This window comes from Chionomys nivalis, chromosome 7, assembly GCF_950005125.1.
Source record: "Chionomys nivalis chromosome 7, mChiNiv1.1, whole genome shotgun sequence".
Lineage (NCBI taxonomy): Eukaryota > Metazoa > Chordata > Mammalia > Rodentia > Cricetidae > Chionomys > Chionomys nivalis.
The window spans coordinates 13697638-13758585 of NC_080092.1; the positions used below are offsets into that span (position 1 = coordinate 13697638).

The 60948-nt window shown below is 48.6% G+C and overlaps 4 protein-coding genes, 1 non-coding gene and 1 pseudogene across 8 annotated transcripts; 2 read left to right on the forward strand and 4 right to left on the reverse strand.

Moving 5' to 3' along the window:
- Positions 1 to 732: 732 nt before the first annotated feature.
- Mcrip2 (MAPK regulated corepressor interacting protein 2) lies at positions 733 to 6254 on the reverse strand. 4 transcript variants are annotated; one of them, XM_057775531.1, is made up of 5 exons: positions 6111 to 6254; positions 5902 to 6031; positions 1636 to 1763; positions 1329 to 1395; positions 733 to 1068 (listed from the first exon to the last, which is right to left on the reverse strand). In XM_057775531.1, the coding sequence occupies exons 1-5, from the start codon at positions 6160 to 6162 to the stop codon at positions 1053 to 1055; spliced, it is 393 nt and encodes a 130-aa protein (XP_057631514.1). In that variant the 5' UTR covers positions 6163 to 6254; the 3' UTR covers positions 733 to 1052. The 4 variants fall into 4 exon arrangements, with proteins under 4 accessions (XP_057631514.1, XP_057631513.1, XP_057631515.1 ...); XM_057775530.1 differs by having other exon boundaries at positions 1294 to 1395; XM_057775532.1 differs by adding an exon at positions 2607 to 2707 and having other exon boundaries at positions 1294 to 1395; positions 5902 to 6254.
- Positions 6255 to 9570: 3316 nt separating this feature from the next.
- LOC130876728 (protein arginine methyltransferase NDUFAF7, mitochondrial-like) lies at positions 9571 to 14312 on the reverse strand (annotated as a pseudogene).
- On the forward strand, positions 14014 to 14084 carry Trnag-ccc (transfer RNA glycine (anticodon CCC)). Its single transcript has one exon. It is a non-coding gene; the product is annotated as a tRNA-Gly (tRNA).
- A 64-nt stretch (positions 14313 to 14376) lies between the features above and the next one.
- Mettl26 (methyltransferase like 26) lies at positions 14377 to 16138 on the forward strand. The gene is made up of 6 exons (XM_057776034.1): positions 14377 to 14588; positions 14796 to 14958; positions 15233 to 15292; positions 15489 to 15556; positions 15639 to 15717; positions 15791 to 16138. Exons 1-6 carry the CDS (start codon positions 14392 to 14394, stop codon positions 15836 to 15838), a joined length of 615 nt encoding a protein of 204 aa, XP_057632017.1. The 5' UTR covers positions 14377 to 14391; the 3' UTR covers positions 15839 to 16138.
- A 230-nt stretch (positions 16139 to 16368) lies between these two features.
- On the reverse strand, positions 16369 to 20528 carry Wfikkn1 (WAP, follistatin/kazal, immunoglobulin, kunitz and netrin domain containing 1). Its single transcript, XM_057775068.1, has 2 exons — positions 18495 to 20528; positions 16369 to 17847 (listed from the first exon to the last, which is right to left on the reverse strand). Exons 1-2 carry the CDS (start codon positions 18672 to 18674, stop codon positions 16369 to 16371), a joined length of 1659 nt encoding a protein of 552 aa, XP_057631051.1. The 5' UTR covers positions 18675 to 20528.
- Positions 20529 to 20650: 122 nt separating this feature from the next.
- Rab40c (RAB40C, member RAS oncogene family) lies at positions 20651 to 60691 on the reverse strand. Its single transcript, XM_057775066.1, has 7 exons — positions 60641 to 60691; positions 60354 to 60538; positions 33188 to 33248; positions 31812 to 31872; positions 23723 to 23800; positions 23227 to 23449; positions 20651 to 22470 (listed from the first exon to the last, which is right to left on the reverse strand). The coding sequence occupies exons 2-7, from the start codon at positions 60493 to 60495 to the stop codon at positions 22190 to 22192; spliced, it is 846 nt and encodes a 281-aa protein (XP_057631049.1). The 5' UTR covers positions 60496 to 60538; positions 60641 to 60691; the 3' UTR covers positions 20651 to 22189.
- Between the last annotated feature and the right edge of the window lie 257 nt (positions 60692 to 60948).

Below are 60948 nucleotides of genomic sequence, written 5' to 3' on the forward strand. Positions count from 1 at the left end.
GCCTTTAATCCCAGTAGTTGTGAGTTCCAGGCCAGCCATCTATGTCAAGAATAAAAACAAACAAAACAAAGGAGAGCTGGACAAAGCCGAAACTCCTGCTGCTTAGTCCCAAGGGTAAAGAGATGGGATTACAAGGGGATGCTGATACCCAGTCTATAATCCTGCTACTTAGTCCCAAGGGTAAAGAGATGGGATTACAAGGGGATGCTGATACCCAGTCTATAATCCCAGCTACTGGGGAGGCAGGAGGATCAAAAGTTTTAGACGGGTGGCACGTGTCTTTAGATTACATATTGAGACCCTGTTTCAAAAAGAAGAAGAATGAGGAGGAGGAAGAACAAACAAAAAACAAAAAAGCATAGTGGTGGTGGCACACTTTAACCCCACTCGGGAGGCAGAAGCGGTGGATCTCTGTGAGTTCGAGGCCAGCCTGGTCTACAGAGTGAGTTCCAGGACAGGTCCCGAAGCTACAGAGAAACCTGTCTTGAAAAACAAAACAAACAAAAAACAAAACAAAACCCAAAGAAAAGGATAAAAAGCAAAGGAAGAGGAAGAAGTAGTGGTAAGCAGAAGGCTGGGGATGTAGGTCACTGGTAGAAGACAGACTTCACATGATAAAGCCTGATTCCAATTCTGAGCATCACAGAGTCTGACGCTGAGAACGAGAGAAGAAGACATACAACCCAACACACATCCCCCTGGGTTCCCCAGGCACAGACTCTCAAGGGCAGTTTTTCAACTTTATTAGCCTGGGCTCCTCCCTGCCAGCCCCAGGGGCTGGTCCCTGGGCACAGTGAGCAGGACTGAGGTTAGACAGGTTTGGCCTCTGGCTCTGGCAGCTTGAGACAGCCAAGCCAAAGGAACGACAGGTGAAAAAGTCCAAATGTTGGCACTTCAGGTGTGGCCAGTACCCAGCCAGGCCACAAGGTGGACCAGCGTACCATGGTCCTCTTTGGGTAAAGGGTCCACTATGGCAGCATTCCTTCCTGAACAGGTGTTAGGAACAGTTGGTGATCCTAGCCAGGAACTGTTGTGCCCACCACTCATCCAGGTCAATAGGTACAAAGTCTGTGGGTAGAAGAAAGGCTGGGCAGTGGTGCTGTTTTCTAAGCCGGCTGGTACCTCTGCCCTCCAGCCGACCACAGCATCTACCTTGGATTCCAAGCATAGCACTCGATGGAAAATGGGGGAGTCTGGCCCAAGTCTTCCCTCCCCAACCCGCTAGGGCTAGAACCTGGTGGAGAGGTCGAGTCAGGGGACTTGTGGGGATACAGGGCGTGGGGGAAGGCTCACTCTGCAGCCGGGGATCAGGAGTGTTCTCTACATACTGCACAGGCCGTGGGCCGCTCTCATCGGCAGGGCCGCCATCCAGCTGTCGCTCTACCTGCTGCCAGGCTGTGGGGGGAAGGACAGTTAGAATGAACCAGGCCCCTGGTATCCCTACCACCCCAGAACCTGGTGGCCACCTTGGATGCCAGCCCAGCTCGAGGAATGGACATGACCAGGTAGAAAGCCAAAGAAAAGTCCGGCCCTTGGCCTGCTAAGAGGCAAGCTATAGTGGGGAAGGACAGGGCAGAGCCAGGGCCACACTACTGGGATTCTGTGGCCTGAGCCATACCCCCGGTCCCTTACTACCTTCGGACACAAATCGGACGTTCTCCTCGTGGGCCAGTGTGTAGATCTCTTGGGCTCCCTCGAGGGATGGAGATGTGGTGAGGGGCCGCCGGCCATTCACTCGATTGAACACAAGCCTCGGCCCTGGACTGTGGGAAGGTAAGAGAGAGATACAGTCAGCACAGCCAGCTCCAGAAGCGACTCTGAAGAGTCCAAGAGCAGCTTCAGCACATACCCACTGCACCTGCACAGGCACAGACCCAAACTAGACCCTTCCTTAACCACACAGCAGCTGCCCTTCGCTGCAGACTCTGAGCCTTCTCCAGCTCAGCTCACACCTGTCGCTCTGCACCCAGGGAAGGCTGAGTGACTGTAAGTCAGAAGACGCCTCAGCCCTCTCTCCAGACCTCTGGCAGGGTCCCACAGAGTACTCCTCCACATTCCCAAACTCCCAGCCAGGCAGGCTTCCAGGGGTGTGGCTCCAACCTCTGCCTAATCAGAACTCTAGCCCATCTCCACCCACCAGGCACAGACACCCCCTTCTTCTAGAGATGCCCCACAGACCCAGTCACTGCAATGACACCCCTACTGCTGGAAAACAAACGGAACAAGGAGGGGTCAGCATTTGCCCTTCCCTCTCCCTGGCTGCCCCCAGGCCCCAGGGAGGTGAACACAGAATGCTGGGGAGGGCGGTCTCTGAGTGGGAACAACACGACCTTAAGCCTGGCCCACTCCTCAAGGCTAGAAAAAAAAGGGCAACTTGAGTGAGCTGTCTCCCCCATAGCCCTGTGCTACATTCTACATTCAGGGAGGAGGGGCAGCTGAGCCCAGCCCAGCCATGCAGGCCCAGGTTAGGGCAGGAATGTGCCATCGCAGTTGGCTGGCTGGTGGCAACTGGCCAAGCCCTGTGCTCATGAAGCCTGGGATGGGACCATGGGGGGAATGGGACCGCACCTACAGCAGGAGGTGGGAGCCGGAGTCCTGGGCTGCACCTGCCACTCCGCCAGGCACTCGCGGTCCCGGTAGGCCTGCTCGCCTTCCTGGGCTCAGGTGGCCCACGCCGCTCTGGGTTCCTCCTCAGGTGAGAGGGGCACTAAAATAAAGAGGAGGTTCTTGAGGGGCACAGGGTCCTGCCAGCCCCAGGGCTGGCAGGGGTCTGGCGGCTACAGAAAATCTTAGATGTGCAGGTGGAGACCACACAGGGAGGCAGGATTCCTCCCAGACCCATAGGGTACCTGAGCGTTTGATGAACCAGAGGACATAAAGGCATTCTTAATGGAAGTCCCCCCCTTGCCTGCAACCACCTACACCCCAAAAGGGTTCACACTTGAACGCATGAGGACTGAACATGTGTACTTTTTACATGTATGTTTTCGCTTTGTTGCAGCAGGGTCTAGACTTACAGAAATGGCCCTAAGTATCAGGACAAGGGTAGGCGTGAACTACCACACCTCACTGAGGCTAGGGCGCAGGTAGGTGTGGACTACCACGCCTAGCTGTGGCTTATGTGGATTCTTTTTTTTTTTTTTTTTTTCTCGGTTTTTCGAGACAGGGTTTCTCTGTGGCTTTGGAGCCTGTCCTGGAACTAGCTCTTGTAGACCAGGCTGGTCTCGAACTCACAGAGATTCACCTGCCTCTGCCTCCCGAGTGCTGGGATTAAAGGCGTGCGCCACCACCGCCCAGCTTATGTGGATTCTTAAAAGAAGGAAATCCCAGCCAGAGGCTGTGAATAGTAATGGAGCAGGCTGGTAGCCCTGGAGCTGCGATGGGGCCCCAGAGGGCAAGGACGACAAACCCAAAGCTAAGCCCTTCCCCGCCCCTGCTTGGAGGTCACAGTTACGTAAGACAAGGCTCTGTAGGGGAAAGGGCACCAGTCCCAGAGTGCACCTGTAACCACTCCTGGGGACACTAACTGCAGTGCCAGGCCGAAGTGCCCTGCAGACCTCTCGTGTACTCTTCTACCCCCTCAAGGTGACCGGCTGGTCACCCATTTTTCAGTCTGGGAAAAGAAACTTCCTGCCTGTGTCACCCAACAAAGAGGATCAATTTCAAGATTAAGCAGTATCTGTCCCCTGTGCTAATAACTTTACCTCAGCCCCAATTCTCTTCTGCCTAGTGCTCCCTGAACATTCCTCCATCTGCTTCTGGGGGGGGGGGGCAGGTGGTCAATCACATGATCTCATCTGGAGTCTCTCCATCTGTCTCTTGCCAGGAGAAAGACTATGTCAGAGGCCCCTACCTCCTGGCCATCATCATGGGCAGAACGCATACCCAACCACTGAGTGGGTTGAAAGATTTGAGATTTTGTTACATGCCGGCAGGAGGATGACCAGGGCCTCCCATGTTCTTTCCTTCTAGAACTGGCCAGAGAGAGACAGTAGCTGAGGCTCCCTGGAAGACAAGACAGGGAAGATGGTGGTGGACAGAGGCAATTTTGATGGCCTTAAGAAGATACAGGGTGCCGGGCGGTGGTGGCGCACGCCTTTAATCCCAGCACTTGGGAGGCAGAGGCAGGCGGATCTCTGTGAGTTCGAGACCAGCCTGGTCTACAAGAGCTAGTTCCAGGACAGGATCCAAAGCCACAGAGAAACCCTGTCTCGAAAAACCAAAAAAAAAAAAAAAAAAAAAAAAGAAGAAGAAGATACAGGGTTAGATGTGGATTTACTTGTGGAAGCACTATAGAGGCTGGACATTATCAGGGAACAGGAAAGGGCAGTTACCCAACAACCTTAGAGGAAATAGAAAGGACACCTTGCCCTGTCTCCTCAGCTCCCAGAGCCCAGAAGTTCTTGGAGTCAATGTCCCTCAGGCTCCAGGGGTTCTGCTGGCAGCTGACGGGTGCCTCCAGGCCTCCACACCAGTTTAGCTTCCTGCTTAGAGGAAATAGCCAGTGTGGTGTCCCTTGCAACTTCGAGTTGTGGAGAATGTCACTACCTTGTCCTACTCCTGACACCACGCCAACATTGCCACAAGCCTGTCCTCGCTGTCCCTCCACAACGAGGGTTTAAAAGGTGGTTTCCAAGATAAGAGATGAGCTGGTCACCAAGGCTACTCCAGCTTCCTGCTCTCTGCTTGGGTGACCACTTTGTGGTCACACCCCTGCACCACCACAGAGTCCTCCCAGAGACTACGGCAAGGAGGACATAAGCTGTGATCAGGAAGCCCCCAGGCTCATCCCGTCCCCAGGACAGATCTCTGGGTGAGAACTTAACATTCACAATAGAGCAGAGTCACCACTATGCCTCTCTAGCTGGAAGCCCTCACCTCTACCAGAACAGCAAACACAGTCCACACAGGCATCTGAAGCCCAGGAGCTGAGAGAGAAGAGCAGTAGACCCGGGGCGGCGGTGGCCTTTAATCCCAGCACTCAGGAGGCAGAGGCAGGTGGATTTCTGTGAGTTGGAGGCCAGCCAGGTCTACAAGAGCTAGTTCCAGGACAGGCTCCAAAGCTACAGAGAAACCCTGTCTCAAAAAACCAAAAATAAAACAAAACAAAAAAAGAGCGGTAGATCCAATCACGCGGACTCTCCAGCCGAGGGTAGTCTAACTCTTGGCCTCCTTACAGATTATCCTCAATTTGGGGTCCCTGTGAGAGCCTAGGGTCCTTAGTTGGTCACATGCTACCTATACCAGAATCTTGAGCCCAAAAGCCTACATGCCTGCAGAGATCAGGAGCAAAGTCTACCGGCACAGGAAACAGTAAATTGAGCCAAAGAAGTATAAGGTTCAGCCTTGAAGGAGTGGGATCACTTCCAGGTCATAGTAGCTGAAATCCAAAGTAGCCAAGGGCTGAGCTTCCCTGGGACCCTGGGCACACTGCTGGTTGGGAAAGTCAGGTCTGACAGGTCCTGGCACCTGCTGAGGAGGAGGGCTCCAGTGCTCCCAGGATGTCAGTGAAGGGCAGGGACTCTGATAAGGCCAGCGGGGGCGGGGGGGGGTGGCGGGGGGAACACGTGCACTTTTTCTGCAAGGACAGGGCCTGAAGACCTTGAGGACCAGAGCCTTGGGCAACTTTCCACAGCTTTGACCTCGACCGCTTCCCAAGGGGTCCAAGTTAGGGGCCCAAGGTCGCCTGGTCCCTCGGTCTTGGGTACCTGCAATCCTAGACCGGCAGGAAGCCGGCAAGGCCCCACGTGGCCACCAGGGTCCACGCAGGCCAGCCGAGCCCACGAGTGGCCAGTGAGTCGAAGCGCGCGAGCCGCTTGCGCCCCGCCCCCTGCCCGCCAGGACTCGTGGTCCCCAGCAACCTTCTCCAAGGTCACCCTCGTGCCGGGCGGCCCCGCTCACCTTGCCAGGGGCCAGGGTCCCTGAGGCTGCACCGAGGGCTGCTCGCGCGTGTGTAGCGCGGTCGGCGGCACCGGCTGCCGGCATTTCAGGAGCTCGCCGAGCCTGCTCTCTACCTGCTGCTGCGTGGGACCTGCGGGCCGGGCGGAGGGCGCGTCAGCCGCCGTGGCTCAGCGGTCAGGACGTCCCGCCTGCCCGCCCGCCCTGCGCACCTGTGCGGCGCTGCGCGACCAGCTTGCTGGGCCCCTTGGTGATGGTGTACATGGTGCGCCGTACCGCCTGCCCCTGGCAGCGGCTAGATCAGGCACGCACCCTCCACCAGCGTCACTCTACGGCCCCTGAGGCACGACTCCTTTAAGGACGGAGGACAGACGGGGAGGGGCGGAGCGACCCACACACGCCCCCTGCACTTAAAGGAACCGCGCCCACTGGGTAGCCTTTCCAGCCCTTTAGAAAATTGGCCAAGCCACTAGATTTGAGCCGAACCAGGGGCCTGGTGCACTCACCAACGAGTACGCCAGACTAAGCCATCTCCAGATTGGAGCACTGAAGCAAGCAAGCAAGCAAGCAAGCAAGCAAGCAAGCGCGCGCGCGCGCGTGTGTGTGTGTGTGTGTGTGTGTGTGTGTATCTGTCTGTGTCTGAGATTTCTAGGGAGGAAGGCTCTTCGAGTAGGGGAGGGGCTTCTGTGTGCTGGGGTTCTTTGAGCTGGAGACCGAGTGCAAACCCTGAAATCAAGAGTATATTAGAGGTCCCTCAGCCAAGTGCTTGGCTAAGCCTGGATTGATGGGGTCCCCGTTGTCTTGGGTCTGCTTAGACTGAATGATCTAAAAGGAAAGAGGTGTGTTTAAGTACATTTGAACTTCTGTGACTTTCTCCAGTGGACAAGAAGGACATCAAGGCTGCCCTGCAGGGAGCCTGAAGGCCCAGGAGCCAGGGGAAGACCAGGAGGGTATAGAACTCAGGGGATATCCCATCCTAGAGTACTAACTTCTCCTCCAGGTTATGTCCTGAGCCTTCCTGGAGGTGCCCCTTTCCCAACGATTAGGGAAGCTGGAAACCAGATCTCCATCAGGTCTGTGGGGAGAACCATAGAAAGGTTTCCCAGCATACCCTGATGGAATGAAGAACCCCAGCATGGGTGGAAGCAGCCTGACCCCCTCCAGTTGTCCTTAACGACCCATATAAAATGAACAGTGAGCTGAGAGCTGTGAGGGCCTGAAATGTATCTCCCAGGACTTGTGCCCCTGCCACCTGGCCTGGAGGTCCCTATTGCTGTATCAGTCTGTGGAACCAGGGACAGAGGGAGGCAGGTCTCTCTGCCAAGACTTGGGCCACTCAAGCAGGAAACACAGTGAGGAAGGGGTGAGGGTGGGTAGCTGATCTACCTCAACCCCAGAGTACCCCAAACACCTGTGTGGCTTGCCAGTGGAACTCTAGGGGAAGGCTACCTAAAAGGGCCAAGCGGCCATGCTTCTTCCAGCCCAGGGCACTCTGGTCCTGTGTTATCCAGAGGAGGGCTGGAGAGTAAAGGCCTCCCCTTCTCCAGCTCTGTGAAGACACGTACTAGGGAGGCATGAGAAATGTCCACTCTGCTGAGATAGAACACCCACTAATAGACCCAAGAGTGCCACTGAAGTCGAGTTGGTGACCCCATGGGTTGGAGCAGTTAAGAACATGACTCTCTTGAAGCTGTATCACTGAAAAGCCCGCCACAGTGCTGGTGACAGCTCAGGAAAGCTGAGACACTGGACCTGTTCCCAAGCCTCCTCTCTCCCAGCAGTTGGCTCCTGATTAGATAGATAGCCTTTGGGGAGGGCACATGTGAATCTTGAGGCTTTCCTGAGCTTCTCAAGATTCAAATCGCCTTAGCTTCTTGAGCCTTAAGGGCTTCCCTCCTTCATCCAGGAGGGAATGTTTCAATCCCGGGGAAGTAACCGTACACCAGGCCTGGGGCTGCAAAAAAATTAGGAAGAGGTTGCCTGATCTGTCCCCTACCTCACTGCCCCCAAGCCCTGCCCAGGGAATCAAGACCTGGGCATGTATGGAAAGAAAGGGCCACTCCTAGCCAAATTTGTTCATTCCCACTTCCACAATGCCTGATCCACCCCCACTAGCAGCCAAACAGCCAGATTCTCCAAGGCCACTGCAGCCCAAATCTGGTGGCCTTGAACATGCTGCTCTTAATCACTCGCACCCAGTGGAGGCAGGATAGCATACTGGGTGTAGTGATATTTATATTTTAATAAATAAAGCTTGCCTGAAGATCAAAGAGTAAAACAGCCCCACTGGTCAGCCTTACAGACCAGGCAGCGATGACATATACCTTTAATCCCAGTAGCTACACTTGTTTGCCATAGAAACTGGCTGGTAGTGGTGCATGCCTTTAATCCCAGCCCTAGAGAGGAATATAAGACTGGAGGAGACAGCTCTCACACACAGTCTCATTCTGAGATTCCTAGAGGCAGGATCACCATTTCAGACTGAGGTAGAGCTAAGAGCCAGTGGCTGACTGTTTTGCTATTCTGACTTTCAGGCTGAACCCCAGTATCTGTCTCTGGGCTTTTATTAACCATGCTACACCTGGGGGTTCATGCTGGTTTTTGCAGGTCCCCCTGGAATGACAGCCATACTGAGGGATCAGTAGGCTCCGAATGAAGCACAGTAATGGGGGTACAGGACCTAGTGTGGGGAGTTTGCATAGCACACACTGACAGGAGCTCTTTAGCAGCAGCTTCTCTACAAAGGAATTTGCAACCCCTACTAGCTACTACCGAAAGCCTAAAGCCCAGCTTCAAAAACCTCATCAATAGATAAATTCAGTCTTTGTTTAAATAATTGTTGGCCAGAACTAGAGGGCAAGATATCTATTCAATAGCTACAGCAGAAGCCCAAGGGTGGGTGCAGAGGTCCTTAGAAGGGCTCTCAGGTGGGCATGTTCGGAGGCTAGGGCATAGGCAGGTGAGGCTGGGATGAGGAAATCCAGTGGTCCCTGTGGGGCTGAGGAGATGGAAGGACATGCTGGAGGGGCAGACAGCCTGTTAGGGGTTGATCTCAGCCGTGAAGTCTTTCAAGATGCGCTAGACCCTCTGCTGCAGGAAGATGGAGCCTTAGTGAGGTACCGGCTGTGAAGGCTGGCGTCTGACAGGTGAGGGCTAAGGGAGATCACAGCTAGAGCCATAAGAGAGATGGAACTGGAAGGATGCTCTATCCCCTGACTAGTCTCTTTTCAGAGAAAGAGATGGGGACCTGGACACAGAGCAGCAGATATGAAAATGAAGCAGTGGCCAAAGCTGAGGGTACTGATAGTGACCCAAACCTTTATTATTGGCTTCTGATCTCCAGAACTATAACAAAATGAATTTGATTTCAACTGCCAAGCTTTGGGTTAATTTTTTTTTTTTTTTTTTTTTTTTTGGTTTTTTCGAGACAGGGTTTCTCTGTGGTTTTGGAGCCTGTCCTGGAACTAGCTCTTGTAGACCAGGCTGGTCTCGAACTCACAGAGATCCGCCTGCCTCTGCCTCCCAAGTGCTGGGATTAAAGGCGTGCGCCACCACCGCCCGGCTAATTTTTTTTTAATATAAATGAAGCTACTTTGCTGACTGCAAAGAGATAGTTTGAACATTACATTATCTTCAATATACAAAATGAGTTTCTTTTATTTTGATTTTTAAAGCACACTGAGGAATAAAAAATCCAAACTGGACTATCGCTGCCAAACAAGTTCTTCAAACCCAGCTACAGTTGATGTGGGGGGTGGGGTTTGACTGACAGGCATTCCTCTCGTGACTTGTACCATGAAGTCTCAGATAGGTAGCAAGGCAAAGACGCTGGATCTTTCTCCCATCTTCTGAGGGGTGATTAACATATCATTATCCCTGGAGTAACTGCTGCTTCACGGATGCCTCATCTGCTTTATCTAAAAGAACCTTCAGCCAGACGTCAATGCCCATGTTTTATAAAAATGTTTGCTGCTCTACTGGACCCAGAGAGGCTACTTCTCCCTGTGCCATTCTGCACAGCTAACTTACGTCCTCATCAGCCATCAGGTCAGCTGTTCCAGGAACTATTAAGACACCGTGAAGCTGGTGTCCACAGGAGCCTCTGAAGGTGTCCATCTTCATTCCATCATGATCGTAGTCAACAATCAGGCCAGCGCCTCCAGTGCAATGCCTTGAGAAGATTCCTGTCTAATAATTCCAGCGTCGGGATAGACTTTTACATGGTTCCTTCTTTCATCATGTTCTATGAAGGCTTCTGCTGGGGTTGCACAAGGAGCCAAGCCGAACCTCTGTGGTATGAGGCCATTTGTTCATTTCCCGGCCACTCAAACTCCTGAAATAATCACACAGAAGCTATATTATTTAAATCACTGCTTGACCAATCACTTAAGCTCCTATATCTTTGGTTAACCCATTTCTATTAATCTGTATCACCATGTGGCTGTGGCTTACCGGCAAGGTTCCAGCGTGTCTGTCTCTGGCAGGACTACATGACTTCTCCTTGACGCTTGCCTACTCTCTCTCTGTATATATCTCTTCCAGCCTGGCTATATTCTGTTAAGCCATTGATGGAAAGCAGCTTCTTTATTCATTAACCAACAAAAGCAACACATACACAGAAGGACTTCCCACACCAAACCTCAGTTTATCAGAAGTGGGTGGGTCGATATCAACAAGCACTTCCCTCCATCCTTGTGGAGTTTTCTGGAAATTTATGCACGGGAAGAACATCAAAAAACTCATGTGCGAGAGAAAAGATCCTCCTTTGGGAGGATCCTTCAGATCTCGGTACCAGGAGACTGGAATCCCAGACTTGCTGACACCTTCCATGCACACCAGGGATTCAATATCTCTCTCCAAAGGGAGCTTCTTCCCAGTCAGTGTAAATGCTTGGATCTCATTTAGTTTTTGGCTCACCTCTACTAGGTGGATTGAAATGTCACAGTTTTTTTTTTTTTTTTTTTTTTTTTTAGCATAGACCCAAGATGACTGAATACCCTCAAAATATCTCCAGTGGGTACCCCAACCTGGACCCGGTTCCACCAGCTGGAAAGTTGTACTTTTTCCAGAGGTCATCCATTCACTAAGGAACCATATCCCTAGTAGCTCCCCAAAGATTGGACTCATTTCGGGTGAAGTTGTGAAGTCTCCCTTTTCTCCTAGCATATCATGATACACACGATATCCCTTGGCTGGGTTGGGCGAAACCCCCTTCAGGTACTCTGCCACAGTGATGGGACCTGTAGACTTTATCTTATACATAAGATGCCCCAGCATCAGCATCACCTGGTTGTTTTCTACCGGCTCATTCCCTGAGCTGAGGCATTTCCCTCTCCAGTTCCAGGGAACGCTCACATGGGCCACTCTACTAAAGCCTGGCTAATTTGTTACAGTAACCACAGGAGGCACAGCAAGGCATGGGGAAGGGCAACAGCAAGGACTTGGGGAGAAACCTTAATGACAATGGACTCTCCTTGGGTTAAAGATAGTAACCACAAACACATGGCACTGGGCCAAAGAAGTTGAGCCCTGCTCAGTTCAGGGTGTGGTGAGACAAGTCACTGGTAGGGGAGAAGTGTAGTGGAATTGGACACTCACACATCAAGTGCTGCCCAAGTTCTGCCTGTAAGCCTACCCCAAGACAAAAAGGAACAGGTAGAAGAAGTAGGCCCAGAGAGGTGAGCCAGGACAAAGACCAAGAACAGGGGAGTATGGGAGGACCAGAGTATTTTATGTTTCTAACACACACAAAATCCAGGACATGATACTCTCAAGAGCCCTGATAATTTGGTAATAAAAATAAGTTCATTTGGAAAAGCCAAAATCAGTTCCAGGAGCTGGCACTTCTTGTCAGGAATCCAGCCTCACAATTCTGCTCTATATGGCTCCCCAAGGAGAGGCCACCTCACAGAGTCCAGACCATGCGTGATGAGAAAGTGAGTTTATCCTAAGTCCGAGCTGGAGTAGTCTGTGAGGCTGGATCATCTGATGACTGTTTCACAGAGCAACCCTGTCTCAAAGAAGAAAAAAAAGCATTATGTAATCTATCTCTGGGGGGTCTTTTTTGCCCCTTTCTGTTTATTAAACATTTCTTTTAAAGTGCAACTGGGGCTGAAGAGATGGTTCAGCTGTTAAGGGCACTGTCTGCTCTTCCAGAGGACCTGAGTCCAATTCCTAGTAACCATATGGTGGCTCACAACCAGCCCTGGTGAGATTTAGTGCCCTCAGGGTTTTTCTGTGTAGCTTTGGAACCTGTCCTGTAACTCACTTTAGCATACTAGGCTAGCCTTGAATTTAGAGACCTGCCTGCCTCTGCCTGCCTTCTGAGTGCTGGGATAAAAGGTTTGGGCCACCACCACCCAGTGGCATAACTTCTAATAAAGGTGTATTGCAAATGCTAACCTACAAAGGCAGACTTGAATTTGATATCAATGCCTTTTGCGAAGCCCCCTAGGGCTTGTTTGTGCCATGTTGAACTGTGTTCATTGGTCCAATGCTAGCCTTTGCCACACCTTCTGCGTACTCCAGAAGGCTGTGGCCTGTACTATCTCTAGAAAATACATTGTTTTTTTGTTTTTTTTTTTTTACTTTTTTTTTTTTGTTGTTGTTGGTTTTTTCGAGACAGGGTTTCTCTGTAGCTTTGGAGCCTGTCCTGGAACTCCCTTTATAGACCAGGCTGGCCTCGAACTCACAGAGATCTGCCTGCCTCTGCCTCCCGAGTGCTGGGATTTATTTATTTATTTATTTATTTATTTATTTATTTATTATTTTATTTATTATTTTTTTTGGTTTTTCGAGACAGGGTTTCTCTGTAGTTTTGGAGCCTGTCCTGGAACTAGCTCTTGTAGACCAGGCTGGTCTCGAACTCACAGAGATCCACCTGCCTCTGCCTCCCAAGTGCTGGGATTAAAGGCTTGCGCCACCACCGCCCGGCCCGAGTGCTGGGATTAAAGGCGTGCGCCACCAACGCCCGGCTAGAAAATACATTGTTTCTAAGAACATTGTTTCTAGGAACACCTTGCATTCAATCCCTTTTGAAATAACCTTGTTTGCTACAGCCAAGACATTTGACAGTTTGATTTTTCTTAAAATTTTGGAGATTACTTCTCCTATTAAAGTTGCATAATAACTATGAGATCCAATATCAGCTGTATTTCTAATCCATTTATCTGTTGGTTCCGATCTTGCCTTTATTAAGGGCCTAATCACCCTTTCGCATTCTGAATTAGAATTTTCAAAAGCCAAAACTTCTATTCATATTAATCTGACTTCTGGATCTGATATCATTCTATTTACAACTGAGGTCAATCTTTGCAAAAAATCAGTGAAGGCTTCTTTTGGGCCTTGTATAATTTTAGTAAATGGCTCAGACCTCTTTTCAGATTCTTCAGCCTTGTCTACACTCACACGTTGGCCACCCCAGCTGACCAAACACTTTGGACAGACATCTCAACAGCAACCCTAAGCAGGAGCCATGCTGTAGTATGGGGGCAAGAATAGCCCACGTAAGCCTTGACTGACAAGCGGCCTCGGAAGTTGGGGCTCTTTCAAAAATCCAGCCCCTCTTAGACATGGACGCCCCCACACCCGGGCGCGCCTCAGGGCAAAGTACTCTTGTCTGCACACTCGTCGTCTCCAACTTCACTTCACTGGTCATTGCCCGCCTCCTGATGTCTATCCGTGGACCTCGAGCTGGGGCCAGCCGTCTCAAGGTCACACAAAGCTCAACTGAACCCCAGCGGTCCCAGACTTGAGGAGTCCAGCATCTAGGGTCCGGAAGTTCCACTCTGTTGCCACCCACTACGATCACGCCCTCAAAGCCCGGTCGGTCGAACGTCAGGACCTGACCGCTGCTTCAACTTCCAAGTGCTCGCGGCTGCTATGGTTTCCACGGTGCAGAACTCGAACATGGCTGTCTATAAACCTGGCGTCCCCACCTTTTCTCCTTTCGATCACCAGCAACACTTTGGTATCCGGTGGGCTAGCGTGTCCTACAAATTCTTGTCAACCGAAAAGTGGCACACAACAGGAAAGACACATGCGCGATGCTGTTGCATTGGTCAGCGTACCTACGTCACACTTCGTATACTCTGTAGACTGCTGTATCGCTCAACAGCGCCGCTGGTGTAGTGGTATCATGCAAGATTCCCATTCTTGCGACCCGGGTTCGATTCCCGGGCGGCGCAGTTGCTTTTTGTTTTGTAAGCTGAACACCCTTCATAAGAAGGTGTGGCGCAGACGCAACAAACTTTCAATGTGACAAATACGCTGAAAACACTGGCTCAGTGCTGGATCTTAGAGTAAACCACACCTGGATACCCAGCTAAGCCCAGCGCCGACCCCTTAAGGAGTCAAGCGGCCTCCTGACAGTTACCCTGTACCAGGCGGCTGGTAGGTACGACCACAACTCCCATAGTGCCCTGCGCAGAAGCTGGACCACAGCTCCCGTCGTGCCCCGCGAGCATTCCTAGCCGGGTTGGCAGCACTGCAGCAATGATGGTGGCTGCGGCTGCTGAGCGAAATAAGGAGCCCATCCTGTGCGTGCTCCGCCAGTACGTGGATCCTGCCCAGCGTGGCGTTCGCGTGCTCGAGGTGGCCTCGGGCTCCGGCCAGCATGCCGCGCACTTTGCACAGGCTTTCCCGCACGCCGAGTGGCAGCCGTCAGACGTGGACCAGCGCTGCCTGGACAGGTGTGACGGCTCGGCGTCTCCCACTTGCCGGGGCTTGGGTTAGCGGGGGGCCGGGCTGGCGTTGGGAAGAGAGGGCGGGACCAGGTCTGGGTGCTGGACTGAGGAAGTGGTACCCGCTGGCCGCTCCTCAGGACCTAGTCCCTGACCCACTGTTGGTAGTGGGTGGGGGGCGCTAGCTGACCCTTACCCACGCGCTGCCCACTACAGCATTGCGGCCACCACCCAAGCCCAAGGGTTGTCCAATGTGAAGGCCCCGCTGTACCTGGACGTGACCTGGGAGTGGGAGCAATGGGGCGGAATCCAGCCGCGGTCGCTGGACCTGTTGCTCTGCATCAATATGATCCACATCAGCCCCCTGAACTGCACTGAGGTAAGGACCCAGCTTTCATGTTGCAAGAAAGGAGGCCTGAGTCTTTTTTTTCCTTTCCAGAAGGAAAAATGATTTAATTATACAAATTTACAACCCGCCCCCAAACAAACAACATAGAGAAAACAAAAAACAAAACAAACAGGGCTGCCCTGATTCAGCTGACAAGTTCTGAGGTCAGATTGACTGACCCTGTCTAGCTAGATGGTGACAGGCAGATGTGCTGAATCAGGCCTGAGTCTCAAGCGCCCAGCTTACCCTGTCTCCCTCTCTTCAGGGACTCTTCAAAGCAGCAGGACAGCTGCTTAAAACCAAGGCCTTGCTGATCACCTATGGGGTGAGTGACCCTACCTTAAGAGGCCCCTAGCAGTCCAGGTGTTTCCCAGTCTCTTGCCCTGAAGCTGGGTCCTTGCCCTTTTCCTTCTTGGGAGCAGAAAGGCGGTGTTCTTTGCATACTCTTGATCCCAGCCTAAAAATGAGTCCTATGGGAACTACTGACCTTGTGCCCACAGACTGTCTCCTTGTTCCCACAGCCCTTTGCAGTCAATGGAAAGATCTCTCCCCAGAGCAATGTGGACTTTGACCTGACCCTCAGATGCAGGTCAGACCTAGGTGGAGTGGGCAGGCGGGCTGATGAAACCTTCAGTTCTGCAAGTGACATCTCCCTCCCTCCCTGACTGTAGGAACCCAGAGTGGGGGCTTCGTGACACAGCCCTCCTGGAGGAACTAGGCCAGGCCAGCGGCTTGGTCCTGGAGAGGATGGTAGGCAGGGCAATGGTGGGGGGTAGGGAATCTCCCTGGGACTAAGGGCCACTCCAGCAAAGCATTTTTCCAGGTGGACATGCCAGCCAACAACAAGTGCCTGATTTTCCGGAAAGAATAGCCTATTTCCTACCTCCCATGTGCCTGCATCTCTGTCAAAGGTTCTGCCACGGTACAAGCTAGACCTCAGCTCCTCCCTGAGTCACTCCTTGGGATAAATTAGTTCCTCCTAATCTGGTGGTCACAGTGCTACAGAGAATCTGGGCCCAATGGGCCATGAAATAAAGCCATTCCATTTCACTGGGGGGCATCCCTATCACACTGTTTGCTGGGAATAGTTGTGGGAAGGCAAAGGGGGTTTGTTCTGAGGGAAGATTAGAGCTTGGAGGATGGCTGAAGCAGGATTGAGCTGGCTTCCTCTTATGTCCCCAGAGAGAAACTTGTAGTTCTGTAGGAGGTTCCCCAAGAGTGACATGGTGCTACTTGGTAACCCTTGGGCAGAAACTGGAGCTCCCTTTACTCGCAGGACTCCAGCTGAACACAGTGGCAATGGGGCGGCTGCAGCTAGAAGGGAACCAGAGGCTGTGAATCCCACAGGCACAGATATTTATTCAGCAGGAAGGAGGGTGGGAATGGGGATTACAGATAAAGCTAGTCTTGGAAGCGGTTGAGCAGCTCACAAGCTTTCTTCTCAAGCAGCTCTGCAATCTTCTTGACTCGCTTCTCGCTGGCAGCACGGACATAGCTGTTAGCATCCAATATGGCCACACCTTCACGAACCTCACCCATGATGACCAGTGGCCCGTCACCAGCTGTCACATTGGGGCATGGGCAGGCCCAGTCCATGCCACTCAGTGTCACCTCCAGGTATTTGGTGCCCAAGAACTTGAGGCCCATCTTGTCATCTTTGAGCACATCATCTAAAGCCACACGAGCAATGCCGCCTGCAGCCTCTGGCTCCTCCAGTACCTCTGTGAGTCGACCCACAATGGCAAAATCACTACGGCACAAGCTCAGAGCCAGCTTGCTCTTGAGGCGGCAGGCACGACAGGGTGGTGTGCGTGGCACGGGGCAAGCATCTTCACAGCTCTCCCGGCTCTCAAAGTTATTGCTGTTGCCTTCACAGCCACTGTATACAAAGGGGTGGCACTGCTGTAGCAGTGGGCTATAGGCCCAGCGTGGCTCCCAGCCCTGGCAGGGGCCCTGAACCGCAGGTAGTGCACAGGCATCCCCAGGGCCACGGACACAGGCCTGTTGGCATGCCTCATAGGTCTCAAAGCCCCGGGCAGCTCCATCACATTTGAGGGCTGGGAAGGTCATGCAGCTGCCTCGCTGTGGGTCAAAGCGCCAAAGGACATGGTGAGGAGTGGCAGGCCCAACACAGGCCTGTGTGTCAGGCTGGCACTCAGCCAGGGCCAGGACACCTGGGTCCTTATCCTGAGTATTTACCCGCTGCAAAACAGAGAGGGGGAAGTCAGCCCGTAGCAGGCCAGCAGCATTGCGTGCAGTGCATGTATATAGGCCTGCATCCTCCAACTGGGCATTGTACAGCACTAGCTGTCCAATACTGGTGACAACCACATTGCCATACATCTGGTCAGGGCGCATGATCAGGTTCTCCCGCTGGTGGCTTTGTTTCTCCCAGGTCACAGCAGGCGGTGGACGACCACTAACATCACAGTGGAGGCTGGCTGTTCCCCCTACATGTACTGCCTGTGGTGAGGGGCTGTTATACAGGGCAGGTGGCATGGGAGCAGCCCCAGGTGTTGGCCGAGCAGTGGTCTCAGGTGGTCCTGGGCTACTGGGTGGCCAGCTGAGAATGTGTTTGCAGGGCACCACATGCAGGTGGAGACCCCGCAGGCAGGCCTCTGCATCCATATAGCAGCGGTTGTAATAGGTGAGGCCATCAGAAGCGCAAGTGAAGCTGGGTTCTTTCTCACAGCGGTCACGGCAGCGGCAAACTGGCTGCCCATCCCAGATGTCACAGTCAGAACCCTGTTGTGTGCATTGGAAGCCTTCACAGGAGGCTGCTGGCTCAGGTACAGCTGGGCCACCACTGGGGAAGCGGGCCGCCACGCAGCTCTGCAGCCCACACACATTGGTGCAGCACTTCTCAGAGGCCGCACAGTCCTGAGGGACAGGGACAGTTTAGTGGAACCCTGACCCCTTCCCAGCGTTGCCCATGCACTCCCCTGGGAGACGTGGCTGCCTCTCTCAAAGCCTGCTTCCCTATGGAAAGTGGTGGCAGTGCTTTCTGAACAGCATGAGCAGCAAGGCCGTATGTGTCACCTTATTCCCACTGAATCCTCAGGCCTCATTAGCACCCCTGCTGTGCAGATGGAGCAGTGTGCAAGCAGCTGCTCTGCCATCAGAGGGCGCACCACTTAGGGAACTCTTTTGTCCCCTTCCCAGTCTGGGAAATGAGGAAAGGACCACAGGCAGGGCAGAGAAGGGCAGGGAAGGGTGGTGCCATTTGCAGGGGTAGGTCAGAGGCCTGGGTCCACATCACTTAAAGAAGTGGTGCTCAGGCAGGTTAGTGATGGGATTGGTGAAGACCAGTCAGTCCAGGGATGGGAGATGTTCTTACTCTTCAGACAGGTGAGGGTAGAAAGGTGGGGGTATCCCTTGAGCCCTGTGGACAGGTCATGGCCCCAAATCCAGGGAAATGAGTATGGAGACACCCTGGAGAAAGCGGACTCCTGGGGTTGGGGTCTGCTCCCCCCACGGAGGAAAGAGCTGGGGTGGGGCCCAGGGTCCCATGAGATGCCAGTGCTCACCTGGTCCCTGGTGCACTCACGCTCACAGGTGCTCTGGGCGTCCACCCACAGGTGGGGGCTGAGCTGGTTGGGGCACATGCCAGGGTGGCTTCCAGGCTCTGGCAGCGGGTTGGTCTCCGAGGTCAGATGGATGAGCCCGAAGACAAAGAGCAGAGGCAGGAGTGGCTGTGGGGCAGGCATGGGGGCCACAGGGCCAGGGAGTGGGAGTGTGTGGCCACCAGCCACTCGTGGAGCCAGGACTTCCTATAGGCATCCACCTTACAGGGTCCTGGGCCTAGGATTGCTATCCCTGCCTCAAATGGACCCTCTTCTGTGACTCCTTGGGCCCCTGCCCCCCAAAGGCTGGAGCCCACAGCTGATGTTCCTTTCTGGCAGTGTGAATAGGTATTCTGGGATCTTTCAGAACCCGTCCACAAAATACTGGCTGGCCCTCTCCCAACCACTGTGGGTGGCTCTCAGGCTCTGGTCAGCATAGGACTGGGAACAGAAGAAGAGGAAGGGCTGGGGAGGGGCCAGAGGCCCTGAAGCTCAGAGCAACTGACCACTAGGGTCACCAAGGGGCGGAGAAGGGCCAGCTAAACCAGGGAGGGGGGATGCTGTAATCTGAGCCCCTCCCTCTACAAGCTGAGCCCAGCAGGGATCAAAGTCTCCTTAAAGACCCTCCTACCCTCTACTCAGGGAGGAGGGGTAGGGCTGGTAGATTTCAGCTTTTGTCCTCAGCCCCAGTCTCCAGCCCTAACTGACTACTAGCCTAAGTTTTCTCCAAAGGCCGCCAAGGATGGCACCTGTCATGAGTACAAGTAAGGAACATCTTCAGCTGGCAAGTGAGAGAGGTTCTGTTCTCCAGGACCCTTCAAGTGTCACATCTGCCAGGTTTTGGTATAGAGTAAAAAACCTGCTAGGGTGCCTGGCATGGTGGTGCACTGAGGCGGTGACAGCAGTGCTTTGGCCATCTCACCAGCTGAGAGCACACTTCAGCAGGATTCACCCCCTTGGATACACCTGTTTCTCTAAAACAGGGCTCCTGGCTCCTTCAAATGGGCAAGGCAGTCACAAAACCAGATAGCTATTTTGTCTGGGTGAAAAAAAGACATGCAAAAAAGTTATGTGCACTGGTCAAAGACAGTCTCCTGACACTGTGTTCATAGTGCAAACAAGGGTCCAGAGAAGTCACCAAACTTCTTTTCAAGGGATGGCCAGCTCATCCTTCAAAGAGCAAGCGTCCTAGATGTTGCTCAGGGATCTAAGTACATTCAGGCCTTGCCCCACAAACCCACCATGAGGGCCAGCATCCATTCTTTAACTGGACTAGAGGCTCCTACCACTGTGGGGGAGGGCAGGGAGATCAAAGCTGATGGCAGACAAAGGGTCTGCTTGGAATCTGCCTTTCCAAACCCTTTCTGTGACTCCAGAGGTCCCCAGGGAGTGGTTTTCTCAGAGACAGGAAGGAAGAAGTCTGTGTGACCCTTTGTCTGACCCCCTGACCCAGGAGGCAGGGTAATAAGAGCCTGGTCTGGCAAGGAGATCAAGAGATGGCTACCAGGCGCCAGTGTCTGATGCCTTACAAAAGAGCTGTGGGTGAGCCGACTTCTGGTGATGAGGGGGCAGGGACGTGCCTACGGAAGAGCGCAGGTGGCACCTGAGCCAGAGGCCATGTTTAGAGTGAACTGTACTGCCCCATTCAGATTTGCCTTCCAGTATATCAGACATAACCCTAGCTGAGCAGGGCCGTGCAAAGCCCCATAACCTGCTAGATGCTTTCCTGTGACAAGTACCAGCTCCAGGTTCCACTTGCAGACGTGTTCTTGAAGCAATGGTAAACTACATGAAACAGTCTGCTGTAGGCTACGAACGAAGGCTCTTGTGAATAGCTGAGGCTGCCTGATGCTGGCCTAGCCAAGATTAGACCCCAGGAACCAGTGTGGCTTGTAACCAGGCCTAGCTACTTTGTGGCTGGGAATGTAAACCAGTGGATGGATGGCTGCAGGTCACCGAGGTCAGCTGCAGGGGACAGTTAACAAAGCCTGGGATCATTTTGGCAGGCACAAAGCAGTGCTGGCTCCTGTGGCAGAGCACACTGTCGGACACCCCTCACCACCCCCAACAAGCTATGGGCCCACGAAGCCAGACCAATGTTCACAAAGAAAGACATGAGCTCACTGCTGAGGTACATTTACTGTACAAAGAAGTAAGAACGAAGAACCCAGGAATGGTGGAGTCCACAGCAGCAAGGGTAGTGTTGATGGCGTACACGCAGGCCAATCCAGGTCCTCAAAGTCTATACCACTCTATTCGCGATTCCAGAGAAAAGGTCTCTTATCAACAGCAACAGGACTGGTGGGGAAAGGTGATGCTTGATTGTATCCAGCCTCTGGGCCAGGTCCCAGGGGCTGCTGCTTATCAGGCAATTCCCACAACCATAGCCCTGTCCCTACAGACATTAACCCAACCTCTCAGAACAGCAGGCTGGCGCTGTGTCTACCAGTGCCCTAGTAGCATCCATGGCAAGATGGTCTTAGGAAATGTGCACTAAGAAAGTCCCCAGTAAGGGATCATGGCTCCTGCTATGGCCAGGGCCCTGAGGGCAGGAGGTAGAGTTAAGCACCAGCGTGCCCGAGGACTGTGTCACCAGGCAAGGACAGGAAAGCAGTCACATAGGACATCCACTGGGGACAACAACCCCACGGGGGAGAAGGCTGACTAGGGTGGATTGGGGTATGAGGAGCACTGTGCAGGAATAGTCCATGGCTTCAGAAGTTGCTCCACCTAGTGGGTCCCTATGGTTGAGGCTGCTGTTCCACAGAATGTCACTAAGAAACAAGTTAAAGAGATTCCAGTGACATAAACTTACAGGTAGAAGGGCCACAACAGGCAAGAAGCAGCTAGGAAACACAGTCAAGGTTAACGAGTACAAGCTGCTAGACCCTGGGGTCCCAGGCCTTGTGCCCAAAGCTCAGATACCACTGAAGACCATTAAGCACTTGAGCTCTGCCTCAACCTGGAGATACTGAGTGTAAACATCACTCAAAGTGCCAGGGCACAGTGGAGAGGGATACTAATGGGGTTTCCAGGTGCAACCAGCTTCTCTCCTAGGTCTCAGGAGCAGAAGCCTTGCCTATGTCCAGCATACTGACCACCTTTGTCAGAAATGGAAGCTGGAGCTAAGACTGCGGCCACAGCATCTGGAGCACACCCTGGCCCCATCTGTTTCCCACTGGCCTCGGAGCAACATCAACACCCAGAAAGGGTGTTTATAAACCCAAAGGTCATCTGGCTTCAATGCTGAAACTCTCCATCACTGCTTCACCCCTCCTTCCCTGACATCCTGAGCTTCCCCAATGGCCGATGTGGCTATGAGGGGCATCTAGGCTTCCCTGACAGCCCTTTAAAAATGTACAAAACAGGTAAAATGTTCTCCATATAAATAAAGGGGAGCCAGGCTCACTCCCAGCCTGGAGTCCAGGATTGGTTCAGACCTGGTCCCCGTAGCACCAGCAGCCCTGCTGCTTGGTCTGTGGAGCATGTGTCTCCCTGCACGCCCCTTCCCTCCACTAGCTCAGATGTGGAGGAAAGCCTGGGAAGACCCAGGCATGGTTGTGTAGCCAAGTCTTCCTGCACGCAGCAGGGCCTAGTGCCTGGCCAGGAGTGCTCCAGCATTAGCCCCGAGTCTGAACAGGCGGAACCCATAGGTTCCGCTAGGAGATCTTGCAGTTGCTCCGAGAGCAGTTCTGAGGTGGACTCTGGGGGGGACGGATGGACTTGGACCTCTTAAGGCTGTTGCCCTTGCTGCCACTGCCCCCGGCCCCACTTGCCAGGGAGTAGGAGCGGCCATGCATCATGACAGCGTTCATGCCGTTGGCCATGGAAAAGGACTTGAGGTGGCTCTTGATGGTGACAGGTAGTGGGAGCTTGTCGATGAGGTGCACGGGGGTACAGGAGACAATGGCACGGCAGCAGAGGTCCTGCAGGCTGAAAACTGTGAGGGGAGGGTAAGATGGAGGAGGGAACAGATAGGTAATGAGATTTTATGAGGGGAGCTGTTGAGAGGTACATGGTTTTCACATTACCTGTAAAGCCTGGCTGAGTCTCAAAACTCCTGGTGGCTTCACCAGCTCAGGGATCCTGGATGCCCCACTATCTGTATATTAGGTGGCTCCTATCTCTTGCCTTCTTAGAGCAGAAAACACTACAAAGTGTTCTTAAGAGAGGCCAGTCTGTCCAGATGCTCTATAAGACTGGGTGAGGAGACAGACTAACTTTGGAATGCAGCCCTTGCTATAGCTCTGGTTGGAGGTTAATTCAGTCTTGCCTATAGTTGGCAGAAGTCTTTTGGCTCAAGAGAAGATTTAGTTACTCTGTTCTCCTCTGTGGCTTCATCTTAGGGTGACATTGTACCTATCTCTGTGCCTAGCAGTGAGCCTTACTGTAAAGTACCCTGTGAATAAAGCCATCGTTAGGGCTTCTGGTCAAATATATGGACAATGATAGATACTGCTGAGCTGCACACACTGCTTCTGTGACCATTAGCAGTGAAGGTGATTGTGCAGAGCTCTGCTCTCAAATCATGGCAAAGGAAAAGATCACTTGTTCTAGGTCTGGGCGGGCAGCCACGTGACTGCAGCTCTTAAGAGACTACTTATACTCTAAATGCACTATTGATGCCTGCAGCTCCACCATCAGCCCCCATGACTCCACTAGCTAGCATCCTAGCTGAACTAAGCCTCAGTCCCACCTCGATTGGGCCTCCAGATCTTCTCCATGCCATGCCGCATAAGAACGATACGAGAGAGCTCAGTGAAGGACTCAATGACGTTGAAGTTGCACAGGGGGCTGACTTCAAAGAAGGTCATGCAGTTCTTCTCTGCGTAGGCTCGGGCCTGCTCCGTTGGGACTTGCCGCTTGAAGGCCAGATGCAGCCGGTTCCCAACCAGGATCCGGGGAACACCAGGTGCATGCTTAGGAGGGGTTCAGAACTCAGCAGAGGCACAATCACAAGCCATCCCCACCCCTTGGCCATAGGCAGGGCTCCTAATGTCTGCATTCTGCAATGAAGCAAGTCCAGAAATGTCTGGAATGGAGCCAAATAGACAGCAGAGTTCAGCTGTTCATTGCTGAACAACACTCCCAGGGTAGGGGAGGACTACATTGGGCAGCACTCCCATGAAGGCATACCCCAGTCACAACTTGGTCCTATAGTCTCTCCTGGAGAGGCATAAACCCACACCTACCTCATCGATCTCCTTGATCCACCGGTCAATGCCATCAAAGGACCAGCGGTTGGTGATATCATACACCAGGAGGATTCCCTGCAAGTTAGATGAATGGTGATTATCCACAGGCATGTCTGGGCCCATTCCCAGGAGAAACTTGCTGGCTAGGAGTAGTCACAATTCCTAGGCAGGGCTAGGAATATGGCCCAGAAGACTACAGATAATTAGCATGGCCACAACCTACGGACCAGAAATGCATCTGCCACCCAGGAGAGCAGCAGGGAAGGGACCTTCTTTGAGTTAAATTGGCCCAGCCCACATATGCCATCCTGTCCACCCCCTGAGAACACTGCTGGAGCAGAACTGACTTTTTAACAATTTTTTAAATCCAGGCCAGTCACAGGCATTACTCTGAAATCATTCAAAAGCCACACAGGCTATAAGCCCCCTCCCCCAACAAAGGTCTAAGCTTTGGTTGGGGGAGGAGTGTGAAGAGCCACAGAACTCACTGGAGGACCAAGCATTCTGGAAGTCAGTCTATCAGCAAACTCTGCTCTAGGGGCACCTGGGGCTGAATGGAGGCAGCTCTGAGTTTTTCAGCTCCAAACTTATACAGCAGAATGTCAGTCACTCGGAGCAGTAGTCAGTGAGGGCTGCCTCAGTCAGGCTAAGCAGGATTTGCTACAGGGCCTTTCCTGCCACATCCCTCAGAGACCAATTACTGGGAGCTCAGCTCTGGGCTGTCTCCATCTGCCTCAAATATCCCATCAGGACCACCTTCGTGGACTCTCCAGCAGGGGTGGTACTGAGCAAGCACACTGCTCATCACAAAGGGTTAACACACTGCAAATCTGCCTCTCATCCTGAGTTAGATTTTGAGAGGTCAGCAATCAGAGTCCACCCACTGAATCCCTCACTCCTCTTCCCACAGGTTCTCATACATACATGGATGACAGAGAAGGGGAACAAAAACGGGCAATGATGGGAGTAGGAAGAGGGAAACAGAATTGCCATTTCTGAAAACTCATGCCAGTCCCAAGTCCTACTGAGATAAAGATAGCCTTACTCAGAGGTAGGTAACAGGCCTGGTTCAAGTAGAGCAGCAGCTGGGGAGGAACTTCTCTATCCCGGAGGGATCCCATACCTTACCTTGAGGTCAGGTACCACTGAGAGGAGCCAAACTGAAACTGTCCGACCTCAAGGAGCCAGGTCAGTGAGTGAAAAATATATTTATAATAACTAAACATGGCAGAGATGGAGGGCCACATTTATAATCCCATCATTCAGGAGACTGAGGCAGGAGGATAGGCTGCAAACTGGAGGCCACTCTGGTTACTAGTCTAGATAGCTAGGTCTAGGCCAGCCAGACTATATAGCAAGACCCCGACTAAAAAACTGATAGTTAAATGAAAATGGCCCCATATGCTCATATATTTGTATGCTTAGCCCCCAGCTGATGAACTAATTAGGAAGGATTAGGAGGTGTATCTTTGTTGGAGGAGGTGAGTTGCTAGGGGTGGGTTTTGAGGTTTCAAAAGTTCACCTAGGCCCAGTGTTTGTCTCTGCCTGTTTGCAAATCAGGATATGAAGCTTCCAGATACTTCTGTAGCACCATGCCTGCCTGCATATCACCATGCTCTTGACATAATGATAATAATAAACTAACCCTATGAAACTGTACACATGCTTCCAATAAGTGTGTTCTTTTAGCCAGGAGGTGATGGCGCACACCTTTAATCCCAGCACAATATTTATTTATGTTCCGTTGTTGATTTTTTAGAAGTTGCATGGGGTGGATCTCTGTGAGTTCGAGGCCAGCCTGGACTACAAGGGCTAGTTCTTCTAGGACAGGCTCAAAGCTACAGAGAAACCCTGTCTCAAGAAAAAAAAAAAAAAAAAGAAGTTGCCTGGGGGGGGGGGGAGGAAGTTGGAAAGTTGCCTTGGTCACTGGTGTCTCTACATTAACTACCTAAGACAAGACCAACTAACAATAACAAAGTCTCTACTCTCTTCCCAAATCAACAAACAAGCACATATCTTGAGCACAGGGAAGCAAGCTGTCATCTGTTGCCAAGAGAGAGAGGCCAGACTTTGCAGGTGACAATGCCACCTACAGCATCACGGCATGTAGCAATCTAGCTCCTGAGGATTATCAAAGGTGTGCCAAAGTCCACCCTCAGGAGACTCATCTCAGTAGGTTTTAACAATGAAGGCTTTCTTTTGTGGGGAGGGCTGGGAATGGCGGTGGCAGAGTCGTAGCTTAGAATACATGAGGCCCTGGCACAAAAGTAGGAGGGAGGAAGGGAAAGGGGGAGAAAATGTCCAGTGGCTGGGGTACGGCTAAGTGACACAGCATACAATGTGCAAAGCTCTGGATTCTATACAGAGCATAGCAAAAGCAACAAACGCAAAAAGTTCTAATTAAGTATAGTTGATAATCACAGTAAGCATGCATAGTACACTGTGGAGTGGGAAGCAGATTCCCATAGCTGTGTATGCTGACACTTGAAAGCACAAAAGCACAAAAGGCATCGTGTATAAGAAGTTGACACAAACATGCAACAGGTGGTATGAGGCTGGATAGCTTTTCATTTCCTGTTTACGTAGACCTTTTATGTATGACCTTTTTGTCATAACAAGAATCTGTGTTCTAGGGCTGGAGAGATGGCTCAGAGGTTAAGAGCACTGCCTGCTCTTCCAAAGGTCCTGAGTTCAATTCCCAGCAACCACATGGTGGCTCACAACCATCTATGATGAAATCTGGTGTCCTCTTCTGGTGTGCAGGCATACATGTAGGCAGAATGCTATATACATAATAAATACATAATTAAAAAAAAAAAGAATCTGTGTTTTATTTAAAACAAGTGAGCAGAAGGCCCACCTCCTGGAAGACAAGCCCTTGACCTGGCTGCCCCTCACCCTGGCTACCCTTCCTAGTAAAAGCATTCCCAGCTTTACTGTCAGTCCTTACTGGGAGAACATTCTATGAGTGAGGGTTGGAGTAGAGAAACCAAAGTAGCCATGGATTTCCTAGAGAAAACCATCGGTGATGAACTGCAGACAAGACAGCTGAGAACCGAAATAAGTTCCTTCTTACTAGAACCAGCCCCCAAACCACCAAAGAGAAAGTACAAAAGACAAAAAGACTCCTGCACATTCTGTCTTCTTCCTCCTCCGCCTTTCTTTTTTTCCTGAGACAAGGTTTCTCTATAACAATTCTGACTCTTCTGGAACTCAGAACTTTGTAGCCCAGGCTGACCTTGAACTCAGAGACCCACCTGTGACCCACTCCAGATCCCAGTGCTGGGACTACTTTTTAAAAAAACATTTATTGGGCTGGAGAGATGGCTCAGAGGTTAAGAGCATTGCCTGCTCTTCCAAAGGTCCTGAGTTCAATTCCCAGCAACCACATGGTGGCTCACAACCATCTGTAAAGGGGTCTGGTGCCCTCTTCTGTCCTGCAGGCATATACACAAACAGAATATTGTATACATAATAAATAAATAAAAATATTTTTAAAAAATTGCCTATTGTTTAAAAAAAAAAAAACATTTATTATCGCAGCACTCAGGAGGCAGAGGAAGGTGGATTCTGTGAGTTCGAGACCAGCCTGGTTTACAAGAGCTAGTTCCAGGACAGGCTCCAAAACCACAGAGAAACCCTGTCTCGAAAAACCAAAAAAAAAAAAAAAATTATGTGTATATGTGTGTGCCCAAGTGTATGTACACATGTGGAGGCGCCACAGAGGTCAGAAGAGGTCTTGGATCCTCTGGAACTGGAGTTACAGATGGTTGTAAGCCACCATGTGGATGCTGGGAACTGAACTCAGGGTCTCTCAATGAGCAGTCAATTTGTGATCCTAAAATCTCTGAGCCATCTCTCCAGCCCATTCTGTCTTCTTAATGCTAGTCAGATAATGCTTATTTTTAGACTATTCATAACTCAAAATATAGACATAGGCTCCCCTTTCCAGTGGCCTGCTCCATTCACAAATGACTCTGGAAAGTGCCCTTCAAAGGGTCAGCCACCATACCCCAACATTTAAGTGCTCAGCCCTTCCTGAAGAGCAAGCAGTACATTACACCAGGCCTATTAACTAGTTTTCGGCTACCTTCTTATTTTTTTTAAAAAAAGATTTACTTACTAATTATGTATACAGTGTTCTACCTACATGTACACCTGCACACCAGAAGAGAACACCAGATCTCATTATAGACGGCTGTGAGCCACCATGTGGTTGCTGGGAACTGATCTCAGGACCTCTGAAAGAGCAGCAAGTGCTCTTAACCTCTGAGCCATCTCTCTAGTAGGTTACCTTCTAGTGGCAAACATTTGACGTGCCTCTGAACATACACACTGTTTTGTTGTTATTGTTGCTGCTGCTGCTGTTTTGTTTGTTTTTTGAGACAGAGTGTCTGTGTAATAGTCCAGGCTGTTCTGGAACTCACTTTGTAGACCAGGCTGGCCTAGAACTTAGAGAGATCCACCTGCCTCTGTCTCCCTAGTGCTGGGATTGAAGATGTGCACCACTACCACCTGGCCATATACACTGTGTTCAGTTTAATATATAAGATACATTTTGAAAAGTGGAACTAAGCCTAAGAGTAGGTTCCTTACTGTTACAACTATTATTGTTTTTCAATACTATGTAGCCTTGGCTGTCCTGGAACTCACTATGGAGACCAGATTAGCCTCAAACTCAGAGATCCCGTCTATGCCCCCCTATTCCTGGGATTATAGGTGTTTGCTGCAGTGTCCATCTTTGTACATAGGTACTAGAAACTGAACTCAGGTCTTATGCCTGTATGGCAAGCACTACTTACTGAGCCATCTCCCTACCCTTTAATTTATATACCAGAAAACAAATAAGTTGAGACAAGGACATTGATAAATTTTTGACAAAAGAAATATACCCATGTAATCATCATGCCAAGATGTAGAGGCCCTGTGGGAGCGGGTGGAGGGGACAGAGCTGATGTCAGATGTCGTCCTCAATCACTTTCCACCGTTTGTGTGTTTGTGTGAGTGTGGCAAGGTCTCTTACTGAACCTGGAGCTTGTCAATTTGGCTAGACTGGCTGGCCATTAAATTTCAGGGCTCTTGCTATCTGTGTTTCCCCAGTACTTGGATTACAGGTACATGCTACTTCACTTGGCTTTTAATATGGGTGCTAGGGATCCAAACTTGGGTCTTCATGCTTGTATGGTAACACTTCACTGATTGAACCATCGTTGTTGCCCTCTAAAGTACCTTTTAAAAATAAAAATTGAGGGGAGCTGGAGAGATGGCTCAGAGGTTAAGAGCACTGGCGATCTTCCAAAACACCAATGCAAATAAACTAAGAATAAATAATTAAAAAAATTAAAAATTGAACATTTACTCTCAGCACTCAGGAGGTAGAGGCAGGCAGATGTCTGTGAGTTTGAGGCCAGTCCCATCTATCAAGTTGCAGGCCATCCAGGGCTACGTAGTAAGTCTTTGTCTTACTCTGTATCAAAATAACTAACAAATGAAAACCAAACCCTACAAATTAAGCTGGGTCTGGTGGTATGTGCTTCTAAATGCAGTACTTGGGAGGCTGGGGTAGAAGAACTGCTATGGGATCAAGGCCAGCTGATGTTACATAGTGTAAGACCCTGAGAGAGAGAGAGAGAGAGAGAGAGAGAGAGAGAGAGAGAGAGAGCGAGAGAGAGAGAGAGCGCTGTCATGATTCTACATACCTATTACCCTATCACCCAGAAGGTAGAGGCAGGAAGATCAGCTCAGGACTAGCCTCAGAGATGGCTCCTGCTGCTAAGCCTGACAACCTGAGCTTGATCTCAGCAATCCACATTGAGGAAGAAGAGATTAACTCCCAAAACTTGCCCTCTGACTTCCACTTATGCACACTCCCCTCAAATAAATAATACATGTAAATAGATAGGCACTTAGTAATATAATGTATCTGTGTGGTTCAAACTCCCAAAGTACAAAGAGCCAGGGTGAAAAACTCCTGTCTTCCCACCTCACACACCCTGGTTGTGTTAAAACATTCTCTTCTACACACATGCACATGCGCACGCGCACACACACACAACACACAAACACACACACAAGCAACTGCCAGGTGCCAAGAGGCATGTGGATATCCTCCTCAGCAATGACCTACCACTTCTCATAGAAACCCTTCCACATAAACAAATCCACTCTACCCTTAAAGGACAACATACTCCTATACTAATGGAAGTAAATGCAAGCGCAGCTGGACAGTACCTCCTGCTGGTGCTGGTACTGGTGTGGCCCCACAGTGAGTAGATATTGTCAAGCCTGTCTTAGGACCTCCATATACCAACCCAGGGGCACCCTCTCTCTCCCAGGAGGCAGCACAGGACTATAGGAATTAAGAGGCCACTTCAGGACTCAACCATAAAAACAAGCTTGGCCACTGGTGAGGATGAAAGGGATTCAGTAGCAGCCACAAAACAGTGCTACATGTGACAAGTGACAAAAGCAAAGGAGAAGCCAGTAGCCTTTGCTTGTGCGACGTGTAAGACTCAGACCTTGAGAGACCCAGGAGACAAAGGGTTGACAAAGGGTAGGAGAGCAGTAAAACATGTCCTATTAAAATGCCTTGCCAGAACAGGACGGTGGTGGTGCATGCCTTTAATCCCAGCACTCTCTGAATTCAAAGCCAGACTGGTCTGCAGAGTGAGTTCCAGGACAGCCTGGTGCTTGTGCTTGTGTGTTCTTTTCCTCTCAAAACAACAAACAACAACAAAAACTCAAAAACTTTTTTAATGTAAGACATATTCATCGTTCTCTTATAAAAGAATAATGGGGGAGAGTGGTGGCTCATATATTTATTTCTAGCAGTTGAAAGGCTAGAGAAGGAGGCTCCCTGCAGAGTTGGAGGTCTACTTGGGCTATATGAAGTATGAGATCCTATCTCAAAAATTAGGGAGAGTTGTGGAGATGGTTCAGTGCCTAAAAGTACTGACTGCTCTTACAAAAGACCCAGATTTGAGTCCTAGACCCACATAGCAGCTCAGAACCATTTATAACTCCAGTCCCAGGGGATCTGAGACCTTCTTTTAACCTCCATTGCTACCAGGCATACATGTGGTGCACAATCATACATGCAGGCAAAACACCCATATACATAAAATACATTTAAAAAAATAAAGTGAAGAGGGTCCTGTAGAATTTATCCTTAGACTAATGTTCCTCACTCCTGGTTGTCTAGAGGTAGGGTCTGGGTCTGAGAGTTTTCCGGCTCTTGCAGAAGTTTGAGGTGCACCAAACAGAACTGAACTTCCATTCACATCCCTCATGCAGAGCAGCACAGTTCTATTTACACAGGTCTCAACTACTTCCCCTCTGGTTTCAGAATGATGAAAAAAAATATCTGAAAGCTTTAGGGGATTCCAAGGAACAGGGAATAGCTAGTCACACCATGCATGGTACTGTGTATGCATGGTGCTCTCCTACTGCCAAGACAAGATCCCCATAGCCTATTTCCTGCCCAGAGAATCAGCTGCAGCCCATTGTTAACATTTCCATTCTGCAGAGTTCTAGCTTTGTTACAGCCCAAGTCACCTCCACATTCAGTCACACCCTTAGGAGACACACAATTCTGTGTGTGAGGGAAGTATGGGGGAACACCTTTGGCTTCTGGTGAAACAAATGGATAAGCTGCACCTCAACAGCTTGGAGAGGCCACTGCAGTGGCTGTGCTAAGTTCAGGGCATATCTTAAGGCACCATGAAAACAGCAAGGGTTCATACAGGGACACTAGAGGCAGGTACAATAGAGACTCAGTTGCCTCCCACATAGGCAGCCTCGAAATGAGGCTACAAGGCTAAGAATCCTTCCTATACAGATGGGCTTTTGGAGACTTGATATCTGAACATCAAAATCCTTGGGAAAAAAAGGGCTGAGGATGCAGCTCAGTAGTGGAACCCACCAATCATGTACAATAAGGGCCCAGAGCTCAATCCTCAGTGCTGGAAGAAAACAAAACACTTGATCAAAAGGAGTAAAGTTCTTAGGGAACTGGCAAAATAGTGATACCAGTTCAGAAAGAATCAGGAGAGGCACCTACCAGACAACATAATGGTGCTGGTCTTACCTGTGCGCCCCTCGAGTAGGACCTGAAGATGGTGCAGAACCTGCCCTGGCCCGACGTATCCCTGAAACACACAGGAGGGTCAGCAGCATGCACGAGTATTCCCAGTATGAGAGGTTCAGTCCTGTCTTTTTTTCTTCTGCTTTTTTTTTTTTTTGAGACAGAGTCTCACTGTGTAACTTTGACTAGAATTGGCTACATAGAATAGGCTAGCCTCGAATTCACAAAAGTCTCGGCCTGCCTCTGCCTCCTGAGTACTGACTGGGGTTAAAGGCAAGTGTACACACAGCTCCTTCTTAATTTGTGTTTGTTTTGGTTTTTTGAGACAGTTTCTCTGTGTAACAGGACTAGCTGTCCCAGAACTCACTTTTTAGATCAAGCTGGCCTTGAACTCATAGAGATCTGCCCACCTCTGCCTCTCTGAGTGCTGGGATTACAGGCGTGTGCCACCATGCCCAGCCTTAATTTTTAATTTTATGTGTATGAGCAACACACGCATGCCTGATGCCCACGAGAGGCCTGAAGTGGGTTAGACCCACTGGAACTGAAATTATACACTGCTGTGAGCTGTCACATGGGTCCCCTCAAAGAACAACAGTCCTCTTCTTAACCTCTGAACATCTCTCCAGCCCCAGGAAAACAAGTTTTTATGGGTAAAATTGGAGGAGGTGCCAGGCAGTGGTGGTGCATGCCTTTAATCCCAGCATTTGGGAGGCAGAGGTAAGAGGATCTCTGTGAGTTCGAGGCTAGCCTAATCTACAGAGTAAGTTCCAGGACAGCAAAGACTGTATCACAGAGAAACCCTGTCTCAAAAAACAAAAACAAACAAGCAAACAAAATTGGAGGAAGCTTTAAAATAAAACATCCTGGGTTTTTTGTTTTGCTCATCATGGAGAAAAATCCAGTTTGAACACAATATATTTAAAAGGTTACGGCAAATAAGATACTTCCTCATGGGGCTGGAAAGATAGCTCAGCAGTTAAGAGCATTGGCTATTCTCCCAGAGGACCTGGATCCAACTCCCAGCCACACATGACAGCTCACAACTGTCTATAACTCGAAGATCTGACACTCTCACATAGACATACATGCAGGTAAAATATCAAAGCACATAAAAGTAAATAAAATATTTTTAAAAAGATGCTTCCTGGGGCTGGGGAGATGGCTCAGAGGTTAAGAACACTGGCTGTTCTTCCAGAGGTCCTGAGTTCAATTCCCAGCAACCACATGGTGGCTCACAACCATCTGTAATGAGATCTGGCGCCCTCCTCTGGCGTGTGGGCATATATCGAGGCAGAATGTTGTATATATAATAAATAAATCTTTAAAAAGATGCTTCCTCACTTGGCTTCCATGTCCTCATCAGATTACCAACTCACCAGAGTTCCAGTTTGACACGCCGTCCGTCCAGTAGGATGGTGGTAGTCTTATAGTCAATTCCTGTGAGGAAGCAGAGGGTCAGAGTGTCCATCAGTAATGGGCTTCACTGTGAGGTCCTCCTGCCCAAGTCTGTGTTTTAAACAGAAAAATATACTTCCTCAAATCCCACAATGACCCCCAGGGAAGCAGGAGCAGGAGGAGGGTGCTCATTGCCCTCGGCTATGGCTTTCTCAGGGCACCTGACTAGCTCACATTGTATGGCAACCACGGGCAAGGTAGAAGCCCAGATCAGAATGGGACATTAGATATACTCAGGCCACACCAGTCTCTCTAATGGCTCTGGACCCAGAATGCCTGGAGGGAAATGGTTCACTGCCGCTGTGACATGTCTTTCCTATAGATTCTACAGTTGACCTCTCAAAAAACAAAGTACTTCCTAATTCTTCGATTTATCACAGTTCTTAGATACTGTTGCATCACTAAGATGAAGGTATTTACTTACTTACTTAGGTTTTGTTTGTTTTTTGAGACAGGGTAGCCCTGGCCATCCTGAACTTGCTCTATAGACCAGGCTGGCCTCGAAATCAGAGATTCGCCTACCTCTACCTCTTGAGTAGGTGTGTGCCACCACTGCCTGGCTTCTTACTTAGTTTTTAGAAACAGGGTCTTCAGATGTAGCCCAGGCTGGCCTTAAGCTCATGCAGTCTCCTGCCTGAGCACCCGAGGATTACAGATGAGACCACCACACAGGACCAAAGTAATCTTTTTAAAATGCTGCTACCCAGCCGGGCGGTGGTGGCGCACGCCTTTAATCCCAGCACTCGGGAGGCAGAGGCAGGCGGATCTCTGTGAGTTCGAGACCAGCCTGGTCTATAAGAGTTAGTTCCAGGACAGGCTCCAAAACCACAGAGAAACCCTGTCTCGAAAAACCAAAAAAAAAAAAATAAAATAAAATAAAAAAATAAAAATAAAATGCTGCTACCCACAGAGCTCTCCAAAGACCTTTATGTTTACTCTACCTTGAGGGTTTGCTTTATGTTTTCACGTTTTTATGAAAAAAAAAAAAAAAAAAAAACAGATGTTGGTGGAAGCAGGCCGCACTGGATACTTAATTTATATAAAACACTGGAGCCTTATCAGATCCACCAGTGGTGCCCAAGTTTGTTTTTTAAACGGGGGGAGGGGGAGACACCAACAATGATGAACTACGATGACACAAGGGAGCTTACTATGCAGCAAAGGTTCCTGAACAATAACTCCCTCTCTCATCTCCAGTTTAAACCTTAAAGACATCAGTTTCTTATTTTTCACATAATACTTGGAAACCAGATGTAGTGATACACAACTATAATTATACCATTTGTGAGACAGATGCAGATCTAGAACTCAAGGTCACTTTTCTCTGCACAGTAAGTTCAAGGCTGTCTAATCTACAGAAAATCCTGTCTAAAACCTAACAAGTTAACTGTGTTCCAAGAGGACTTGGAGATGGACATTTAAAATGCACAGGTACCACTCTCACAGAATGTGGTGTACATGCACATATGCACATCTGCACACCCAGTGCACAACCTGTGTGCATTGAGTGTACATTGTTGTCTGTGCACCTATGGCCCTGTGTATCTCTATGTCTGCATTACAGTACAACATCCTCTTCAGACATCAGTAGCTTCTTCTGAGTCATCTTCTGCCTGGTCAACTAGTAACTGCATCCAAACTTGGTTCTCATGCATTAAAGGACACTATAACAGAGGGACAAATTGTAACATACAGAAGAAAATATTTGCAAATTATAAATCTTATTAAGACCGAGAGTTAGCCGGGCAGTGGTGGCACACACCTTTAATACCAGCACTTGGGAGGCAGAGGCAGGCAGATCTTTGTGAGTTCGAGGCCAGCCTGGTCTACAAGAGCTAGTTCCGGGGTTCCAGGACAGGCACCAAAGCTAGAGAAACCCTGTTTCAAACAAACAAACAAACAAACAAAGACCGAGAGTTCTATAAAGAACTCCTTCAACTCAACAACAAAACAACTCAATTAAAAAATGGACTAAGGGGGCGGTGGTGGTGCACGCCTTTAATCCCAGCACTCGGGAGGCAGAGGCAGGCAGATCTCTGTGAGTTTGAGGCCAGCCTGGTCTACAAGAGCTAGTTCCAGGACAGGAACCAAAAAGCCAAAAAGCTACGGAGAAACCCTTTCTCAAAAATCAAAAAAAAAAAAGGGGCTGGAGAGATGGCTCAGAGGTTAAGAGCATTGCCTGCTCTTCCAAAGGTCCTGAGTTCAATTCCCAGCAACCACATGGTGGCTCACAACCATCTGTAAAGAGGTCTGGTGCCCTCTTCTGGCCTTCAGGCATACATGGAGGCAGAATATTGTATACATAATAAATAAATAAATATTTTTAAAAAAAAATCAAAAAAAAATTTGTTTGGGGCTGGAGAGATGGCTCAGTGGTTAAGAGCATTGCCTGCTCTTCCAAAGGTCCTGAGTTCAATTCCCAGCAACCACGTGGTGGATCACAACCATCTGTAATGAGGTCTGGTGCCCTCTTTTGGCCTGCAGACATACACACAGACAGAATATTGTATGCATAATAAATAAATAAAATAAATATTAAAAAAAATAAAGAAAAAATAGACAAAGGCATATCGCTACAAAAGACATAGATAGCAATGGTCAACAAGCACAAAAAAATTTTGTAGCATTATTGGCAGCCATCAGAAAATGAAATCAGAACCCTATGCTAACCACTGCATACTGGATTACATGGCTAGGCATAAAACAGATGGTGAGATACAGAGAAACACATGGGAATGCTAACACAATAATGATTACACAAATGTACAAACAAGTGGTGCTCCTGAGCTGTGTACTTGGTAACTGTGGTGAAGACATGGATTTTTGAGACAGGGTTCTCTATGTGGTCTACCTGGCCTGGAACTTGTTATACAGCTGGCTTGAATTTGCAGCCATTCTCCTGCCTCTGACTCCTCTACTTCCATGATATAAGGTAGGGGTATTGCATACACGCCGGCAGGATTGACCGCTGGACCAGGTCATAGTGCTCCTGTACCCTTTCCCTACTTTCCCCTGAGTTTCTATGGTAGAAGTTCAATGCTGGTAACTGCAGCTTCCAAGAGAAGCTTGTGGGGACACTATTGTGGTGATTTTTAATTAATTAATTACCTTGTTGTTTTTTCCCCCCAAGGTTTCCCTGTGTAGTCTTGGCTGTCCGGGAACTCACTCGTAGATCAGGCTGTCCTTGAACTTAAAGAGATCCGTCTGCCTCTGCCAGGGCAAGTGCCACTACTGCCCGGTGTATTTTTATTTGTTTGTTTGTTTGTTTGTTTGTTTGAGGCAGGATCTCACTTCTGTAGCTTTGGCTGTCCTCGAACTCACTATGTAGACTGGGCTGTCCTTGAACTCAAGAGATCTTTCACAGAGATCTGTCTGCCTCTGCTTCCTGAGTACTGAGATTAAAGGCATGCACCACCACACTCACACTTTGTACTGATTTTTGTCTGGCCTCTTTGAGAGCATCAGCAAGAGCTACAGCACACATAGCCTTGACTGTAATCTGGACTCTCCAATCCTATCCCCAAGGAAAGCAACTGCCTGACAACTAAAATACCCCTAGATGGCGCTGTGGCCCCAGGCCTGCCAAGAGTGCAGCAGCTACAACTCAACAGTGGATACCTAGGAAGAGCCTACAATGAGACCATGAGGTCAACAACAGATCTGTCAGTCACATAAAGAGCTATGCTAATGGGCCTATCACTGTCCTCAGCTGGCCCTGAGGTTGTCCCCGCTGACCGTGACACTGAAAGACTTCCCCAGCCAGCACAACTGCCTTTCAGAATCAAACATTCTAGCAGCTCCAGCACCAGGAGGGCCTGGAACACTTCAACATGGAGATAGTTTTTGCAACTCTGGGAACCAGGTCAAGCATCCCAAGAGAGGAGTTTACCCGGGTGGGGGTTGGGGGGAGGACCAAGGGCCTGTTCTCCATATACACCTAGGTATTCTGTGCCCATTCAGGACACATGGGACAGTCATCCACTAGCCAGTGAACCAGCCTCTCCCCCACCAGGCTTTAAACTTTCAGCAGCTTTCTAAACAATGGAGCCTGGAGTAGAGCACAACAGTAAAACGTGATTTGTTACATACACAAGGTCTTGGGTTCAACTGCTAGCACCCAAAATAAAAGAGAGGGAATTTTAGACAAAGTAAATCATTCAATGTGCCAGGCAGGCTGGCACACAGCTTTAATCCCAGTACTTTGGAGGCAGAAGCAGGCAGATCTCGAGTACATGGCCAGTCTGGTCTATATAGTTCCAGAACACTCAGAACTACACAGAAAGACCCTGCCTCCAAAAACAAAATAAAAATAAATAAACAGCCAGGCGGTGGTGGCGGCATACATGCATGCCTTTAATCCCAGCACTTGGGAGGCAGAAGTAGACAGATCTCTGAATTTAAGGCCAGCCTGGTCTACAGAGCGAGTTCTAGGCCAGCCAAGGCTACACAAAGAAATTCTGCCTTAAAAATAAAAATAAATAAATTTTAAAAAGAAGAAATAAAGAAAGAAAGGAAGGAAGGAAGGAAGGAAGGAAGGAAGGAAGAAAGAAAGAAAGAAAGAAAGAAAGAAAGAAAGAAAGAAAGAAAGAAAGAAAAAGCAAAGGAGCAGTCTAGCTATGTGGCACTGCATAAGTACCAGTGAATGCCCACCACATGCACCCACTGAGCTAGACTTTTCAGCTCTCCTGCCAGTAAGTGCAGGTGTTGCCTGGTAGACCTGTGGCTTAAGGAGGTCACAGGGGTCGGTGACAGGTGGCTTTGCATCAGTACCCTCTAGCAATTCCTTTTTATGGGCAAAGTCAGGAAAGTGAAAACTGCTGTCCTCACCTGGAAAGCATCTTCCCTGACTTCTAGTCTTCTAGACTGGCTGAGCTACAGCCCAAGGCTAGTCAGCATCCCCTGAGATTCCTCCAGATTCTGGGCCATTCTCCCCAGCAGAGCTGGGTGATTTTAATCTCTTGGCTCCCAGTTCAGTGAGCAGGACCTCACTACTCCCACTGCTCATTATACAGCTCTGAAGGGGCTCTACACTAAGCAACTAAAGAGAGCATAGTTCAACACAAGAGGATGCTTGGGGGTCTAATGACAGTTCACATTAAAGTGTTATGCCAAGATTACCAGGGAAGGAGCCCTTGGCTTGGAAGGGTTCTAAAAGGAGCAATTATCCAAGGCTTGAGGGTAAGTAGGCCCTGAGAAGGAGGGGGCACAGAGGTGGAGTGTGGTGCTTCACACAGAGCAGTGACCTGGAACAGGGCCTGAGCCAGGCACAAGACAGACAGCAGGCATGTGGGGCAAAGGCTGGCAGAGCCACCGGCAAGCTCAAGTCTGAACATGGCTGTAAGGGGATTGGTGGGTGTCAGTAGGGGCCTTTCTACATGAACACTCTGTCAGCACTACTCACTTTCCCCTTCTGTTTAAAAGTATTCTTCTTTTTCACCAGCCAAGACAACACAGTTTAATTCAAGATGCACAAGCTCCCAGAGGACCAGCTGCCCCTCAGGCCCAAGATCATCTGGGCTAAGGCTTCTCTAAGCAAAAGGGCTGCAGACCCAGCCACTACGCACTAGATCTGAAAGCCTCACCTAACAATTTGGCTCTGTCCTTGTGGCCCTCTCAGTCATTTAAACCCAGCAAAATGAGGCCCCTTGGCAGACTTGAACACATTGTTTTTTAAATGTGCATTGCTATTTTGCCTGCATGTATATTTGTAAAAGGGTGTCAGAGCCCCTAGAACTGGAATTACAGACAGTTGAGAGCTGCCATGTGGAGGCTGAGAATTGAACTTAGAACCTCTGGAAGAGCAGCCAGTGCTCTTAACCCCTGAGCCATCTTTCCAGCCCCCTGAATACAATTTTTAACCTTATGAGATACATACCGAACAAGGAAACTGAGGCAAGGAGTTATAATACTTGCTCCACTTATGAGAATAAAATGACTAGCCAGGGTCCTGGCTCTGTCTACCATATATTCAGGGCCTTTTGTTTAAGTTTATATGAAACCAAATCTCACAAAGCAACCTTTGAACTGTGCCCAGTGCCCTGCAACTCCTAACCTTTTCTTCTAACCTCTATCAGAATGTCTTTTCTGCTTGGGGATTAGTGAGGCCTCCATCCTTGGTGCTGGATGCTGCCCTTCCCTCTGTTTGCCTTGCTCCATATGCTCAGATCCTGTCCTTCCTGACCCATGCTGGAGTCCTGGTCCAGCCACAGAAGAAGCAAGATGTGACTGCCTCACTGAATAAGATACCGAGCCATGTGGCTAGCATAGACAAGAATAATGGGCTAATATAAGTTATAAGAGTTAATAAGAAGCCTGAGCTAATGGGTCAATCAGTTTATAACTAATATAGACCTCTGTGTAATTTCTTTGAGACTTAACAATTGCGGAAACAGGGCAGGACAGAAAACTCGGTCAACAAATGGCATCCATGTGGACAACTGCATCCACATAAAGCGTGAGAGAGCTTGGGAAGTAATTGTAGACAGAAAAGAATAAAGCATGGTTTATTGATAGCAGCATTTTTTCAGGTGGGCTCTATTTGCTAGAGGCAAATGCGTCTCATTTAAGAGAGGCTTCCTGACTCAGCTTTAGCTGCAAAACCTTGCAGCTCTTTTAAGAGGTCTCGCTACGAAACACTTAAATGGTGTTGATGAAAAGCTAACAGCATGCTTTTTGGTTTTCAGCCATAGCAAGAAAAAAGTCGCACCATTTTAAAATGCTGGCTTTCTGGGCCGTCCTGCTAATGCAAACTCTGACTCTTTCAGGCAGGAGGTCCAGCTACAGAGCATCTGAGTGTGGTTTGTGAGCAGACTGCTGCAGCTTGTTTGGTGGCAGGGACTTTGATGCTGGCCAGAGTGACTGTTAAGATAATTGTCCAGGTGTCTCATCTTCCCCCAGTCTTGCCTTTATATTCTATTTACTGGGAGATTATCTTAATTTAATTTCCAGTCTTTTACAATATCCACTGATCCGTTATTTCTAGCAGCTCTTTGGGGTCTGGATATCCCAACAGGGCAGGAACCTGGTCTTTGTTCTCAGAGGTGTGATGCGATGTCTGGAGCTCCCTGGTGTTCCCAGGGTCCTTTACCATACATGCTGACGAGCTTGTTTGTCCCTTGGCTCCCTACAAAAGCCCCTGAAAAGCTGCAGAAGTTGCAGAAGGCTCTGTGACTCTGGCTTGAGAACCAGTGTTTGTGGAGTTGCTGCTGGTTTGTGGGTGTCTCTGGAACCTTTCTTGAACTGACAATTGTGCAGTGAAGACCAGACGCTTGCTTTGGGACCCTGTCTGCTAGTGCTGGAGCCAAGGGGTACCAAGTTCCCCCATTTAGAATGAAATTGGCCTGAGAGGACTCTGTTATTAGCTCCTTGCTTCTCTCCACCCTCATGCACCCGGTGGTGTCTGGTGTCCATGGCTCTATTCTCTAAGAGAATAAGCTTCCTGTGTCTCCTGGTAGAGTGGGACTTTGACATGCCAGCCTCTTGGCACCTGCTCTGAGTTCAGCAGAATTCTTGTGACCACCCCCTCACTCAGCTATGACTGCATATCCTGCCTGCTAAACCAACAGCCTTGTATATTACAAATTTATGTTTAAATTTTTTTATTAATTTTGTGTATATGGTGGTGAGAACATGAGCATACATACCATAGCACATATATGGAGGTCAGAGGACAACTTGGGGGAGTCAGTTCTCTCCTTCTACCCCGTAGGTTCTTTTTTTGTTTTGTTTTCAAGAAGGGGTCTCTCTGCACAGCCTTGGCTGTCCTGGAACTCGATCTATAAGCCAGGCTGGCCTCGGACTTACAGAGATCCATCTGTCTTTGCCTCCCGAGTGATGGGATTAAAGGCGTGCACCACCATTGCCCAGCTTAGCACATGGATTCTAAAGATCAAGTTCAGGCTGTCAGGCTTTGTGGTACCCTCAGTAGCCGAGCCATCTGGCTGGTCCCAGATTTGTGCCTTTCACCAACTGCTGTCAGGTTCGTGCGCTCAAGTGGGAGCTGGAGGCAGGGAGGTGGTTCAGTGGGTGGCAGCCTGAGTTAGACGCAGAACCTTTTAAAAGGTGGAAAGGGAGGACTGGCTCCATGAAGCTGACCTCTCTGACCTCCACAAATGTGCCATGGTATGTGTACCCATACTCACAAAATAACAAAGTTGAATTGTTTTTAAATTAAACTCACCTTTAATTCCCAGCACTTACAGGCAGAGGCTGGAGGATCTCTCTGAGTTCCAGGACAGTCAGAGCTACTTAACAAAGACCCTGTCTCAAAGAAAACAAATAAAAAGGTAGGAGAATGAATGAGTAAATTAATGTGGAAAGCAATCCAGAATTCACACATACACACACATTACTAATACAAACACACAAACTGCCCTCATAGATTCTAAACATTCCCTTGAGGGGATGTGGTCCAGCAATTTGGCTAGGCTGGTCAGCCAAGGAGCTTCAGGAACCTATCTTTGCCACCCCACCCCACACCCCAATTCTGGAATTACAGGCACATTACCTGGCTTTTTATGTGAGTTCTCAGGATCCAAATTCAGGTCCTCATGCCTGTGTAGCAGGCACTTTACTGACAGAGCCATCTCCTCAGCCCTGGGGGACATTTTGTCACTGGGGCAAAGACACCACTACTATATTCAGGACTATTCTGAAGCATGAGGAATATGCTGATGTCCACAATCAGTCAAATGCCTGGCCAGGCTGCCTACCTCATCTCCACACAGGGTCTTACTATGTAGCCCAGGCTGGCCTTGAACGCTCCCTTCTCCTACCTCAATGACAGGCACAAGTCCTACTCTAGCCAACACGACTACCTGTTGTAGTCTGATTTCATCACCAATCACCCTTTTTTCTTTGCGAACTGTTTTGTTTTGTTTGTTTTGGTTTTTGAGACAGGGTTTTTCTGTGTACCCTGGCGTCCTGAAACTCACTCTGTAGACCAGGCTAGTCTAGAACTTAGCGATCCTCCTTCCTCTGCCTCCCAAGTGCTGGGATTAAAAGTGTGTTCCATTACACCTGGCTCTTTAGGAACTATTTTGCAGATATGTATCTAGGCACATTTAAAGTCAGTGCACAATATATCACCTGGATTTTATTTCTTTTCAACACAATAAATGAGTTTCTACAAAGCACTGTCTGGGAGCAGCTCTGGGCCTGGTGTAACTAAGGGCCATGTCTGTAGGTCTTAGCCTGAAGCTGAGGTCCTGAGACTCCCAAATCCCATCCTTCCACTGCTGGTCTATGTCTAGCCTTTCAGGATGACTGAGGATAAATGGAAGCAGGGAAGGGCAAGCACATGTCAGGTCTAGGCTTGGAGACATGAAAGCAGTTTCAGGAGGCCAGCCAAATAGAATGTCAAAATTACCTGGTTGCTTACTCAGTAGTTCCTCAAAGGGTTACTTCATATATGAATTTGGGCAAGAGCAGTAGAGAGGAAGTGATGATAAAAAACAAGTCACTAGCTGGGCAGAGTGATGTAGCCTGTAATCCCAGCACTCAGGAGGCAGAGACAGGATCTCAGTGTGTTCAAGGCCTCCCTGGTCCACAAAGCAAGTTCCAGGACAGCCAGGGCTGTTACAAAGAGAAACTGTCTTAGAAGAGAGGGGGGGGGGGAGGGAGGGAGGGGGGAGGGAGGAAGAGAGGAAGGGGGGAGGGAGGGAGGGAGGGAGGGAGGGAGGGAGGGAGGGAGGGAGGGAGGGAGAGAGAAAGAAAGATAAAGACTGGGCAGTGGGGGTGCATGCCTTTAATCCCAGCTCTTGGGAGGTAGAGGCTGGTGGATCTCTGTGAGTTTGATACTAACTAGGTCTACTAAAGCGACTTCCACAACAGTCATGGCAGTTACACAGAGAAACCCTGTCTTGAAAAAATAAAAACAAACAAACAAAACAAAATTTTAAAAAAGGAAGGAAGGAAGAAAAGACTACTTAGAAGCCTTTTCCAGTAGAGTTAGAAGAATAACGATCCAAACCTGAGCAGGACTTGACCCACCCTTGCTGGCACCCTCTATAACTTGGTTTGCAAATCAGAAAACAAAAACAAAAACAAAAAAACCCAGAAACTTTAGTCCCACAACCATAAAGAACCCAATTCTGCTAATAACCCATTGAGCAAGGAAATGAAACCTTTTCCAGAGCTTACCCAACGATGCTTGCTGCCAACACCCTGTTTTTTGGTTTGTTGGTTAGTTTTGTTTTTTTGTTTTTTCAAGACAGGGAGGGTTTCTCTGTGTATCTTGGCTGTCCTGGAACTTGCTCTGTAGTCCAGACTGGCCTCAGACTCAGAGGTCTGCCTGCCTCTGCCTCCCGAGTGCTGGGGTTAAAGGTGTGCGCCACCACCCATTTGTTGTGTTTTGTTTTCTGATTTTTTTTTTTTTTTTTGGTAGTAATGCTAGGGATTAAACCCTGGGTCTCCCACATGTTCAATAATATTTTCGCACCAAGGCACACTCAGTTCCCTGTCTACACACTGACTTCAGCTCAGGGAATGGCCCCAGTATGACCTCCAGCTCTGTAAGATAGCGCTACAGCAGTGAAAGAGCTAGGGCTGCATAAAGTTACAGACCAGTATCCGCCTCAGCATTGTGCTTTATACTCAAACTGGATACAAACTAAAACTCTACAGACTCAGGGAATGGCTAAATAATAAAAACTGTCTCCACAAGATAGAAACTGTTCTCTGACTGTTACACAGAAACAGGCACCCACCCATGAGCAAGGCTGAAATGAAAGCAGGATATAGAGGAATTATCCCTCAAGCAGGACAAGTACATTGGGAAACTATTTAGTAGTCTCTTGGGCTGATAAACACATGAATGACCTGTAACCCTGCACTTCTCTGACAGATAAGCCCATATATGAATTCTACTTTTACTTTTTAAGATTGTTTGTATGTGGTAATGTGCACACAAGTATTAGTGCACTCAGCAGCCAGAGGCACTGGCTCCCCTGGACCTGGAGTTATAGGAGGTTGTGAGTCACTTAGAGTTCTCTGGAAGAGTGGTACACACCCCTAACAGGTCAATTATCTCTCCAGTCCACTTATAAAAAAGTGTAAAGGAGCACTCCTTAAAAGAATTCAGATGTGGGAACTATCGAAACCCTCACTGTCTACAGAAGAGACAGGCTCGCTCCAGTATTCACACAGAATGCCATGTAGTAGAAGAAAGGATACCACATACAGCAACATGGGAGAATCTTAATGAGATGGAAAAGGGCCAGACACAAAGAATATACAATGTGACTCCATTTATATATTTTTGTTTATATCTAGAAAACAAAAAGTAGTCTACAGTAAGGTCAAGACTGACCAGCAGTTGCTGGGGTTAGAGGCAGGGGTTAGTCAGCATGAGGCTGCACACGGTTCTGGTCTGTCAACATTCAAAGAAATCCCAATTTTTATGTATGTAAATTTACCTCGATGAGGCTGAGTAGGAGATAAAGAGACTGACAGTGTCAGGTGCTGGAGCAGGTCTTACACGCACCATTATTGAGACCATCATGTGCCAGACTGCAAAGAGTCACTGGTGTCTTTAAAATGACCCACCTGCAACCCCAAACAATATGCACTGTAGGTACTTACCCAAGAGAACCAAACAGACCCACAAAAGGGCTTGTGTGTTGTGGCTGTGTTTAAGACCTCTTAATTCAGAACGAAAAATAACCCAGATGTCTAGAGCAGAAAAACAGATAAACGAGTAGGTTCTCTCACACAAACACTACTACTACGGACAGGAGCTCCTGCTCTGCCACGATGGGATCAGAAAGTAAATGACCAAACACTGGGGAGTCTGAGGCAGGAGGATTGTAAGTGGGGCCAGCCTGCCTACATAATAAAATCCTGTGATTTTCTTTATTGGGGGAAGGTGATGTTAATGGACATAGGAACACATTCCATTTGTGGCATTCTGGAGCAGGAAAAAAACCTGTAGTGACCAGCAAGACTGGAGCAGTAACTAACCTCACATGGGCAACAGAGAACTTTCTGGGGTACAAACACTGTATCTTGATAAGGGGAATGGCTACCCAGATATCTACATCTGTCATAGCTTTCTCAGAAGTGGTTCTCAACCTTCCTACTGTGCAAACCTTTAATACAATTCCTCATGTTCTCATGACCCCCAACCACAAAATTTTTGTTGCTACTTCATATCGAATTTTGCTACTGTTATAAATCATAATGTAAATATTTTGAGACAGATTTGTTAGAGGTCACAACCCACAGGTTGTCCTAGAGCCAGACTCCCAAGATGAGTACATTTTATTATATATAAACTAACTATATCAATAAAATCAAATTAAGAGCTGGGTCTGGTGGGCATGCCTTTAATCTCAGTACTCAGAAACAGAGGTCAATGGAACTCTTGAGTTTGAAGCTGCCTACATAGTGAGTTCCAGGCCAGCCAGGGCTACACAATGAGACTATCTCAACAAACAAAAAGAAAAAAGAGGGCAGGTGCTAGTGATGCATGCATGCCTTTAATCCCAGCACTTGGGAGGCAGAAGCAGGCGGATTTTTGTGAGTTCTAGGCCAGCCTGCTCTACAGAGCCAGTTCCAAAACAGGCTCCAAAAGCTACACAGAGAAACACTGTCTTGAAAACTCAAAAACAAAAAAAGAGAGAAGGGGGTTGGGGGAAGGAAAAGAGGGAAAGCAGGGAGGAGAAAAAAACCAAATTCCAAATTTTTTTGGTTTTGTTTTTGGTTTTTGGAGACAGGGTTTCTCTGTAACTTTGGAGCCTGTCCTGGAACTGGCTCTAAAAAGACCAGCTTGGCCTCAAACTCAGAGATGCACCTGCCTCTGCCTCCCGAGTGCTGGGATTACAGGCGTGCACCACCACTGCCCAGCCATATCAAAATATTTTAAAACCATAGCCAGGAGTTGGACTCCTTTAATTCAGACTTAGGAGGCAGAGGCAGGCAGATCTCTGAGTTCAAAATCAACCTGGTCTACAAAGCAGGTTACAGGATAGCCAGGGCTGTCACACAGAAAAACCTTGCCTCAAAAAACCAAAAAAAAAAAAAAAAAAAAAAAATGATGATACTGATAATAATAATAAAATAAACCCATGCAGGATATTGATCTGCCTTTAGATTAGTAGTCTCCTTTCAAATGAGAAGACTGAACTGCCTACAAGATGGGCCAGAATGCAGAGTGGGAACAGAGGGAGAGCTTGGGATCTGATCTGCTGGCAAACAAAGTTCAGCTATCGATGGAGGAACCTGGCATACTATGGAAATGTGCCACTCTGCTCATGATGCACCTAACAGATGTCCCTAGAAACAGGGACATTCGCATCTGCTGTCATGGGAAACCAATGCTTGCAGAAGTACAGGGCATGAGGAAGATGTTAATAGGCACAGTAGTGCCTTCTATACTGATGTGCCAATGCCAAACAGAGGAAGAAATGCCAGGGAAGTGTCCAAGTGTTTACTTACTGTTCCAGAACCCACATTAAACCAGATCTCTTCTGTCTACTAAAAGCAAGCACACTCAGCATGGAAATCTCAGTGAAATACAGAACAGTCAAAAACCATGACCACTGTAGCACCAAGACCCGGAGTCAGGCTGGAGAGATGGCTTAGGGGTTGAAAGCACAGGCTGCTCTTCCAGAGATCCTGAGTTCAATTCCCAGCAACCACATAGTGGCTCACGACAATCTGTAATAAGATTTGGTGCCTTCTTCTGGCCTGCAGGGATACATGCTGACAAAACACTGTATATAATAAAAAAAAAAAATCTTTCAAAAAAATTAAAAAAAAAAACGGAGTCATCATTAACTTTTCACGTGTTTTATTACACTTCATCTGATATCTATAAAGTGTAAGTCACAATCAGCCCACTATATCTATGAGTTCCACATCCATGGCTTTAACAACTGCAAACAAAGTCTTAAAAGAAAATTCACAGGAAGGTAGTGGTGGCTCACGCCTGTTGTCCCAGCACTCAAGAGGCAGAGGCAGGCAAATCTCTGACTTCAAGGCCAGCATAGTCTACTGAGTGAGTTCCAGGATAGCCAGGGTTACACAGAGAAACCCTGTCTCAAAAAAAAAAAAAAAAAAGAGGCCGGGCGGTGGTGGCGCATGCCTTTAATCCCAGCACTCGGGAGGCAGAGGCAGGCAGATCTCTGTGAGTTCGAGACCAGCCTGGTCCAAAAAAAAAAAAAAAGAAAGAAAAAGAAAAAAAAGAAAGAAAAAAGAAAAGGAAACGTATTTTACTGAAAACAGACAGATTTTTTTTTTTGAAAAGCTGTTTTTTGTTTGTTTCTTTGGTTTTTTTTTTTTTTTTTTTTTTTTTGGTTTTTTGAGACAGGGTTTCTCTGTAGCTTTGGTTCCTGTCCTGGAATTAGCTCTTGTAGAGTAGACCAGGCTGGCCTCGAACTCCCAGAGATCCGCCTGCCTCTGCCTCCCGAGTGCTGGGATTAAAGGCGTGCGCCACCACCGCCCGGCTGTTTCTTTGTTTTTTTTTTTTGTTTTTTTTTTTTTAATATTTATTTATTTATTGTGTATACAATATTCTTTCTGCGTGTATGCCTGCAGGCCAGAAGAGGGCACCAGACCTCATTACAGATGGTTGTGAGCCACCATGTGGTTGCTGGGAATTGAACTCAGGACCTTTGGAAGAGCAGGCAATGCTCTTAACCGTTGAGCCATCTCTCCAGCCCCCTGTTTCTTTGTTTTTTAAAGACAGGATCTCACTGTGTAGTTCTGGCTGGCCTGGTCTTGATATGGAGACCAGTCTGGCCTCAAACTCAGAGATTCACCTGTCTCTCCTAAGTGTTGGGATTAAAGGTGTGTGCTACTGTAGCTGGCTCAGGCTTTTTAAGGTTCATCTCTATAAGTGTTTTGCATGAAGGTATGTTTGTGTAATAGGTTTGTGCAGTGTCTGTTGAGGTCAGAAGAGTGTTGGGCTTTCTGAAGCTATAGTTACAGATAGTTGTGAGTCACCATGTGGACCCTCTGCAAGAGCTGTTAACTGCAGAGCCACCTCCCCAGCCCTCATGTTCAGACACATTATTATTATGTGTGATAGTATGTATATGACTATGTGGGGGGGGGGCAAGCAGGCCACGACACATATTTCTGGAGGTCAGAGAACAGCTCTGTGGAATAGTGAGTTATCTCTTTCCACTTTCACAAGGGTTCCTGGATTGAACTCAGGCCATAAGACTTGCACAACAAGCACCATTACCTGCTGAATCCTCTTGCCAGTCCATGACATTTTTAATATGATTATCCCTTCAACAACATAGATTATTTACTTTGTCCTCGGTATGTAAGTCCTCCACAACTCATTTAAAGGAGGGTGTGCAGTGTTAAACGCAAGTGCTGTACCTTTTTTCTTTCTAGCTTTCTGTTTTGTATTTTGAGGCAGGGTTTCTCTATGTAGCCCTAACTTTCCTGGAACTCGTTTTGTAGACTAGGCTGGCCTTGAACTCTCAGATCTGCCTGCCTCTGCCTCCCAAGTACTGGTGTGTGCCACCATGCCTGCCTTCTTTTCTGTTTTTGAGACAAAGTCTCTCTTATGTATCCCTGGCTATCCTGGAACTTTCTATATAAAATCTGGCCTAAAACTCAGAGCTTCTGCCTCCTGAGAGCTGGGATTTAAGGGCATGGGCCAGTACTCCTGGCTGGGTACCAGTATACATAAAGGACTTGGGCATCTATGGACCTGGACATTCAAGAAATCTAAGGACATCCACAGATGATTGCATTTCCCCCCCCACTTAACAAGATATTGGGGATACCCGTGTTTCTTTCTTTCTTTTTTTTTTTGGTTTTTCGAGACAGGGTTTCTCTGTAGCTTTGGAGCTTGTCCTGGAACTAGCTCTTGTAGACCAGGCTGACCTCAAACTCACAGAGATCCGCCTGCCCCTGCCTCCCGAGTGCTGGGATTAAAGGCGTGCGCCACCACCGCCTGGCTAATATCCCTGTTTCAATAAAATTCATTAAATATTCCTTTAAATAAGAACATTTGCCAGGTAATGGCGGTGTACACCTACAATCCCAGAACTTGGGAGGCAAAATCAGGTGGATTTCTGTGAGTTCGAGGCCAGCCTGGTCTGAAAAGAAAGTTCTAGGATGTTACACAGAGAAACTGTCTCAAAAACAAACAAACAAACAACATTCAAAGGTTGTATAGTTTACCCAATGAACATAAGCACATCATGTTTCCATTGAGACATTCAGGCAATTTGTCTTTCACTTTTATTTATAAACAGTCTTGGTTCCCTCTATTGTAACTAGCATTTTTGTAGAACAGAGTCCTAATTACTTGGCCAAAGAGAAGGATTTCTGGGATGCTGCTGACACACTCCTTTAGAAGGAGCACACCCACACACCTCGAGCTCTGTGAGTCACTAGTTGCAGTCTCTAGAGAGCTTTATGGGTAAGTACACCCTTCTGCTGAGTTCAGGGCTCAACCTCTGTCTACCCTTTTCCATTAGCGTCTCCTCTCTGTACACTGTACATGCGGCCCTGGACAGCTGCCCTGGAACTTCAAGGATCAGGTTGCCCTAGCAGAGGAAGCTGCTGTGGGGGCCAGAACAGGTCTGAGACATAGCTGAGTGTACATGACCTCTGATATGGGCTCCTAAGAGTTCCAGGACCTTTTCACTGTGTGGGGGAGCCTGTGTAAGAAAGCTTGGAATTTACTGTAAACTACAGATGGGGCAGAATGTAAAATGCTCCTCCTACAAGATGGACTTCCAGGAAGCATTGCATAAACTATGGTAAGGGAATGCCCTGGCATGCCCACAATCTCTGTGGGAAATGCAAAGGCCTGGGAGGACTATCCTTGGATCTTTTCACACGACCAAAGAGGATAAGACATAACACAGGTGCACTCCTCATTGTACCTGTCTTTGCTTAAGTTAACTGTATATGTCACCTCATGTTTTGCTTGTTTTGATAATAAAAATGAGAAATGCTTTGTTTACACTACTCTTTTTTTTTTTTTTTTTTTTCGAGACAGGGTTTCTCTGTGGTTTTGGAGCCTGTCCTGGAACTGGCTCTTGTAGACCAGGCTTGTCTCGAACTCACAGAGACCCGCCTGCCTCTGCCTCCCGAGTGCTGGGATTAAAGGTGTGCGCTACCACCGCCCGGCTACACTACTCTTAAAAGTCTAGAGTTCCTTGGTTCACATGCAGGTGTTTAAAATATAACTTTTGATTCTTGAGATTTAGCCTCACTGGCTACAAGGTAGTTCTACAACAGAGTTTAAAACACTTTAGCTACTGAGCAGACTTACTTTTCCCTATTGCAGCTAATTTGATGACTTTAATAAGAAGCCTACATAATTTTTTCATGTTAAATCATAAAAGATAGACAACTTTCAAAGTGGGCTCTTTTCTAGCACAGCTTTTTCTTTTCTTTTTTGAGACAAGGTCTCATTTGGTGACCTTGGCTAGCCCAATACTCACTATACAGACCAGAGAGAGACTCTGCCCACCGAGTGCTGGAATTAAAGGCATGTGCCGCCGATTGTGACAGTGCACACCTTTAATCTCAGCACTTGGAAGGCAGAAGCAGGTGAATCTCAGTTCCAGGTTAGTTCTGACACACAGTGAGACACTGTCTCAAAATAGAACAAAGCAAAGCAAACATCAACGAAATTTCAAACACAACTGTAGTGATTTCTAAGGTTCCAAATGGCTGGTTTTGATTTCAAACACCCATAACAGTTCACAACCATCTGTAACTCCAGTTCTAGGGGATCCAACACCTTCTTCTGGCCTTCACAGACACTGCATAAATGTGGTGCACAGACATACATTCAGATGAAACACCCATACACATGAAATAAAAGTAAAGGTTAAAAATATTTTCTTTTAAAGGTATGCATTGCCAAGAATAGTGGTGTAAACCTTTAATCCCAGTACTAGGGAGGCAAAGGCAGGCAGGTCTTGGTGAGTTCAAGGCCAACCTGGTCTACTTAATAAGTTCCAGAACAGCCAGAGCTAAATAGTGAGACCTGTCTTTAAAAAACAAAAAAACAACCACAAAAAACACATGCCACCTATGTACACACATCATTAGGTAACATATGGATATGGAAAGAAAAGTCAACTTTTGTGTTAAGCCTAGTGACACACACTTGTAACCACAGTACTAGGGAGATTGAGGCAGGACTACTGTGATTTCAAGGTCAACCTAGGCTGTGAATCTAAGGCCAGCCTGGGCTACACAACAAGATCATGCCTCTAAAACAACATGAGTTGAGTTTTGCTGTTTGTATTATGTGTGTGGGTGTGGGCACACAAAGTCTGAGGCACTGGATGCTCTGGAGCTGGGGTAACGTGCACTTGAGAGCTGCCTGAAGTGGGTGCTAAGAGCAGAAGGAGAGGCCCAACTCCTGAGCCAGCTCTCTGTCTCAAGGTTCTGTGAGTTTCAATGCCAAACACACGTGGGAGCTGCTATCTCTGTCTCTCACGTGAGCAGTAAGCAAATATTCATTAAACCATGAGAATTTTAAAGAAAGGCAAAAGTTTCAACTCCAGCAACAAGGAGAGAGCTAAGTGGAGGAGAGCAGACTGTGAGCTGGGTGCTCCCCGAGGTCTCCTTCCCACAAAGCCTCAAGGTCCAGAAATGCTGCAAACTTTTCACTGGAGTCACAGCCCTTCTGTTCACACAGGCAACACCCTGGGTATTACTCACTTGCTCATGATGAACTGAGTTTAACTACCTGTGCAATAAACTTAGGTACCAAAGTCCTTCCAAAAGGCTCAATGGAAAAACTTCTTAAACTCGAGATGGATGGATCTCACCTATGCTTTGTACACACTGCACTTGCTGTTACGAATAGTAGTACACTGTAAAGATCCCCTACGTAGTAAGATTCATATAAGAAAGTAGCATAAATAAGCGAGCTGTAGTTGAACATGTCCATAACTCTAGCACTTGTGATGTGGAAACAGGATCAAGAGTTCAAGGCCAACCTGGGCAGTGGTGGCACAGACCTTTAATGCCAGCACTTGAGAGGCAGAAGCAGGTGGATCTCTGAGTTTGAGGCCAGTCTGATCCACAAAGCTAGTTCCAAGACAGCCAGAGCTGTTACACAGAGAAACTCTGTCTTGAAAAACAACAAAAACAAAAAAGAGTTCAAGGCCATTCTTATACGAGGAGACTTGAGGCCAGCCTGGGTTACACGAAACCCTGTAAAAGGCATAATGCTTATCCCCATGGAAAAAGAACCAGCATGTACTTAAACTATCAACTGCACCAAAAGCAGGGGATGCTCAGGCACTCAGGACACAGCCCAGAACTGCTCAAAGACGTGCAACAAGCAGGGCGCCAAGTGAACATCCCCAGGAAGACAGTAGTGAGGGAGGAAATGGGTCAGCAACACAAAGCCACCACTTCACCACCGAGAAGGTAAAGGAACATGGTTGGCATCCACTGATACAACAATTCCTACAGAGTGAGCAATCAGTGGGTACAAGAGACATCTTCCAACTGTCAGGGTCCTATTCCATCTGTTCCCAGAGTTTATGGGCCCTGACAAGTGGTACAGCAGATCTCAGCCTAAAGATGCTACAGGGCCATAGGACTCACAGCATAGACAAGACTGCTGACTCACACTCCTCAAGCAAAGTGGTGGCATGGGGCAGGGCAGAGCAGGCAGCCTGGGCAGTGACCTAGCTTCCTTGGTCACACTCCACTCCTTAAGCAGTGACTTTCTGAATCTAAAGAAGAGAGTCTGGGCCACCCTGAAAGATGTCACTGCACCTGCAACTTGTTCACATGGGTTTATTTGTTTTGTTTTATTTTGTTTTTCGAGACAGGGTTTTCCACTGTATAGCCCTGGCTGTCCTGGAACTCGCTCTGTAGACCAGGCTAGCCTCGAACTCACAAAGGTCTGCCTGCCTCTGCCTCCCAAGTGCTGGGATTAAAGGTGTGTGCCACCACTGCTCAGCTTCACACAGGTTTAAAGTGTCTTGAATCCTGAGGCATTTACCCTATTAACTACCTAAAAGGTTAACAGACAACACTTTTGTCTAAGGACAATGGAAAGATGTCTACAAGTACCAAGTAACGTACAACAGTGTGAACATCTGGAAGGAACCAGGTCCACTTCAGCAATAGCATCCAACCTAACCCATCCCCACACACCCCACACCTGAGCAGAAGCAGCAGCCTGGCCTCTAGGCACACAAACACATGGTTATCAATCATATGGCTTAGCTTTTCCTCCAAAGCTGACATTAAACTCACCAGCCCAGAACTTCTGGCATTTGGCTGTCAACTCTTTGAAATAGTTCATAAACTATGAGGTTACCTGTCCCATTCCAGTACTTAGTTCTAGCCTCTGCTCTTTTTCAATTGCTGGGATGGATATCCCTCTCAGGACAGAGATGTCCTTCACCAAGGTTAGTTACGGGCATGTGTCATGCAAAGATCTAAGTTTGTACAGTTTGGCTTCGGGACGACCTCCACTGGAGACCAAGGCTGCTCTGCTTCTTTTGTCGTCCAGAAACACAGGATCAACCCTGGTGAAGCACAGCCCTTTCGGCAGCTCACAGCCTCCTGGCACAGCACCAATGGCACACATTGGTTATAAGACCCTCCAGAAACCACAGTCCATCTCTCCTCCCTCACTGCCATCTGGGGGCTTGGCCATATCACTTCCCACCTAATACTTCTTTTTATTTTATTTATTTTATGTGTATGAATGTTTGCCTGCATGTATGTATGTGCACCACCTACACACTTGGTGCCCTCAGGTCAGAAGAGGAAGTCAGATCCCCTGGGACCGGAGTTACAGATGCCTGAACCACCATGTGGGAGCTGGGACTCAAACCAAGATTCTCTGCAAGAACAAGTGTTCTGTTCGTAACTGCTAAGCCGTCTCTCCAGTGTGCACCCCCCACCACCATTTTTAAATGTCTGGCATCTAGACAGGCAGGCGGTATTTTGCTACAAATCGTCTAGTGTGCCCACTGTCTTCCTGTTCAGACCCTCCCTTCTCCACTATTCCCATCCTCTCTACTTTCTGAAGGACAAGCGTCCACAGATAAACTCTGCATTTGATATTCTGACCATAGCGAAAGAGTCACACACTGGTGGACGTGAGAGTCACCTGTCATTACCAGATCCGCTGATGACTAGGACACCCCCTCTACCCCTTAAGTTCAAAATCTGAGCCTACCTTATTCTTTTACCATCAATGATACAAGGATTCAGAGGGTTTGGTTTTCCATCTATCTCCTGCCATAGCACGGTCCCCTAGCCACAGGTCTTGGCGCAGCCAGCCCCTCTCTCTGTGGATGCTCTGCTTCCCACCACCTTTTCACTGCTGATCCCCAACACCTGCTTTACAGGTTGGTGGCCTTCCTTCTTGTCTTCAACTTTCTCTCAGCCAGCATGCTAAATGCTGTACTCCTAGACAGCAGAGATGATGAAGCTCTGGCCAATGTACAGCCCCACAGCTTCCCATTCAATATGTCCTAGTTTAGGGCTGAGTGAGGGCAGCTTTACAAGGATCAAGCAATTTTATACCTTTCCAGCTTCAATCTTCAAAAAGAACAGGAGGCAAAAGGACCTGCCAAGGCTAGTTCCTTCCCTTCGTGTCCTTTCCGCCCACTTAACTCCCTGAAACTGTTTCCTTCCTGAAACGCCGTTAAATTTAGATCACCTCCAAGCCACAAACAATCACACTGATGGAAAAGATGACATTATATATGCAACATAACAATCTCAAGTGTGACCACACAACACTACCAGAAAGCAATGGTTCTTGCTATCTACTTGCTATTTGCACATTCATTTGGTCCTTTTTAGGACAATGCTAAGGACCAACAAAAAACAAATATTCTAGTAAGTGTGATCATCTTAGCACTCAGGAGAGGCAGGAGGATCACTTCAAGTTCAAGGCCAGCCTGGGCTACATAGTGAGACCCTGTTTCAGAAACAACAAAAATTCAATAAAAGCCAACTGTCTCTAATCTGCTCTGCCTTGTACCCTGAATTCCCAGGCTACAGTTGGATACATTGTTATGGCTGAACAAAGGAATGACATGATGAGGTTGAGGTGGAGGTACATGCACTGTGAGAAAAAGACACCTAGTTACAGCAAACAAAAGGCCACCAACCCTCCAGGAGGTGACCTACATGCCCAGGGCAGATTTTGCCTGGTGCAGTGAGGGTGTACACAAGCACAATGAGAAGGCCTAGACTATTCTCATGGTGATGACAGTGTGCTTCTCTGGGAATGGAGCAAGCAAGTCACCACTTGCAGGCCTGTGAAAAATTATAATGGCCTGTCAAGAAGCGACAACTCTCAGTAAGGATGATGTGGCTTCCCAGACGATAGCTGGGTCAGGTAGGATCTGGGACATGCCTTCCAAGGCGTGGATCTCAAAGTGTGCAGAAGCAGTGGTTATCTGGCAACCCCGGGCACAATGAAGGGAAAGAGAAGAAAACCACAAAGTGCCACTGCTCCACTGTTTGAGGTCTGCCCAGTTCCCTATCAATGAAGGCTAGGAAAGAGCCAACCAGGAACCCAGGGACCATACCACCTAGGAAACAGTCTGTGCTCCTGAGAGCCTCATCTATAAAATGGGAATCATGGTCCTGAAGATCAAATGATGAACAGAGACACCCTCAGCAGCATGCCTGGCACAAACCACATGCTGGAGGCAGTAGCTGTTATACCAGTGACTGTTCCTATTTCTCCTGGGACAACAGTCTGCCAGAAAATCTGGCATCTAACACAGGGAAGGCAGACAACCCCCACGTCAGTAAGTTACCCCAGAGAATCTACAGTAAAATCTAGAACAAAGTGTCTGGTCTTGGACAGAGAAGAGAAAGGTCTGTGAGGGGTTACTGTAGTAACCATGTGAACCAGCACCAAGTAACAGTCAGCATAAGAAAGCTGTACACAGGCTGTTCATTCACTAGGAAATACACATTTAGGTCAGGCACAGCGGATCTGTAATTCTAGCACGAGGGAGGCTGAGGCAGGAGGACAGCAAGTACAAAGCCAGCTAGAGGTATTTAGCAAGACCCTGTCTCAAAAACAGACGACTAAAAAAGAAAGAGGGGTCTATGCAAGCTTCATGTGGGAGCTAGAGATGAAGCAAATGGACGAGACATGGAGTATATGAGTGTTTTAAGTTTCTCCTTGAGGGGGGCTGGAAGGTTGTCTCAGCAGTACCCGCTGCTCTTAAGGAGAACCTGGTTTTAATTCCAAGCACCCATGTGGTAGCTCACAACTATCTGTAACAACAGTCCCAAGACCTCCATGTCCTCTTCTGGCTTCCATAGGCAATAGGCATACACATGACACATAGACATACATGTAGGCAAAACATTCATGTGGTGCCTGCTGCTTAAGCCTAACCTGAGTTCGATCCCCAAAACCCACATAAAGGTGGGAGAGAGAAACAACTCCCCAAAACTGTCTTTTTTATTATTATTATTATTATTTTATTTTGGTATCTTTGAGACATTATATAGCTCTGGCTGTCCTGAATTCACTACGTAGACTAGGCTGGCCTTAAACTCACAGAGATCTGCCTGCCTCTGCCTCCTAAATGCTGAGATTAAAGGCATGTATCACCACGTCTGGCCAAAAGCTTTATTTTGACCTTCACATGAGTATCATAGCATGTACAGTTCAGGACACACACACATACACACACTAATAATAATAATAATAATAATAATAATAATAATAATAATAATAATAATAAAAACACTTAAAATTTCCCTTGAAGTCAGGTGGTGGTGGTGCACACCTTTAATCCCAGCACTCGGGAGACAGAGACAGGTGGATCTCTGTGAGTTCAAGGCTGGCCTGGTCTACAGAGAGAGTTCCAAGAAGGTTTCAAAGCTACACAAAAAAACCTTGACTCAGAAAACCAAAAAACAGACAAACAAAACAACAAAATAAAACAAAACCCTTGAACCTGTCACTTAGAGAAAAATGGACTTCAACCTAAATGAGAAGAAACACGGAGCCAGGATTAGCAAGAATGCTAGCCTCTGGGTCGCTGATGTGACAACACAGCCCTGAGTCTAGCAGGGACCTCCCAGCATGTTATGACATAGACACACATTATCCTCACTCAGGGCACATGCATCGTGATTCCACAGACATCTCCATAACCATCAACTTCCAACATTCTCAGCAAAACCCAATGCTGGTCTGTCTTGTAACTTGCTTCCTTCCCGACTCCTGGGCTCACAGGACGATGGCATCACTCTGCAGTTTCCTTCTACAAACACCAACTCCGAAGGAAGAGAGAAATGAAATAACATCCATGAACTCATTAACAGATGTGGATCTTTCAGGCCACGAATATGTAAACCACAGGGGATTTCCTGAAGGACCTGACACTGAGGAATCTTTGTAGGAGCTAGGGCAAGATGTAGTTGTCTTAACTAAGGATGTTCAAGCTCGTAACACAATCTTGTGTGCTGTAGCAATAATGTTTCCTGGGCTCAAGGGTAAATACCCAGTTAGCTGACTTGGGGCCAACACGGACCATACATTCCAGGGCCATACATGAGAACAGCAGAAACTGCTCACAGAACACATGGTCCTCCCCTTCACGTCTTCTCCCATAACTGAGAATCCACAATGCCTTTGCGATGGAGTATAGATTTCCCGCAGGTGCCCAGGGGATGCTCTCTGAAAAACATCCATCCTGCTCCATCTAGAAGAGAAGAGACTGTTCTAGAGTCACTGCAGCACCTTCAAAGCCCCAGTGTTTCCAACTCCATAAATATCAGTGTCAGCAGACCTGGGGGCTCCTGCAGATGCTAGGCATGTGCTCACAGTATCATAATGTCACTGTTTCAGGTGCCAGTGCTAATTAAAAAAAAAAAAAAGCTGTTTTGATGACTCACATGTTTGTGAAGTCAGAGAGAGAGCGATGTTCACACCTGAGGAACAAGCTAGACGAGATGTTAAGACTGTGATCAAGATGGAGTTCAGTGGCCAATAACAAGCAGCAGGCCCCTTCCCAGGTAGGACCCACCCTACCTCTAATCAGAAGAGCCCTGCACCAAGAAAAAAAAGGCCTAAAATATACAAACTGAGGGGTTTTTAAAAATTACTTTTTGTACTTATTTATATTTTAGATGCACTGGTGTCTTTCCTGCATGTATGTCTATGAAAGGATGTCAGATGTTGGAGTTACAGACAGTGTGGGTGCTAGGAACTGAACCCGAGTCCTCTGAAAGGGCAACCTGTTCTCTCAATCACTGAGTCACCTCTCCAGCCCCCATACTGAAGATTTTGTTGTTGTTGTTGTTGTTTTTTCGAGACAGGATTCTTCTGTGTAACAGTCCTGGCTGTCCTGGAACTCACTTTGTAGATGAGGCTGGCCTCGAACTCACAAAGATCCACACATCTGCCCCACAAGTGCTGGGATTAAAGGCATGCGCTACCACTGCCCGGCCTGAAGATTTTTGTTTTGTTTTGTTTTTTGAGACAGAGTTTCTCTGTGTAGCCCTGATTATCCTAGAACTCACTCTGTAGACCAGGCCGGCCTCAAACTCACAGAGATCCACCTGCCTCTGCCTGACAAGTGCTGGGATTAAAGGTGTGTGCCACCACTGCACGGCCTGAAGACTTTTAATAATGAGGAGGAAAATGAAACATTCATCTATCCTCTAAGAGAAGCAGAAGTCCAGCTCTTTCAACAGCAAACACACTGTGCTCAATCTCCAGAACCAACTACTTTATCGCTTCCAAACGCCTCTTCTGTGAATAGGCCCAGGGGTTCTCAGACCCACCAACTTCACTCAGTGAATAATGTTCCCTGGGTCAGGGACCCAAGGCTCCCAGCACAAAGAGCTGGTATTTGTGCTGTCTGCATTTCAACCCGACACAAGAAACATGCTGCTCCAGCTGAGCACTCTTCCCTCTCTGCTGCACACTGCAGGAGTCACACAAGGACCTGCTAGTGGGCTAAAGGCATTTGGTGAATGGCAGCCCTCAGTCTCACATCTCTATACTCTTTATGTGCTACTGGCCCCACTTCAGTTAGCACGTCACAGGAAATAGGGCAATACAAAGTTGACAGAGGAGATGGGGAAAGAGGGTCCATCTGGAGTTTGTGTCTATGTACAGTTGAAACTGGTGGTGCTAGACAGAAATGGAGAGTCAGCTTGTGGCCCCCTGCCCCAAAGCACTTCTGAAGGCAAGCCCATCCCCTTCCACATTTCCCTGCCGGAAAGGCAGCCCTAAAGCCTCTCATCCAGTCAAATGCCAGTCAAGGTGGCCTGGCTGGTGCAGAGGTCCCTTAGCATGCGCCAGAAAATAAAACCATGGCTCTTCCTTTCCTGCCCTCGATGTCTGCTGGAGACAGAGGACAACAGCAGGAGCGTGGGGAGGAGGTACAGAGCGGATTCAACACTGCTGCTCAGAACGAAGGGTCCTCCACTGAAGTCCTGGTACTCATCACCCTGGACAAGTCCTAAGTCCAAAGAGTGGGAGATGCCTCGCTCACACGCTCAACTGTTATTTACCAAACAGTCAGGGCTTGGAGGACTAATAAGACAGGACTAACAAAACCCCAGAGAACAAGGTAAGGAGGCAGAGAAAAGAGACCCAGGAAGAGATCAGGAAGGTAAAACGCACCCAGTGATATAAGAACGGAAGGCCCATTGGACATTAATTCCTCCGGAGTCAGCAGCCCCAGTAGCCTGTGATCCAGTCCCACCCACTGTTAACTACAATTTTACCTTAAATACCCAAATTAAGAGACAAGCTCGGGCAGGTGCCAATGATGCAATCTACCTTGTGTATTTTTTGTCATGTACCCGGAAGTTAACAAGAATCACATCGCGGCCGATGTATTTTCTCCCCGCACAGGGTGCGGTATCTCTGAGCGTTTGCTAAGGGGCAGTGCGGTGAGGACCCGGCCCGTCGAGCGGTATCTGCTGCAGGGCCCATTCCAGGCCCCAGGAGACTCCAAAGACTTGCCGCTGAGACCTCTTACTAGCCGGCCGCCGTCACCCCGGCCCGCGCCCACTCTCCGACAAATCTCCGGGACAGGACCGGAGGGACCGCAGGGACACGCGCAGAGGCCGCCCGCGCCAGGCCGCTCCCGCCCCGCGCGCCCACTGACAAACCCGGCCTACCGTTACTGTATGCGTATGGGGACTCGGCTGCGCCGTCCTGGAGGCTCTCCAGGATCTCGCCCTTGCCCACGTCGCTGTCGCCCACCAGCAGGAACTTGAGCAGGTAATCGTAGCTCTTCACTGGGCTGCCCTGGGTGCCCATCCTCCCGCCCGCCGCACCGCGGCCCACGGCACTGCCGCCAGACCTGCGGGCGAAGGCTGGTGAGCGGCCGTGCGGTCTCCACGCTAATGCTCCCGCCCACTGGCCACCGCCCCCAGTGCACCCGCCCCAGTACTGCCAGCTTCACCTCAGCCTCCCAGCCGCCGCCGCCCGCCGCTTCCCGCACAGCCCCGCGCAACCCCGCAGCCCCGCCCCCGGATGCGCAGCCGCCATTGGCCACCCTCCGCCGGCCCTCCCCGGACTATTGGCCTGACAGCCTGGCCGTCACGGTCGCCCCGCCTCCACGTCTCCCCCCCCCACACACACTGTGCCTCTGAGCCCCCGGTCGCCCCGCCCTACCCATTCGCCATTATTATTGGTCTCCTGCCACCCTCTTTCCCATCACTGTTGGTCTATACCCTTGTCCGTCAACGCAGTCCCCTCCCCGCCGCTTCG

What these genes read in the sequence shown, in the direction of transcription:
- Mettl26 (XM_057776034.1), top strand. Translation starts at nt 14,392, where the DNA reads ATGATGGTGGCTGCGGCTGCTGAGCGAAATAAGGAGCCCATCCTGTGC. An exon ending in GACCAGCGCTGCCTGGACAG is followed by an intron (nt 14,589 to 14,795) that starts GTGTGACGGCTC and finishes TGCCCACTACAG; the next exon opens with CATTGCGGCCACCACCCAAG. An exon ending in GCCCCCTGAACTGCACTGAG is followed by an intron (nt 14,959 to 15,232) that starts GTAAGGACCCAG and finishes CCCTCTCTTCAG; the next exon opens with GGACTCTTCAAAGCAGCAGG.
- Mcrip2 (XM_057775529.1), bottom strand. Translation starts at nt 6,162, where the DNA reads ATGTACACCATCACCAAGGGGCCCAGCAAGCTGGTCGCGCAGCGCCGC. An exon ending in GGTCGCGCAGCGCCGCACAG is followed by an intron (nt 6,032 to 6,110) that starts GTGCGCAGGGCG and finishes CCCGGCCCGCAG; the next exon opens with GTCCCACGCAGCAGCAGGTA. An exon ending in GGACCCTGGCCCCTGGCAAG is followed by an intron (nt 1,764 to 5,901) that starts GTGAGCGGGGCC and finishes ACCTTCCCACAG; the next exon opens with TCCAGGGCCGAGGCTTGTGT.
- Rab40c (XM_057775066.1), bottom strand. Translation starts at nt 60,495, where the DNA reads ATGGGCACCCAGGGCAGCCCAGTGAAGAGCTACGATTACCTGCTCAAG. An exon ending in CGTGTCAAACTGGAACTCTG is followed by an intron (nt 31,873 to 33,187) that starts GTGAGTTGGTAA and finishes TGTGTGTTTCAG; the next exon opens with GGATACGTCGGGCCAGGGCA. An exon ending in CCTACTCGAGGGGCGCACAG is followed by an intron (nt 23,801 to 31,811) that starts GTAAGACCAGCA and finishes TCTAACTTGCAG; the next exon opens with GGAATCCTCCTGGTGTATGA.
- Wfikkn1 (XM_057775068.1), bottom strand. Translation starts at nt 18,674, where the DNA reads ATGCCTGCCCCACAGCCACTCCTGCCTCTGCTCTTTGTCTTCGGGCTC. An exon ending in GTGAGTGCACCAGGGACCAG is followed by an intron (nt 17,848 to 18,494) that starts GTGAGCACTGGC and finishes CCTGTCCCTCAG; the next exon opens with GACTGTGCGGCCTCTGAGAA.